At 37.0% G+C, this 72,089-nt stretch overlaps 5 protein-coding genes across 5 annotated transcripts in view; 1 reads left to right on the top strand and 4 right to left on the bottom strand.

Moving 5' to 3' along the window:
* cd34 (CD34 molecule) overlaps positions 1-15,304 on the top strand; it is a 15,504-nt gene extending 200 nt beyond the window's left edge. The window contains exons 1-5 of the mRNA XM_089124446.1: positions 1-10; positions 11,014-11,208; positions 11,288-11,433; positions 13,975-14,127; positions 14,928-15,304. The exon at positions 1-10 is cut by the window's left edge and continues 200 nt beyond it. Of these exons, the coding sequence (XP_088980572.1) occupies positions 1-10; positions 11,014-11,208; positions 11,288-11,433; positions 13,975-14,127; positions 14,928-15,119 (696 nt within the window). The 3' untranslated portion in view covers positions 15,120-15,304. The remainder of the gene's footprint in view (positions 11-11,013; positions 11,209-11,287; positions 11,434-13,974; positions 14,128-14,927) is intronic.
* Positions 15,305-45,259: 29,955 nt separating this feature from the next.
* LOC120462727 (L-rhamnose-binding lectin CSL3) lies at positions 45,260-47,139 on the bottom strand. Its single transcript, XM_089124096.1, has 9 exons — positions 47,072-47,139; positions 46,931-46,987; positions 46,830-46,853; positions 46,679-46,738; positions 46,414-46,549; positions 46,214-46,323; positions 46,068-46,112; positions 45,713-45,833; positions 45,260-45,454 (listed from the first exon to the last, which is right to left on the bottom strand). Exons 2-9 carry the CDS (start codon positions 46,959-46,961, stop codon positions 45,343-45,345), a joined length of 639 nt encoding a protein of 212 aa, XP_088980222.1. The 5' UTR covers positions 46,962-46,987; positions 47,072-47,139; the 3' UTR covers positions 45,260-45,342.
* A 1,450-nt stretch (positions 47,140-48,589) lies between these two features.
* On the bottom strand, positions 48,590-50,666 carry LOC148970655 (L-rhamnose-binding lectin CSL3-like). Its single transcript, XM_089124092.1, has 9 exons — positions 50,591-50,666; positions 50,250-50,303; positions 50,153-50,176; positions 50,002-50,061; positions 49,716-49,851; positions 49,506-49,615; positions 49,374-49,418; positions 49,117-49,237; positions 48,590-48,771 (listed from the first exon to the last, which is right to left on the bottom strand). Exons 2-9 carry the CDS (start codon positions 50,278-50,280, stop codon positions 48,657-48,659), a joined length of 642 nt encoding a protein of 213 aa, XP_088980218.1. The 5' UTR covers positions 50,281-50,303; positions 50,591-50,666; the 3' UTR covers positions 48,590-48,656.
* Positions 50,667-53,358: 2,692 nt separating this feature from the next.
* Positions 53,359-55,225, bottom strand: LOC148970654 (L-rhamnose-binding lectin CSL3-like). The gene is made up of 9 exons (XM_089124095.1): positions 55,161-55,225; positions 55,020-55,076; positions 54,919-54,942; positions 54,768-54,827; positions 54,482-54,617; positions 54,272-54,381; positions 54,140-54,184; positions 53,882-54,002; positions 53,359-53,545 (listed from the first exon to the last, which is right to left on the bottom strand). Exons 2-9 carry the CDS (start codon positions 55,048-55,050, stop codon positions 53,431-53,433), a joined length of 642 nt encoding a protein of 213 aa, XP_088980221.1. The 5' UTR covers positions 55,051-55,076; positions 55,161-55,225; the 3' UTR covers positions 53,359-53,430.
* A 1,415-nt stretch (positions 55,226-56,640) lies between these two features.
* Positions 56,641-58,714, bottom strand: LOC120463040 (L-rhamnose-binding lectin CSL3). The gene is made up of 9 exons (XM_089124094.1): positions 58,646-58,714; positions 58,306-58,359; positions 58,209-58,232; positions 58,058-58,117; positions 57,772-57,907; positions 57,562-57,671; positions 57,430-57,474; positions 57,173-57,293; positions 56,641-56,825 (listed from the first exon to the last, which is right to left on the bottom strand). The coding sequence occupies exons 2-9, from the start codon at positions 58,334-58,336 to the stop codon at positions 56,711-56,713; spliced, it is 642 nt and encodes a 213-aa protein (XP_088980220.1). The 5' UTR covers positions 58,337-58,359; positions 58,646-58,714; the 3' UTR covers positions 56,641-56,710.
* Between the last annotated feature and the right edge of the window lie 13,375 nt (positions 58,715-72,089).

Here is a 72,089-nt window from a genome sequence, read left to right as displayed (position 1 = left end):
TTTCTTCACAGTAAGTTTATTTGAAGTCTTTTGTAAGCTATTTAGTGTATTACATGCAGCGTTTTATCATTGTTTAACTGTTTGCATCCTTTTTATGTTCTTATTTTATATCTTGCATCATTTTTTGTTTCTGTAGAGATTTATATGAACATCTTTTTTCCTGATAATTTATCAGGATTCATCATTTTGTAAGCTCTAGAAAAGTATCACTGGTTTTGAGATCTAATATAATGTTTTATTTAAAAAAAAATAGTCTCACCTTGATTGATGTGACACCCAACCGTTTGTAGTGTTTACTCAAGAGGAGACAGTGTTAAAAAAGCTAGCGGGAAACTAAAACAAAGGGCTCTGGCTTGGAGTGGAAACATGCCGTTGATCGTAATTGCGGGCTATATCCTGCTCTCTGTCTGGGTGGAGCTGGCCGAAACATGGGCGTATATATGTGTGTTTTAGGGACTGAAGAGTTTGGAAAAGCCTGGAAAGTGTCTGAGGAGTCTGTTAAGCATCTTTATCCTGATTTCTATGACTGCATGTGTTGAAATTGCCGTGGATTTATTGTAGACTGAAATGTGGACCGCAGTGTTTGGTTCATGTTCTCCTGAAAATAGATGGATGTTTACATTATTAGCCACATGGATGAAGACAGTTATATGTAAACGGCGCTCTCTTTCCAGGGAGATTCCAGGGAGTTCCGTTATTTCAAAAAGGAGTAAAAAGAGCTGGTTTGTAAGTGACGCCCATGTGGGCAGGGAAGAGCTGTACGCCCCTTTTCCCAAGAGGTGAGAGTAATGCGTTGAGTGGGTTTAACGGTGGGAAGTCTGGTTTAAACACAGTGCACCTTCTCAAAAGTGTGGTGGTTGAATTAAACACCAGGACATTTTTTCAGTTCAAATGTTAAAAGAAAACAAAATATTTAAAAAAAGAGAAAACTAGCACTTTAAATAAGAAACTACAAAATGCACTTCCATAGCAAACAAACACATCACATCATCAGTTTAGGCTAAATGAAAAATTGAATTAGACAGCCGCCCCCCTTGTTAGTGAAGAGACACCAGCGAAGTTTGCCAAAGCTATGTGTAATTTGAAAGCTGAAGTTGCCCTATATTCCTATAGTTCTCCTCAAATGTCCAGCTCAGTGGGTTTAAAAAGAGTAATGCGAAACTGTAACCAAGCTGAATTCATTAGGCGGTAACAGTTATGCTGCCGTTAAGACTTTGGAGGTTGCAAGAAGTCATTGTAAACGTGAAGCCTCTTCCCCTCCCCACCAAGAGACCGCAAAGCACTGTACGTTTCCATTCCCACCAGTCTGTTAAATGCTTGGCACTTTAGTGCAATTGGCACTCCTGTGAGACTTTGCCAATGGATGGTCAGAACATAGCAGCACTTTTCAGCCAATATGTGTGTATCAAGCAAGTCCTAATGTTGCAGATGTTTGTACACAATTCCGAAGTTGCATTCCGAAATTGCATTAAAGTTCCAAAATTGCATTAAAGTTCATCATATCAAAAAGAAAATCTTCAATGCTAGTTATAACGATTGAAACCGACCTTAGCAGACATTATTCATAATTAAACTCTTAGTAAATTTTAAGTTAGCATTAAAGGTTTTAGATCATAAAATATCACTCACTTTAGTTATAGTTATATCGACAGTGGCTAAACATTTATCCATTTTGTCAGAGGCCTTTATCATCTAAACAAATTGCATTGCTTATAAATAATACAGAAATAATAATATAGACTAAAACATCATGGTTGAACCCACTTCAATGTGTGCTATTAAAACACACATTTATTAAAACCAATTTTGGTTGTGAAAGCAATATTCTGTTCATGTTGTGTTGGCAAAATGTATTATTATAGCCGAAACACCGGAGCAAGCCACTGCCAATGGCGAGGTCATGGGTTTGACTCCCAGAGAATGCATGAAATGATAAAACTTATACCTAAAAAGCATCTACTAAATATACAAATGTAAATTTACAAAATGAGAAAGACTGATCTGAAAAACCTTCAATTTATCATCATAACCAAATCAGCGGTTTCAGTGTGGACACTCATCCACGCGCTGCAGTTGCTGCAGAATTAAATTAAACTAAGCTAAGTGGCTAAAAAGGGTCAAATTACATGGTATTTGAATAAAGCCTCAGAGGAAAGACTGAGAAGATAGAAATACTGCATTCCAACCGGCCACACACAGTTAAACTGTGACAGTGACCTCCCAATGCAAGTATAGCTCATTTAGAGGCGTAACTTTCCTCCTCTAATGGATGGAAAAGGGCAAGAAAGTATGATTCGCTATGACAGCCTGTTAGCAAATGTGTTTAGCTGAGCTCACATTCACCCCATAGTTACGTTAGCCACCCAAGCTACATGCTAAATTTCAGTTACCACCTTTTCCCATGTTGTGAGTTCAGGCATTATACACCCTGGTAGCTATGTGGCATTTCAGTGGACAGGTGCCAAGATAACGGTTGGTTTCGCCCAAGCATCATGTAATATTATTAATTCTGGCAGTGTTTTGAGCTCAAAGGCGAGTGAGAAAACACCTTCACTCATCTTTAGCACCCTGGCAGACCTAGCATCCCTGAAGAAGATATTTTCCCAGTCCTAAAACTGCTACTGTGGTGTTTTACAGTTAGATATCTGAAAAAAAAATGGCCTAGATCAACTGTACCAACAGAAGCCAATTCAGTCACATGAGGACTCCCAAACTACACAATAAACGATCTTTAAAGGGACTATTATCACACACATTTTTATTGCATTTGCTGGTAGAGCAGATGCATATTTTCATGGGTTTAGTCACACAAAGATCACATAGTCAAGGCACAAAGGAAGAGGAAGTTCATGCATGCCAGTGCATCACGCACGATAAAAACAAAATGGATGGCAGGGGTCACTACAGGGCAAGGAGTGAAATAATAAACTTATATTTATATGTACCTTAGTTCTGGAATATTCTCCTTGGCTGACAATGCGCTGTTTGGCCAACAAAAACATGCAGCTGCCAGTTTCTCATGGCTTTTAGCTATGCCCTGGCATTCCTGCAGTCCTAGGCCACTTAACGTCACATTCGCAAGGGTGGGGGAGCCTATACACAAATGTTGTAGCTGTAGAATATCTTACATCACTCCGATTTGGACGTCTCACCGGGCTTCTCATTGCATGTTGATTGAAACTGAAAGGGTGGGAAAAAAAGCAGTTCATTCTCAAATTATGTGAAAAGATCATCATCTGTGCAAAGTGCAAACAGTACTTATGGCAAGTTGTATGTTTACACATTTATGTCCATCACCCCACATATAATTAAACACACAAAACAACTATTACGTATCATATTAAGAACCAACATTCATGTTTAATTAGCTGAACGTCATGTTAAATGAGAAAAGACAATCTGGAATCAAATCAGGGTTTGTTGTTGTGGCTCTTGTGAGTCTGTTATTCTGTAGTCCCCCCACTCCAATACAGTTTTACAGTTTATTGCGTCTCTCACAGCTGGCATGCAGCTTCCAGCCACTCTCACTCTGACACAGCGCTCTGGTAATACGAGTATCCAAAAACCTGAGTCCAAACATTAGTGTGTAATTAGCCTGTGGTACAACAAAATCTGTAACAAGCGGAAACTCCAGGACACTTGGACCAGTCTGCTGGTTGGATCATCATATTAGTCAAATAGCAACTTATAAAGTCATGGCAAAGTTTCAGCTTCCCAGAAACTCTAGCTGGAACTTTCAGGATAAAATCTGTTCACTCTGATGAGAAACTTGTGCAACATCCTGTACCTAGTCATATATTTGTGCTTTTTCCACAATTAAGGTCATAATAATCTTTTTTTTTAAACTGTATATAGTATCGAACACAACTAATAGTTATCACAAAATATGTTGTAGACATCACAACACTGTTTGTGCTTTTGATCTGTACAAAGATTGAGTTATTGTTGTTGTTTTTGTTTCTAATACTTGTTGCATGTAACTTTATGGAGAAATTTGCAGTTCTGTGGTGGTTTTCGCCATTTTGCCTGAGGAATAAACAGAGTTAATGTGGCTTGCCTGAGCCTCTTTAACCAGTGGGGTAATTAATGTTCAGCAAGCAGCACAACACTGGGGCAATTCTACCTAATGTTCCCTAATTGAAAACATAAGACTTTATCCTTTGCTTGCCATCAAAAGCACGAGGACTTTCTCACAGCAGTCTTTCCTCCTTAACCACAGTGTTACAGAGCCCAGGGGATTTGTTACGGTTAGCCAGAAAGTGAGAGAGGGGGCAAAACCCAACCCCAGGTTTTCTTTTGTGTGATGAAAAGTAAAAAGAGAGAGAGAGAGAGAGAGAGACGCTTCAATACCCCCTCATCTTTCTGTTGTGGCCTTTTCTCCAAGCATTGTATAAGCTGAGCATGGCAGTGGATCAAACATTTAGATATCCAATTACATTGTCTGAATCAATCTGCAAGTTGATGTCAAAGAACAAGAGCCTGGAAATGGTCCATGGACATCTGCAACCATGCAATGCTTTTGGTGCTGACAGTGAGCTGCAAAAAGTGGAGGCAGCTGGCAGCTGGAGGGGGTGACAAGATCGTGCCTGTTTTGGACAGTAGGGGTGCTATTTGGAGAAAAAAAAACAAGGTTTGATGAATTAAAATCACCAAAATCTGCAACATTCATTAACTAAACCTGTATCTGTACAGTATGGAGATGGTTCTTGTGGAAATGAACACTGCAAAAACAGTGAATGAGACACTATTGTAGAAGAATAGTAGAGGAATCCATTGGTAGGTGGTCCGTCTGTGTTTTAAATATATATCTCGAATTGGGTCAAAAGGGGTCAGGAATGGGATCATTACTGTGTGCATGTTTAACGCACCATCTATAGTTTTTATCTGAGATACCTACATCCTTCCTGGGTTGGGAAACATTCCACACCTGACACTAATTTGATTAATTCCTTCTCCCCGTTTTTGTTTTGTCAGAAAACAACTGGGCTGTGGGCTCATTGCTAAGTAAACTTTCAGGATCAGCATGCTCGCAAATGGAAATAGTTATCCAGTAGTTGGGGTGGATAGAGTGACCACTAGATTTCCTGGTGTGTCCGTTAAAATTGCTCATGAAGTTCTTTGACCTTTTGAGAAATACTATTTTGTGATAGGTTGCCTGGTAATACTAAACTCTACTACTTCGCTTTGCTTAATAGACAGTCTGGATTGGAATAACTGAAAATTGTTTCCTTTCTCGCAGGGGAGCATTTCTCTGAAGTATAAAATCATTGGTTACCCATAAGCCAATCACATAACGCAATCACCTCTCTCTTGAACTTAAACATCCCCTCCATCAGAGAATGTCTAATATGGGCTTTGCCTCCATTCAAAATGTTTAACAAACACTCTTCTTGTTCGGGCTTCAGTTTGCAAATGCCGGGAATATTCTCCACAACACAGCAAATTACATCCCGTATCTCCATATCCGCGGTCGTTTTTGATTTCCTTAACCTAAAAATACAATCTTAAACTCTGCACTTAGCGTCTACGTCACAGCTTTCGGCCCACCCGCCCTCAGGTCGTTGATTAGACGGCTGTTTTCAGGCCGGAGGAAAACTGAGAGATAGGTCGCTATCTCAGACTGAGTAGCGAACTGAAATTGAGCGGAAGTACGAAGTCTGACGTAGTCTACATCCCAGGGGCTTCCACTGTAAGACTTTTTAAATAAACCAACTCCAAATATTATTTTTTGAAGAGTTAAACGTTAAGTGAAAAAGTCAGAACAAACTTTAAACACTGGCTTGACCAAAGTCTTGGAAGAAGGTTGTATAACTTATAACCAACAGAGAAAATGATCAGAAAATGAATCAGACAGACAGACAAACTATTGCGAACTATTGACAGATAGAACCATAGAACAATGGATGGATGGTTGGGAAATGTTTACATAACAGGCCTGCTTAATAGATGGGATTGGGCTGCAGCTGATTCCGATCACCAAGACATGCTGTCTCTACGGTCTGGGTGGGGAAGCCATGATTCCCAGGCTGCCGTCCAGCTTAGCAGGCTGCAGACGTCAGGGCCTGATGTTTAAGCACAAAGTACACTGGGAGGAGAGTGGTTCCCTTGAGATCTGTGCATCTGGTAATGGAGAAAGATGGGCTCCACCCTGCTGGACAACTCGTTAGGGATTATTAGAGTGATTACGAACCCTTTTGAGTTGCCTACATCTGTCATCACAATCTTTCCTCTTTCGCTGGGCTGTTTATTTAAGTTTCTCCTGTTTCAACCAGACCTAGAGATAAGAGAGAGATAGGAGATCTTGAGATGGCCCTCTGTCCTGCAAGATAATCACGTCACAGATCCGAGTGAGGAAGGAAGAACAAGAAGAGGTCTTTCTAATAAAGCTGTCCCAGAGTTCAACAAGCTTGTGATTTAAGCATTAATGCGGGTATTTTAGAGATTAAAGACACTCCCTTATGAGCCGTGAAAAGGCAGATTGCCCTCTGGGGATTGAGTTGAGGATAGAGACTCGAAATCTTCTAGAGTGAGAATGAAAGCAGACATTTCTTTAGATTCCCAGAAATAAATGTCTATGGGAAAATGACAGTGACATCATTTTTAGTCTTATGAGTAGACCCATGGGATCATGTAAAGAGGCAGTGATCAAAACATGACTTGAAATGCTTTGAAAGTCACTGAAAAAAAGATCAGCTCAGCACACACTGCCGATAAAAACAAAACAAAGCACAATTCTTGAAATCTGAACCTTAAAACTAAGACTTAAAGGAACAGTGCATCTCTCGTGTTTCCAAGGAATGTGGAAGAAGGAGGCTTTATCTGTCAGGACGTGTCTGGCTGAGCTTACTAGCCATACGTCCATTCAGACACAGCTGAAAGCACTGGGGATTTGGGGGAGTCTTTGCCTAAGATTGTCTCATTACATCAGATCAGACGTGCCAAAACACCATCGAATGGATTAGAGCGGTTCAGAAATCCGGAGAGCACATTTGGTCTCTGTTGTGTCACTTTCGTTAGGTGGAGCCACTGTTATCACTCTCCCAGATCTCTGTTTATGCTTGCTGTCAGGGCATCCAGAAGTCAGTCTGATTACCAGATCTCACTGCCGCACAAATTGTGAAATATTAGATATGTCAAGAGGAATATCTCAATATATGCCTTTTGAGGTTGAAAAATAACAATTGACCAACTTCATCGAACTAGAATCCTCCTGCATTCTACAATCTCTAATTCTATCATTCTGCCATGGTGCATGTTAAAGGAGTAGTTCACTTTTAAAAAAAACTTTTGCTGATAACTTTTTGCTTTTTACTCATCCCCATCATGTCATCCAAGATGTCCACGTCTTTCTTTCTTCAGTTGAAAAGAAATTAAGGTTTTTGATTAAAACATTCTAGGATTTTCTCCATATAATGGGCTTCATTGGGAACCAAACGGTTCAAGGTCCAAATGAGAGTTTCAGTGCAGCTTCAAAGGGCTTTCAACGATTCCAGACGATGAATAAGGGTCTTATCTAGGACCCCTCGAGTCATGACTCGAAAAAAGATTTGTTCATTTTGAACGAGTTCGAACAGGAAAGTCATGAACGCTCATCACAGAACAGAGCAAGGCGAGCATTTGTGCTTATAAAACTTAATTTTTTTATGTAATTTTGAAATGACCAATCAGTTCGCTAGATAAGACCCTTATTCATCGTCTGCAATCGTTTAAAGGAAGCCCTTTGAACAGTTTGCAGTTTGCACTGAAACTCTCATTTGGACCTTGAACCGTTTGGTTCCCAATGAAGTCCATTATATGGAGAAAAACCTGGAATGTTTTCATCAAAAACCTCAATTTCTTTTCAACTGAAGAAATTTCTTGACAATTTATGGATTTTTAACATGACTTAATGCATATTATGCAGAACATTTATTAAAGTCTGTATGAAATGTATGAACAAAAGGTATGAATCTTTTAAATAAATTGATGCATAAAATGTAAGCATTCAGACACTTTAAAAACAGGAAAGTAATTTCCCAATCTGGCGAACTCAGATTTGACTGGCTGACTTTATGCAACACAACGTTTTTATCAGTCCAACTGGAAACAAAGTTATGTCCACAAGGTTTAATCAGAGATCTGGCTATGAGAAACAATATTTATACGAATTGTCTAGGATGACCTCATTCACCTCAAAGATCAGTGTTCGCTGTTATACGGATGATGATAATGATGATGTACCACAACAAAAGTCTCTGCACAGAACAATACCGTGAAAACACATTTTTTGGATACTGTTTGCATTTGAGCATTAACAGCTAAATTACTTTAAAACCCCAAATTACATACATGATTTGGGATGCGCTCATTCTATTCTCATACAAAAAGTCTCAGACAAAAAAGTTTGGAAAACAGGATGTGGCTACTGTCATCGTGTGTTGCTTTTATAAGTAGAAGGGGTATTTTGTTCAGTACACTTTAAACAATTAAAGACATTCGTTTTCATACATGTTAAAAAAGAATGTTGTGCTTCTCATTTGTAGAAAGCAAACAAATACATAAGTGTACATTCACGTATGCTGGTCTTGTTTATGTGATATTAGGAGAAGAGGGAACATTCTTCCTAACAGTTATTATATCAATAAACATGTCAGGTTTTGGCTTGTGCAAGTCAGTGCTTAGTTTTTATTAACATTTTTAAGAGCTGTAGGATGCATGCCCAGTTCAGCCAATTAAACTATACAGCCAGCCTCTCACAGTATCAAGCACGATAGACCCGCTTACAAGACACTCAAGAGTGTAGGCCTATCTGTAATGAAGGAGGGGTGCTTCACGGTGTAAGTGCTATCATGGTGGCCATGCACCCTTACAAATCACAAAATGCTAAGAATCACAAACAGCAAGCGACATAGCAATCAACGAGATCTGAGCTTGACCAACCACATATTGTCATTTCTTTTGGTGTTTTAACTAAAAAGATCCATCAAGGTTCATTTTTCAGTGTTGCAAGCATCGCTACCTTACAATACAGTGGCCTTGATACAGTCACACCTGTTGAGACAAATGTAGAATTAGTATATGATCAGGGTGTGGCGGATATCTTTGTCTTGCTAAAACACAAGACCACCCAGCATGAGCTCCAGATAGCATTCTGAAGCCTGCATGACAACAAGTTTTACGGCAAGACGTGTGGTGTCCAAATGACACCACATATTGTTCTAAATTTAAAGCTCAGCTGCTCAAATGCCCAATGGCAAAAAAAAGAAAAAGTGATCAACCCTTTGCCGAAAAACACTTAAAAGAGTATTCCGGTATTAACGCAAGTTATGCTTAATCAACACAGCATTTTTAACATGTCAATTAACACCACAAAAAAAATGTCCACTTGTCCCGTTTCCTTGAAAAAAAAGGAAAATTCTAGGTTGCAAATTTAAAATAATGGAAGAGAAAAGGGCTAATCAATAAATGTAAAATTATTCACTGCTTCGTTAGTTAAGTCACAAGTGTAAACAATAAGCATGACTGTAGTTCTAAAAAAATAACTTATGTCCAATATTTACTTTTACAATTTTTACTACAATTTTACTCAAATACTGTAATGCATCAGTTTTAAAAACATAACTAACATGTTAGTTTTACAATTATTACAACAATTTATGCTTTTATATCCACCAAAATTGACTTTCATTGTATTTCACAGTAACCTCAAATTTGCACCTTAACTTTTATTGCACACAAACTATTCCATTTAGGGCAATCTCTATAGCCAAGATGATTTTCTTGAATGTGTCAGTCAAAAGTATTTACTCAAATATTTTACTCAAACACAAGTTCAATGACTTTAGGATGTGGTGTAGTTAGTTGAGGATGCAGCACCTCCAACCAAGAAAATGAATTCACTCGTATGTTACGCCCAGCCACACGCTTCCTGCATTCCACGCCTCTAGACAAAACTCTTTCTTAAAGACTGTGGTAATGAACAGCAAAGCCAAAGGTCTTGACTTTTCAAGGGTGATGTTTATTTGCTCAGTCAGTGTCGGCAGCATTACCCTCCTGCTTAAGTTATTAATAATGCAGAGTGGCTGTGCAAACAAGGAGAGGGTGGAGACAGAAAGGCATTAAATAACAGTCAAGGAGGGTCCAGGCCTCTTCTCAACCTCAGGGTTCACCTACCACCCACATGCTAGCAAACACTGTGCAACAATCTCTGGATGAGGAGCATCTGACACTGAAGTTAAATTTAAAATTTGTAAATGAATTTCTTTTAATTTAATATAAGGATTGCATGGATCACTATATAAATGCAGAATTTTCAGCACCATGGCAAAATAAATCCGATTTTACCCCAGTTGTGACTGCAGGTTTGCAGTTTGTATTAAATGCAATGCAATAATAATAAAACTAGTGCAATCTGATTCATGAACAAATTACTTTTTATGAACAAATTATTTTTAGTGAGCATAACCAGCATAGCCCCATCACAAACAAATGACTCCTATGAGCCAATTCTTTTTTTGGTGAATCAAAAATATACATATGGCAAAACCAACGATACCTGAAACAAATTACTCTTATGAGATGGTTATTTAATGGATGGTTATATAAAGGAGATAGAGAGAGAATTTCTTGTGTCAAAATGGACATCTAAAACGGAAACAAATCAGAATAAAATTTAAAACTAAACAAATCAAGAGCTTGTGAATCAGAATAAAATGTGAACCAGGAATACTGACGTGCTACTCCCTAAAACCATGATTAACAGAATCGATTGACTTCCTGTTTAAAAACTAAAATGAGTAAACACAGGAAAAAAAGTGACTGAGATGAATGTTCTGTGTCTATGTTGATCTTAAAGCTAAATGAATAAGATCACATTGTAATTGCTGTTGTGGGCGGCGCATTAATGACAGCTACATAAATTTGATCATGTTTTTCTTTATTTATGTAACATGCAGTCATTCACCAACTTGAGGTGGGAGCCCAACCTAAAGCTTCCATTATTTGACATTGAACATTTTCTGTGTTTCCGTGTAGGTTGTCAGGGACAGGATTCCAATACTGTTATAGCAAGCTTGGCCCCAGACGCAACACCAAATCCGTCAGTGACGCCATCAACAGACTCAGATTCAAACACAGCAACAGATTCGCCAGCATCCTTAACCTCTGTGGTCATATCTCAAACACCTGAACCAAGCAAACCAAGTTCCGGTTCCACTACTCAGAGCAATGGTATGAGCCATCAAAAATGTTCAAGAAAATATGTTTTAGTTGGTGAAACTACTATTACCTGATTCTTTTTTATTTTTAGCTCCATCAGAAAGCAGCACCTCTGGCAACAGCAATTCCGCCATCCTGGCTACATTCACAACAGTCCCGGCAGAAACCACAGCCTCCAGCAACCCTCTTAAAGCGTCTGAAGAAAAAGAATCCGATCGAAGCAGATCTGGATCAGAAGTAAGTCATTTTGAGTCCGTTTTATGGATTGGAATACTGGGTGGAAAAAACAATGGCCTGAAAAGAATATAATTTGACAGATGAATTAAGAACTATACAAGTTTAATTGATTATTGACCACTGGTTTTCATTGGTCAACAGCTTTCATGAAGAATATGAAAAAAATCCCAAGAATATGCTGATATTTTCCTAAACTCAACGTGTAGTTATCAATCAATAGAAAAGTACCGTTTTTGAATAGAACACCGATGTTGTGTTTTTCTTTACATGTCCCTTATAGAAAACAAGTATGGTAGACATACAGTGATGGTTACAGATAGTAATCCCACTGATAATTCATTAATATGGTACTCCAAAGTATGTCCAATAATACCATACTTCTCCAAAAACATTTGGTAGTTTTATGGTATAGTTTTATAAAACTGTTTGTCTTTTTGGTACTCCTTGACCACGGTACTACCATATTTTATATGCATTAATTTTAGTACCATGTAGCATGTACTGGATATTATACAGTTATTTAAACTCCACTATACAGTATCTCTACAAGAGCTGAAGACTCTTTGCCAACTCAAACCAGTGGACAGAATGACTTCAGATGTTTTCAGTTGCTGTCATCTGCGTCCGTGTACATTAGAAAGGAAGGAAGCTTCGTGTCTGAGAGGATAAAGTTTAGCAAGGCAGTTTGAGCTGTTGATGCCTGTGAGCTCAGATTAGGAAGATCCTGTTTTGTCATTCGCTATAAATAATCCCTGCACACAAAAGATGAATGAGTGGGAGAGAAGAGGGGTTTCCTCTCACTGGTGCCATGTGGTCATGAACCCAGGAAAGAGGTTAGACAGAAGAAGTGGGGAGAGATGATGGCCGTCTATGTTGGCAAGAACCTATCTTAGACCCATGAAAGTATTGTTGGTGAGATAATAGTGTTGATATAGGCCAGTCTGATTCATTTTCATAATGACAGGCATTGATCGTTCGGGCATGACAGCATGGCATGACACATCATAACCTAAATGTGTTGTAAAAGGCAGGAAGATGTGCTAAACTACAAAGACTCCTCCCTGTTCACTTCCTCTTTTTGTTTTCTATATCAAGGGTTCGTATGAGGGACGCATGTCAGGAAGAGTGGAAAATATCTAAATTTGTTGGGACGCTAGTGACATGCCCCTTCCAATATTCAGCTATACTGAATTGTTCCTGGGTTCAGTTTAATGTTAATGTTTTAGCCTCTTTAACTTAATGGTGTTAAACTGAATGTATTAATCAAACTGTAAGACCAAATATCCACAAAATTTAAAACAACGCTTAAATAAGAGGGTTGCATTTTATGAAAGATGTGTTCGTTTCTACAGCAACAGTAGACTCCCCGTCACATGTTCTTTCAGGTTCAGTACATTTTTATAAATAAGTGATGGGCAAAGTCATCAAGAGTGCTCTTAACCTCTTAATCAATCTTAAAGGAGTATTTAAAGGAGTTCTGTTGATAATTTACTCACCCCCATGTCATCCAAGATATCCATGTCATTCTTTCTTCAGTTGAAAAGAAATGAAGGTTTTTGATGAAAACATTCCAGCATTTTTCTCCATATAATGGACTTCAATGGGAACCAAACGGTTCAAGGTCCAAAAGACAGTTTCAGTGCAAACTGCAAACTGTTCAAAGGGCTTGAAACGATTCCAGACGATGAATAAGGGTCTTATCAAGCGTAACGATCGCTCATTTAAAAAAAAAAAAGTTTTATAAGCTCAAATGGTCGCCTCTCCTATTCGAACTTGTTCATCAAAATGAACGAATCTTTTCCTGAGTCAAGTCGTTCGTTTCATTTCAATGAACCAAATGACTCGAAAAAAGATTTGTTCAGTTCGATAAACGAGTTAGAAACAGGAGAGTCACGAACGCGGATCACAAAACAGAGCAAGGCGACCATTTGAGCTTATAAAACTTAAACTTTGTCATTTTTTTTAAATGAGTGATCGTTATGCTTGATAAGACCCTTATTCATCGTCTGGAATCGTTTAAAGCCGCTTGAACAGTTTGTAGTTTGCACTGAAACTGTCTTTTGGACATTGAACCGTTTGGTTCCCATTAAAGTGCATTATATGGAGAAAAATCCTGGAATGTTTTCATCAAAAACCTTAATTTATTTTCGACTGAAGAAAGAATGACATGGACATCTTGGATGATATGGGGGTGAGTAAATTATCAGCAACAGTTTTTTAAAAAGTGAACTACTCCATTAACCAATCTTATAATGAATTTCTTTCTCATGGTAAACAAACTGTTGATGGGCACCATTGACTTCCAAGTAAAACGTAAAAACAAAATAGTAAATGCACAAATAAATGTCCCCTACCCAATATCGGTTGGTAGTACCAACGTCCTACGACAAAAAAAAAACACACACAAAAAACGCAACACCCATAATAAATCAACATCCCTTGATCAAATACAAATTATGACTCAAAATGCTGTTGAATCTACACAATGTTCAAATCCCTCTGATTACGTTAACCTCTTGGTGTTTATGCATTTCTCTACAGCCGGAAAAAAAGACAGAAGAAGACACGGCCTCTGGGTCTTCTCCTGCAGTTTTCGTGTCTGTGCTGGTGACCGGCTTACTGCTTGCTGCCCTAATAGTTGGCATATACTACTTCAAGTGCCATCGCCGATCCAACGGCAAAGGCATGAAACTGGTGAGTCCCCAAATAAATGGCAGAATAACTGTAATATCCTTACTAATTGTCACATCCTTAATAGCAACCCCAAGCGAATCTTTAAAGCAAATTTAAACATGCACTCATTTCCTGCTTTTCCAAATTGATGACTACAACAACTGTTTCTCCACCACCAAGTGTTCTCGATCAAATTCCCATTTTGAATGTGTTATGCAATCATTTTAATTGCAAAGTTTAGCGTATTTGGTAAAGAAGTGTTGCCAAGCTTGTAATTAAGATAGAAACAATTGGCAGCATATCAGCACAGCACAGTTCCTCCAGCACACGCCCAATCTAATGTTCAGAACCACAACACTTGCAAATGAAACAAACTGTTTCATCTCCTAGCCAATAGTTCTACGCTGTTTTCCTTCTCTGCTAAATGATGTCAAATTGTGAAATTGAAACAAAGTGTACTCCATCGGACCTCAAAAAGAGGAATAATAATTAAAAATAACATAGCCTACATTCACAGGCTAGGATTTCATAAGCCAGATGCTGCTCAATGAATGCTTTAGCTTTGAAGATGCATCATGAAGTATATTCCATAAAATAAAAAATATTTTATTGCAGTTTTCATATTCTGCTCCAAGAAATAAGGTCCACAGCGACCTTATTTTAAGGGTCTTGCTCATTAAGTGCTGATTTACAAAAGTCCTCAATGAAAATCCACAATGATGGCACCACAAGGTGCAGAAAGCACACTTCTGGAGGGCACAAATAATGATAAATAGCAGAAATAAAAAAGTAAATTCTGTTTGTATTATGTTTTCCTACAGGCTGAGGAGTCTTACATGGCTGACGAGGAAAACCAGGGCAACACTCTGGTGTCTGTGGCCCCTCTGAACCAACCCGAGCCCCAGGAGAAGCCATGTCTTAATGGAGAGTCACAAGAAGCAGTGAAGCCCCAAACTCCCCCTGCTGCCACCAATGGCCACTCGACCACCAAAACTGCAGACACAGAGCTGTGAATGAGCCGTTCTGCCAACGAAGGTCTGGGGGAAACGCTCAGTTCCTGCTTCTTAAACCCAACTCAATCTACTGCATTGACCTTGGCCGTCAGAAGGCACGAGGGAGACAAAGACTCAAATTCCCACATTTACATGTAAATATGATGCAGAATGTTTCATTTAAAGTCATAAAGAATAAGTAAACACGTTTGAATCAAAGTATGGCATACAATTATATATAAGATAAAAACAACTGGTCAAGTAATCCTCCTTATCTAGCAAAATAAAAGGCAATGCTTGAATGCTATATATGAAAGATTGTTGTGATGTTATGAAAGTTGTAAAATGCCAGTTATGACAGTGATGATTTATAACAAGACCATCAAAATATGATGAAACAAAAATCGTTTTAGTCCAAGAAGCGCAACTCTTGAGTACTTTATAACACTACTGTGGGGTGGGGACCCTTTCCCATGAGTCATTGTTGGCTTCCATAAGAGTAGCCATGGCTGGAAGTGGAACATTACACCGGGAGGATCCGTGCTCCTGTCCCAGCGCTCTAAAGCTTCCAGCTGAGTGTGTCACACCATAAAGAAACTCTCTGAATCTAATGGGCACGAGTTGTGTTTTTGTTTGCTTTGGGTTGTTTGTGTGTTTCTAGACTTATGAAATGTGCTATATGTTCTTCTTTGTGTACAGTATGATCTGACTAGTTAATAGTCTTGTATAATTTTGTTAATATCATTGCATGACAAAGTAATGATTTGTGGAGTTGGTGAGCATGAAAAAAATCAGTGTGCACGTGAACTCCATTTCATTGCTGCGAACAACCCTTAATGTAAAATCCAACAAACTAGGTATGCTGAAAAGCCCGTTAGCACTCAGGGTGACAGCTAAATATTATCTTACATTTCTGGATTGAGTTACACCGTACTTTGTAAACCAGTATTATGCCCTTTTTGTAATATTTTTTTTTTTATTCTAGACATTTAGATGTATTCTTTATGGACTGAATGACTGACTTAATCGTTTGGATGACCTGCCCTAATTTTTTTAACTTTCTTGGGTGTGTTTGTTTTACTCTGCATCTACATTTTTTACTACACTGTACATAAATCATTAGGCATAAATAAATGTACGTAATTAGTTGCAGCCATTAAACCCTGGAGTTTACCCATCGCCTTTAGTTTTAGTAGATTCACTCCAATACAATGTGTACTATACAATATGTGTAGACAAAAATAACATTTCTACACTATTTTTCAACCCATATCTTGTTCACACTTCTTCCCAAGATTGCTGACACAAGACTTGACTAAACCTTTGTGTCAAAATTGAATGCTAGAGTGACAGTAGTATCTCTTGAAATAAACTGACAAGAAAATGAAATTATACGAATATAGGAAAGTATATACATATGAATATCATGTCCTTTATTTCAACTATGATATTTTGTTTTAACATTCCGGTGTCTTGTTTTGGATCGGTGTACTAGCATTGTGTTAAACTGATGTATGTTTGTGATAGGAATAAAGTTTTGGAAAATGTATGTGATCACTAATCATTTCTACTTTACCCCAGTGAGACCTCGTCTTTGTGTGCCTTGGACCTATATGATGCGATTTTTCATTTATTTGGCTGCTGGGCTGTTTACTCAAGAGTTTCTGTTTGATATGAAATGCACACATATGTTCTCACTCCATCTCTCTTTCATTCCTGTACACACGTGCAAAAATTTGGCTGGTATCTAAAGGCCATTTAAGCAAACAGCTGGTTTGTATAAGAGACAGTGATGACATCATATTGCAGGGATTTGGGTGGGGTTCGGTGGTCCCTAATCAGTTTAAGAGAGAGCAAGTCAGCGTTTATGTGTTTCTACTGCCGAGTTCTGCTGTTAATGGGATAATCATATCACATCACAAATATCTCCTGGAAATTAAGCTCTGAATTGCAAAACTTTCTAAATCAGCACAAATATCAATAAAAATGGCAACATTCCAAAGATGAGTTCAGACCACAGAAAAGCCTTATGAGCCTAATTAAAAACAAATTATATTTTAAAATAAATTAAAGTGAAATTGCAGTATTCGCAGTGTGAATAATTAACGTGCCCTGTAAAAATCCCCTTTCCTTTAGAAGCAAAATCAATTCTCTGATGACGTGTTTACAGGCGCTCTACATTTTTTCTTGTTCGAGAAGCTGTTGGATAAACGTCACTATAGGGAAGAAAAGACTATTGCAACTTCTGTTTCATGCCTGTGAGGTCCTCAAAAGATACACACAGACTAGGTCATTAAAACCTTCACTATGCTGGAAGTCCGACTGCCTTCTTGTAAACCAGGCCCAGATCCAGACCAAATATTTATGCGGTCTTAGATGATGAAGACCAACCACATCAAATATTTTTTGAGTAATATTTAACAAATCTAAAAAGACTGTCCTGACATTTTCCTGCCTGGAGCACATTTATATAATTTCACATATTTTGACTCTATTGTGAATCTTCTACTCATAATCTCCTCTGATAACCACAGGATGCTCTTGTACCCCACAATTCCATTCTCATTTCCCTAATGCCGCTCACTTTGATGATAAATAGCTACAAATCATGAATGAACCACAATAACCTCACAATGCAACCCACCAAAAAAAAAAACAAAAAAAAAAACAAGTACAAACAAGTCTGGTACAAACAAACAACAGACTGAGAAACAACCTTCCTTTAGCACAGAAATAAATTTCATATCATGACTCAACTGAAAAGAACGAAAATTGACCTCAAAATAACCGTTGATTGATGAGCCAGCCTACTCAAGGGTATCAGATTCTAACACACATGTAACGTTACCATATTTTTATAGGCCTATATTAGCCTATGCTACTGAATGATTTGCGTGTATATTAGGCATAGTAACAACATGATTCTCCAAGTGTAGACTACACCAATTCTAAAAATCCATGATATACCATGGTACGTTTTTGTTATTTTGTAACATAGGCTAACGTTACTAAACATTTTTACCTGCAGTATAGTTGATCTTCACAAAGACCCTCCTCGTCTTTCACGACGGCCAAGATTAGATTTGAAGGTTTATTCCATAGACTGTAAAAAAGGTTTAGCCCAGTTTTCTGTAGGTAAAGTTTTAATTTCATTGTGTTCTAAACGGTTTGTTGTTCTACAGTTAAAAAAAAACGATTCCAAACGATTCAGTGTCCGAGTGAGTCGTTTGAATCATTTTAATGAATCATTTCGCGATTCATTAAAATGATTCATGTTTTGCAAACCCATCCGTTTGATAGATTCGCTGCAAAGAATCGATTGAAAGAGCCTTTCTTGAACAGCGGGTAGTAAATACAGACATTGATTTATTAAAAAATTAAATCTTTTTCAACTAGTTAGAGGATTTATCAGCAAATTTGTACTAATGCTCGTAGCATGACCAAATATATGGCTCAAAAAAAAAAAAAATATTATATTTGCCGCCGCCAAGATTATGAGATGGTGCCCTTCCTTGGCTGTCGCCATGTCACTAATAATATTTTTACAGGCCATGAGCAACGAAAAGTTTTAATCATCATTGCCGTGTTTTTCATGCGTGGTAAAAATGCAAGTGTGATACAAAATAAAGTGTTTCCATCAGCCAGGAATAAAATCTAATTGTCACTAGACTTAAAGTAGCTAATATTTATGTCAGTGACAGTAGGGCTTGGAAACAGTATTTAGCATGTACATCTATGTATGGTCAAAAGAAAAAAAAAACATATATTGTTATTTAATGGCACTTAATGGTCATGTTTCCATATCATTGTAGACTATTTCTTCCAAGAACTCCATGTCCAAAATCTTTTCTCTTTTTTTCTTTTTTTATGCTGACCAGACTTGTTTTCATTGATTATCAAAACATGTGTTTGACCAAGAGAAATCCTGAGTTTATCTGAGAGTTTTTTTCTGCGCGTGTGTGTGACACGAGGTGTCAGAGATTAAACTCACACACATATATCCACACTCCCACCCAATCCAAGGCAGCAGGGTGTTTTCTCTTTTTGTCCCATTGAGTGGTGTCGATGTGTGTGTTGTCGCAGCTGTGAGGTTTGTCGAGTTTTCCTCCACCTCACTCTGATGGTTAGATAGCCTTACTGAGGGATAGAGTCAGAGAAGTCCAAGAATGTTATGTGTCAGGGGGGTTCAGGCCACACCAGCCAAGGGAGGGGAAGTCGGAGAATCCCCGGAGAGTCTGTTGTCGAACTTGTCGTCACCAAGAGAGAAAGGCAGATGAAGGGTGCAAAGTGTACTTCTACTTTATGTTTTTAGGCTAGAACATTTGAAATGAACATAAATACCACAAAAGAAATCTTTGGTTCATGTTATCTTTGGTACAGCTTTCTGTTCTGACTGAAGAACACTTCACATTTTAATTCGAACTATTTAATAGTTTTTGGATAGGCGTGATTTAATTTGAGTTGTGATAATAGTTTAATCAATATTTACTGATAAAAGCTCCCTAATGGATATAATGGCATGGCGATCCTGTTCTACAAACCACATGCTGGAGCCTATCTATTTTAATAATTTATATATTATTTAAATATTAAACGAATTTATTATTTTAATAAATAATTACATTATAGAAATAATAATAATAATTGATTATAATATAGGATATTATTTTTTTTCTTTGGTTTGGTTTAAAACTTGCATTTCTACACCTGATGTTATATTTTGAGACGTCCGTTTCAAATATCACTCATCTTTCTGACAGAGGCGTTTGCAGGTGAATTGTGAGTCAATGCATTCTAATCAAATTAAACATTGGGTAAATGTCCTGAGTGATCACATGTTCTTATATAGCCTATAAAGCCATTTCATGTGACCTTTCTGTCTCCATTATAGAAGCTGAACCCTCAGGAGGTTTCTATTAGGAATAAGTGAGCTTAAAGGACAAGTTCGGTATTTTACACGCCCTGTTTTAAGATAGTTTCTGATGAAATAGAACGGTTAAGATTTAAATTTGGACACATGCTGCTGGCCCGAGAATATTTGGTTTCTGTGATTGCATAAGTGCACTGGAACAATCCTTCTTATAACACATTAAACTTTAAACTCAACGAGTGGTCTGGGGTGTTCACTGATAAGCTCACACAAAAAGCTCTGCAAAAGATGCTTTCCAACAGGTTTTATCATAGTTTTTGTCCAACTCCATTGACTCCACCGGTATTAAATGGGATTGTTTGTATTCTTTTGCTTCTTCTGTGAATTCTATGAAATACCAGTGGTTTGCTTGCAATTGGCAAAGGTGCATTATCGCCACCAACTGGGCTGGAGTGTCTATATTCAAGCTCTCAACCGAAAAAAAGTACGGGTGTGAGGCGTTTGGAAAAATAGGCCCACAGTTTAACATCGAATGGTAAAAAACCTCTTTTGCAGTGATTTTTGTGTGAGCATATCAGTGAACACTCCTAACCACTCTGTGAGTTTCACGTCTTTGTAAACTAAAGTTTAATGCGTTTTAGGAAGGATTGTTCCAGTGCACCTATGCAACGATTGTGGAGGTGTGGGGGTGAAACCACAGAAACCGAAAATTCTCGGGCCAACAGTATGTGTCTAAATTTCAAACTAAACTGCTCTATTTCATCAGAAACGATCTTAAAACAGGGCTTTAAGTGTAAAATACCGAACTTGTCCTTTAAGAATGTTTACCCACTTCCTGCTTTATGTGAGCATTTTGACTGCTTCATGTTGACATGGTCTTTATCTCTCGGGTTGGAAAACATCTGGCCCTTACAGATCTCTGCAGGAAATGTATTGACTTGACGGCTTCCCCTTTGTGAAAGGAACCACTGCTAATGCATCTTTGGCTTTGTTTCTATTACACATAAATCACACACTCTTATGCACAAGAAATAGTCTTTGCTTGCCATTCAGACAATAAAGGTGAAAAGAATTTCACTCGGATTGGTCACTCTATCAGCCAAAGAGAAGGGTAGTCATAAAATAAGGGCGTGGGCACTTAAATTCTTCTAAAACACACATTTCACACTCTCAATTGTTTTATTTGTCGATAACAATGTCCAACATTTATAAATGCATCATAAGGGAATTCTGTCATTTCACTAGTTCACATTTAAAAATAAATCTCCGGATATGTTTTCCCCTGTCTCAAATTTAGCCGTTCGACTTTATGACGTCACTAAATCGGACGCCCCTACCACGATTATTGATTGAATTTTCAGCACTGATTGGTAAAGGAAAGAAAATCAGGATCATGTCACCCAATTTGAACAACAGAATATACTATTGTGCATTTTATTAATGCAGGGCCTTTATTTTGCCAGGAACTCGATGACTGTTTAGCATTTCAGAGCAATCCATCTTTCCAGTTCAAAGTCCTCACTTCATTCCATCCCTCCCTACATCTCCAGTCATGGCAAGAGGGTGTGCTCAGATACTATACGACACATAATCCACGGCTATACATGAACTGACTGTTCTTACAGGAGGGTCCGAGGAGGCTGCTGAGGAGATTTAACTGTAAGCATTTGAACGGAGGATAGAGAATAAGACGAACATTATAGCAGTGAAACCGAGATTTGCTGATTTCTCTTTAATATACATTGTTTCTCAAAGGCAGGGATGTAGAGCAAATGGAGACAATCTGCTTCTCAGATTTTTCTCTTGAGAACATTAATGATCTCATTTGTGTCTCAGTTTCAAAAGAGATCTGAACAAAGTCTCAAAATGTGCTCAAATATGCCAAAATAAGTCATAAGTCTGTAGAAAAATAAATATTACAATGATGCTTTAAATATTTGGAGGATTTAAAAGCAGATGTGAAGATTATTTTGTAAAAGCACTTCCATTAATTCTTAAGTTAAAATGTGTGTACTGTTTGAGCTGTAAAGCTGTTTAAATTAAATTATTATGTCATTTCATGGCATTGCATTTTCATGACGAACTTTACTCTAAACTTTTTTCTTCACAAAGTCATATTGATGCACATATTGTTTATAGTGGCTATTGAGTATTTTAGCTTACGAATTTGGCCTATTCACTTCCAATGTACGTGCAACTGTAACTAAGATATTTGCTTTTTAAGAAAAGGAGGGACAAAGTGAAAAAAATTGTTTTGACTTTAATCAACATTACACCACAATCTCCGTCAATTGAGCTCAACTTGTTCTCAACTCTGTATATTCCTTTAAGCGATGTAATAAAGCATTACAATTTTTCTTTGGGTGAGTGCATGACATAAAAATACATACACAAGGGAAAAGTGGCGCGAAGGATATCGCTGCTTACGCATGTAAGGCGTGTGCACATTTCCATCCATCTTTGTGTGAGAGTTTGACACAGTCATGTGCTGCTCCTAAGTCTGACCTAAAGGGTGTGTCAATAACAAATTTTAAACTACACACATACCAAGCCGTCCAAGCCAGAGTGACCTCTCAACAAACACAAACTCTCTGCCGCGCCTGGGGGGTTTAGTTTCATCATGTGTAAAATATGATACTACTAGGTTTTATTAGCGATGCTAACACATGCACACATATACAAAAACTACAAATACAGACAGCCAGTGTCAAGTTGCCAATACTGCAGTCCATGGAAGCCACACTTTCACAAACATTCATTTATTTCTATGCAATCAGCAGCATACAGTGCATGGCTGATTTAGATCATTTGAAGGAGCCTGTACTGTGTGTGAACAGCCTTGTATAACCCAGCCATATGACAGTATAATAGTCCACTGGTTTCAGAATATTACGGGATCATAACATTTTACTGCAGCTCGGATGGTCAAGTACGCTATCACATTTTTCCTCATGTGCAAAGTTTGCACCTGTTGGAACATCATGGCATATTTACATTAGCATTTCAGAAGAACTAAATGAGATTTCTTACATGCTTAGAATTGATGTGCTTATTAAAGCTGATGATGGTTATTTATATATAAATAGAAGAAGGTCTTCCAGGTTTGTGGAATCACACACACGCAGCCACTAGTCACGAGTCTCTAAATGAACTGAGACCCACATGAATTTGATCACTGGATTTACAGAAATCATTTAATTTTTTTCAGCATTGCAACATTGCACCAGCTCCTGACAGACACATTGATTATTATTTGAATAATTATTTAGTGATTCATTTAAATCTTTTACTGTCTTTGAAATGCTTTTTTTCTTTCAAACACAGTAAAATATACAAATGCACATAATTTCATATTTACATGCAAAGCAGGGATTCCTCAACTTTTTCGGTCAGCTAAAGCTCTTTGGCCTAATATATTTACTCGAGAAGTACCCACTGAGAATTTCAATTCAAGTCAATAACAACAATAATCATATGTTCTCCGATGTTAGTTTATGGTCCCATGATATTCAGGTAAACAAATAGTTTTAAACATTTTTAAGTGTGATGTGAGGTTGTTTTTTTTGTGTATGTGTTTTTTTTACTTTTATGATTTAATTGCTTAAGGGGATATGTAGGCTCAATTGTGTGTGGAGGAGTCGGGTCTTTTTTGGCGCGTTATTTGTGTTCTCGTCTACTTGGGTTTATGGTGCATTCTATTATAGCCAGCGAACGAGTCGAAGAAAAAAATGGACGCCACCCGGAAAGCTGTTGTAATGGTAGCACTGGCCGAGTACCAGGCACTTACATTAAAAAAAAATTTAATATTATGACTAGCCTACACCTTATCAAAACGCAGCCATTTGAACTTGAAAATGTTCACTTTATTTAATGTTTTTCATGTTAATCTTCTATTCACTACAACCAATTCCCATACCTACAGGGGACGCAGTAATACGAGTGATTATAATCGTCATTTAAAATACCAAAGCGGTTCAAAAACAATGAAAACAATTCATACAAGTCACACAGGGCGCAGCCATCTTGAATTCCAAAACGGAATTCTTGCTCGGTGTCCTCACGGTTGTCCGACGTCCGAGAGGAGAAATACGAGGAAAGGGGACGTGTTGCTAGGCAACGTCTGTCTTCCGATTCGGATCTCGAAGACGGATAAATAATAGAATGCACCATTACATCCGTACGGCAGCCATTAGTAAGCAGTGGCAAACGCTAGCCGTAGTGTTTCAAATGGGCTCTGCAGACGGAAAAAAGCGACCAGCCTCCAGCACAATCCAGACTCCCATGGAAACTCCTCATAAGTTAAAAAAAAAGCCATCTAGCGCATCCAAAATAGAGAGTGACCTGGCTTTGGGCAAAGACAAGAGTCAACATCAGAGCGCATTATGATTCTTGGAGGGTGCGTCAGCGCTGGGTATAAAAACAAACCCCGTGCTGTCTTGCCCCTTACAGTACTGTAACTTTTCTTACCTCTGTAAACATGCTGGTGAATCTTTGTGGTTGCTGCGGCCACTGATGTTAGTAACGGTTAGAAATTGTAGAACTTACACAATGCTCCTTTAATAGCTTTTCATCAAACTCATGAATCCCCTGAAGTTCCATCACAAACCCCAGTTTTGGAAACCCTGACATAATGTAATATTTAATGCACATTGTGTTGTTCATAACATAGAATGGAATATATTTTCTTTCTATTTGTATTTATACATATATAGGGTATAGATTATTCTATTCAAATTAATGTGATATACGATTTAGGTAAAAAGTAATCTAAAATTAATCAAAAAGTAGTCTAATTTTATTACCTTAAATGTGTAATGTAATGGATTATGTTACCAGAAAATTTGTCATGTAATTTAATTATTAACCAATTTTTTTTTTTTTTTTGCATAAATTTCAGCCTTTTATGTCAAATATATCACCTAAACAGTTATATTCTAAACCTCACATGTTTGAGGAATGTAAATAGGCCAACTTATTAAAGCTGATGTTTGCCATTAAATGTAACCTATACACAACTTAATCAGAAAAAAATTGCAGGTACATAACCAATACATTTTTATTCTAAACCTCACTTTTTTTAATTAACGTTAACATGATTTCCCCTATTACTGTAACATCAAAAGAATTAACTTTTTGTTAGGTTGCTGGTTAAATTAACAGTTACCCAAGATACTAGCCTACTATACTGAGAGCAAAGAAGAAGAAAAAACATTAGAAAAAAATGGCATTGTTGCATAAAAAAACTCGTTTCATTGACATCAGACGAAAATAAAATGAATAAAACTATTGTTCTCTGTGAGATGTTTTAATTCTCTTACAGGGGAGTATTCGGTTGTCTTTTCAAGGCCACAACATCTGATGAAGACCATGCAGAATCTGGAAAACATGTCTCTTTCTTTCCACCATGATGCAATACACATTTAAACGATTTCATTTCCTGTTCTCCAAAACGTTTCCCAGTCAAGCGTCATCTCAACTCAACTCTGACCATTACACTCAATTGTAATTACATAACTGTTTGTATCTATATTGACACTAGATTTATTATTACATGCGTTTGTGTGCGTTTATGCGTGCGTATGTTGTAATTAAGTTGTGTGTGTGTGTGTGTGTGTGTGTGTGTGTGTGTGTGTGTGTGTGTGTGTGTGTGTTGTAATTAAGTTGACTTTAGCATTATTTATAATGCATCTTGGCCTCAACAAAAACGTCCCAAGGCATATGCAAAATATATTCAAAAGCAAGATACGTTAAGAGCAACTTAGACACAATGAGACTAAAGTTCTTCTCTTGTTGCGTACAGGGCCCAGCATAGTGTAAAATCATGACACTTGCATCATGCATAAAGAATGTTACTGATGCATGTTATCTTTTTCTTGGACAAATGTCGCCCCCTGGTGTAATAATGATGAGTAGCTGAACATATATATATATATTTCGACAAGAACTGTCAAAGTGAAATGCAGCTGGAAAGACAGTTAAGCTATTTTATATTAAAAGTACACGTTGTAAATGCCTATTGTTTTGTCATTATAGTGCTGGTCATACATTTAATTACATATACATTAAATATTATATTCATAAATCATAAATATTATTTCCGATCTAAAGGTAATTTTGATACAGTATGTGACAGGTAAAGCTCACACAGAAAGAGACCCTTTAGACCCTGTGTCAAAACACTGTTTTTCTCTTAAAATATATTTCAATATTTTTTACGAAAATGCTTGTGCTAATCATGTTCACACTAACATATATAACATACAATAACATACATAACAATATTATTTTTTTTTTTAAATGTCAACGTTAACGTGATAAACACATCCATGTAATACCCAGTCAAGGGTGTCTAAGGGATGTTTTTCGGTTTGTGCTTTTCTTGCCAGATGCTGAAAACATATCAAAATGTCCTTTACATCGTAAATTAAAAACATATTCTTCATGTTTGCCGCCAGTACGACTTTCACCAGCCGAGTGGAAACGCCTTTTTCTTGCAGGGGTCATAGTGTGGTCACATTCGATGGCAGAAAGCTCAAATATGTCGTACGATTTGAACGGCACGTCTCACACCAAAATGTAGCGCAAAGGGAAATGCCTCTTCTAACAATACAAATAACCCAGCAGTCGCGAAACATGTCAATACGGCTCTGCGACATGTGATTCGCTCGAGTGTTTGTAAACATGCGTCAAAAGCATGTGATTTCTGCTGACGACACACTGCGTTCTAGACGGACAGCCAATCAGAAAACGGGGGTGTGTGAGCTGGGCGGGGCCTCGCCGAAGCGCTGTCGAACATTCTGTTCGCTCGGCAACACGACGCTTTGCAATTGAAAATGCAGTTCAAGTAATTATCATCCGTCGTTTGACATCATTGAGAGATAGAATAACTCAACGACACGTGTGTTCAGGTCAGTGGGGTTTTTCTATCAAGTAAAGTTGTGAAGTACTTTAGGCGTTGCGTTGTTATAAATAATCCACCTTCAGGGAAAATAGGCTGTTTTGTGTGACAGGTTGATGAACTTTTGTATCACATGTGTTTTCGTTCTAACGTTAATGCAAAACAATGTATTATTATTTGAAGAACGTCATATATGTTGGTAAGTCAGTCTGTCCTGATTTGGTGCATCATAAGGATGCTGTCAGTTAACGTATGTATATTGAGATGCTTAAGGAATAACGTTACCTTGACTTGTTTCCATGGAAATATTATCATGAGTTAAATATAACTTACGGGGGGTGATTCTTAGAAATAAACAAATCAAGGTGGGGTGTGCAGGGAAGAGGAGGGTTCTGCTGCGACAAAGGTGTGTGTGTGTGTGTGTGTGTGTGTGTGTGGTGTGTGTGTGTGGCCTAGCCTACTTGGCGTGGCAAAGATAGAATGTTACGCAGTTCTTATTTACAACCCAGTGTGCTTTGCCCTGACCCATGTAATATGTTTTCATCACGAACAGTCAGGAACACCATAACAGGTGAGCTCTTTTTTTCTTCTAACGTTAATTAAAACATATAAAGTTTCCGGACAGACATCAGTCGATTTACCAAATAGTTTGAAGCTGTCCTGAGCATACACACATACCGTCAGATTTGCATGAAAGACTTATTGCCTGTTCATTTTATTATGACTGGGTTTATGTAACCTATTGATTCTGTGGTCCTTATTTTCATTTCTTATTGTTTGCTGTGCCGTGGGGTAAATATACGAGGTTTAACCCCACCATCAGCCTTTTATTTCTCAGCTAATGATGTTTTTAGTCAAGTGCGCACCTTTTATTTCTGATGTAAACAAAGCAGGCATGTATTTTTCCACTGCCACTGGGTGGCGCTTTTGTGCGACTGACTGCACAGATTAGCTCATTTCCAACAGTTATTGTCTTGAGTGGAATTTATTATTATTTTATTTTTTAAATCTATTTAAATTATTATTTTTTAAATAACTAAATATATTATGTCTTTAAGTAATATTTAAAATATATTTATTACACACTAAAATTGTTTTTTTTATTTACTTTATCATTTTATATTTGTCTAATTTGATATTTACAGCTCACAGTGAAGCATTGGCTGGAACGCATTGACTATGCATTGACTGTGGACAGGTAATGTTAACTGAAAGGTTGTAGGCTCAAACCCCACAAGAGATAATTCATGAACTATCATTATTGTGCCACTGAATAATGCATTTATGCACTTAACCTCAGGTTGATTTATGGGGACTGTCTCTGTATATACAGCATCAGCTAAAATTACAAATATAATAATTAGAGTTACTATATCCAAGAGAGTAGGATAAGTATTTTGAATGCTGATTCATCAAACTCAAACCTTGAGCTCACTATCATTTAGAATACGCTGTGCAATGTGTGTGTGTAATGCAATTAATATCAATTTGTACATATTTTTGTTTTCTAGTGGATCTGGGTTGAAGAGCGAATGCACCACTTTAAAGGTATGTGTCGACATATTAGCAAACATATTGCTTGATTTTTGTATAGATTTGTGATCTATACAAAAAAAAAACAGATCTTGCCTGTCACTTGTCTTTGTGGCACCATTGCGTGTTTACAGTGGCAATCTGCCGTTTCATCCATCCAAGCCAAAAAAAGCCCCCAAAAAAAGCAGAATAAGGTTAGCCATGTCATCGTTTCCCTCCACCAAATTTAAATAATGGGAATTCACCCTCACGGAGTATTATAACCTCATATAAAACTCATTGATGGCATGAGAATCAGCTGCCGTGGCATTTTGGCCAAGATCATCATTTCTCTATTTACTTTGGAAGATATATTAACAAGTGCATCATTCAGGGTCAATGAGTAGTCATTGGGCCAGGCTCCCGTACTGATAGAGATTAAGTCGACAGGAAGTATTATGTTAAGATGACGTGACTTCTTTAATAGCAGACAGGAAGGACGCTAGTTAGCATGCAGTGTTGCTGTATATCCTGTTTGACTTGATAAGGAGACAAACATGTGAATACATTTTGTATTGATAAAGAGATCATTTTCTGTCTTGTATCCAATGTTTCTTTATAAAAAAATGCCTTCATTGGCATATTCTGTCTAATATTAAACTACATTGTAATCCTTCATTGGTTGGACCTAGGGGTAAAATAAAGTCAGAAGGGTTCAATCCAAACCTCAGGTGTATTCCTACTATTAGACTATTAGAAGTGAGCCATCACTAAAATTAAATGTTTGTTCAACTCAAACAAATTCCATTTGTTGTTAAGTTAGTTGTCCTACACAAAGTTTCCACTGACAAGCAATTTGTTTGTTCAGACTGAATGCAACTCGAGTCTATTCTCAACATAAAGGTGCGGTCAGATTAGTGAAATTAGTGTGGGCAAAATTAAATTGTCTTTGTGAAAAATACAGCAAAACCCTGCAGGTTTCCGTTGGTCAGTGTGGTGAAGTCACATGATCAAATTGAATATGAGAGAAATCGACATGGGGAACTTTTCCACCCTTGGGAAACTCAATGGATTGAGTAATGATAAATGTAACCACACCTTAACTGATGTTAAATATACAGTTATGCAGAGTTGAACATTAACAGATTAATTGAATATTTATTAATCAATTTGATTTCTTTTTTTTTCTATATTTTATATATTCATTTATGTATTTTATATCTTTTTATTTAACATATTATTTTATTAATTACTGTTTTTGTTGGTTTCAAAAGGCAGGAGCAGATTACGAAAGCTATAGATTCTGTCAATACATTCTGACATAAGAAATCGTCAATTTATTGGTATTATTTACTGAATTAAGTGCAATGCATCTCTGCATTTATTGCTTCAAGTTATTTACAATTAGGGTTGAAACTTTTCAGAAACTTTCCATGGGAAGTTAACATGGGCAATTTTGGAAATATTCCAAGTTGGAGAATTTATGGGAATTAAAGAGAATTGATTGGAAATTTGAGATAATTTATAAAAACTGTATTATATACAAATGAAAATGTAAACATTTTGTTTGGTCATAAGCAGACATGCATGCAAAGTACTAAAGCAAATTTATCTTAATTAATGATTTATTTGTGAGCATAACTTTAATCAATTCTTTCACTGAACAACAAAAAAGCATGAATGTTGAATAAATAAATGAGCCCTGTGATACCCCCCAAAAAAATCAGCTGGATTTGCATGAAATCTGGTTGTCTGGCTGGCTAACCAGTTTATTCCTGTTAACTCCCATACATTCCCATTAATTCCCATTGAAAGTTTCCAACTTTGAGATTTTGTAATCCTATTTGCAATGGTGCACACATCAGATAGATAGATGTTGTGGAAGTCATACCAGCCATCAGCCTAACAGATGCCCTCATATCTGTAATGTTACATAATAGCTGTCCCGATATACCCTGACATAAACAGATTGAAACACAGCTTGGGTAAGAATCCACTGTAAATTGTTCAGAAAAGACATAGACGAATGAACGTTTATTAACGTCTCAAGCAACCAGTTGGTTCTAGTTCATTGTAGAGTCTATTTTCCAATAGGTCTGTATCTTCTTGCATACTTAGGATACCTTAATCAATACACAGTTGACATTGTTCTGGTGCCATGTTGTAATGAGATAAAAGGTGGTTCAAAACCCATTAGGGAGACATACAGTAGAAGCTCCTCTTTAGGCGTGACGCAGATATTTGATAACTTAAAGACAGAAATGTTAATAGCATAGCATCAGAATAGCATCATGCTTTATAGTGTAGCATTTCATACATTGTTCATCTCTCAATCCAAGATATATTCTGGAGCACAGAGAAGGATTATCATTCGCTGGTGGTGTGTCATTTACTGCAGGCTGCCAGCTGACATGCCTCACTTCCACACTTGTCAAATATAGGAGCATGCTGGCAACTGTGGTCTGTATTAAAGTGCGTCAGTCAGGTTACTCTGAGTCCTGTTATGTTATCATTATAGTATATGTGTAAATATTTGCTATTTGATTGGATTTTCAGAGAAGCAGTTTAGTAACAGATTAATTAAATATGTTTTATCGGGATTTAGAAAGGTTTTAATCATTTTGACCTCCTGTTACTTCAAGGCTTTTAAGTTTGATAATTATTTATAACTAATAATATTAGTAGAAAATATTTATTTTAAAAATAAAACAATTAATTAAATAATTAAATATTTATTTTAATAATTTAATAAATATTTAATAATTTTTTTGTATTATTATTAGTTATTATTATTATTAAATTATTTTTACAATTAACATTTTATGCCAAATATTTTAATTGAATTAAAAGCAGATTTTAATTTCAGACGCGATTATCAAAGTTCACCCTCCCCTTGTCCTCAGACATGCATCACCTTTGTTTTGAATATGGTGACGTAATCCATGTTGTTCTGCTGTCTCCATAGTTACAGATCTGTAGTCATAAAACAGGAAGAAGTCTACTCATGATTCTGCAGTTTTTTATCACACCCTGCATGTCTATTTCGCTAATCTGTCCGAGCGATGGAATGGTGTTACTTTATATAAGACGGTCAGACGTCACCAGTGATGTTCATAGAATCGAGATTGTTTCAGTCCCTGCCCATAGTGTCTGATTTATCCGTCCCCCGACAGCCTGGATATTTTAAACAGGCCGAGCAAATAGGCCGAGATTAAAAACACGAGAAACAAAACAGCCCAGTTGTTACATAACTGAAACAGAGCTCTGCGATGTGCCTTTAAAAGCTGCAGGCTGTCAGGTGATCACAGGGGCACCGTCATCTCAGTTCACCGAGACACCAGCACGTCTCTCAGATACGCGGATGAGACGCTGACGCTGATATGGGGGGGCTGATGGGTAGAGGAACAGTTATAGGAGGACAGAGGGGAGAGGAGGACACCTGATAGACAGGAAAAGAGAGAAGCCAACTGTAATCAAAGTGCCTCTCTCGCTCCCTGTCTTTCACTTTCCCATCCGTTATGTGGATTTTTCGAGATGCTGCATTTGTGTGGTCACAACAGAGAGAGAAAAAGACCCAAGAATTAAGTGCTGCGTCACAATGAGTGAGAGAGACAAACTGAAGGAGAAGGAGACAGAAGGATTGTGCGAGCGTTCAAAGCAACCGTCGGTCTCTGCGATTACAATGTGCGTCTTTGTATTAGCCATCTATTTATGTAGACATGTGTCTGTCTGTATGTCTGAAAAAAACAGCAGCGATTCTGCTGTTGCAACAAGATGAAAATAGAGCGAGCAGGAGAGGGTGGAGGTCTGGTGGAGAGAGAGGGAGGGAGGGAGGGAGAGAGAGAGAGAGAGATTTTGGATTACTTGCTACGTCACTTTTTCACGTCGAGAGGAAAACAGCAGCTAGGAGGAGAGGATTCGGACATGTGTGCTTTTCTCCTACCTGTGAGTGTATTCCAGCCCTTTCGTCTGCTCGTCCGCCTTTCAGCCTCGTCTTCTCCATCTCTGTTTCTCTCCCACTCTCTCTGATTTCACATTTTAGTTCATTTCTCCACAATCGCAGCTCCAACATGGATGCTGAGAACGAGGTAGAGTTTCTCGAATTGTGTGCGTAGAGGTTCGGTGTGCGACAACGTTTGCTGGGCGTGTGATGGCGTCGCGAGGTGTATACAGGGCGCTGAAAACTGTTAACAATACAAACGCAATAACAAAACAAACGCTGCTCTCTAACGTTCCTGAGAGATACAAGAATAGTTGGAGATGTTAACATAAATGCAGTTGTTTACCTTATGTTCAAGCCAACGCATCGGATACCACAAGTGTCATAAACGTAATTGCAGTACGGTCGATACTGATACCGATATACGTTACAACATCTTTTCTGGCTCCTCGTAACAGGTAAGTGATTTATAACGGGCTATTTACTGTTAGGCTGACCTGAGACCAGTCTTTGGCTCCGTGAGACATCATAATAGGTGGCTTACTTTATGTATTGTATGCCCCATATATTAGGTAGGATGATAGAAGAGCAAGTAGATCACTAAATCACTATATTTGTGATCTTTTGGCAGGGAGGAGGGCAGATGTCACCCCTCAATCAACAACATTTGTTTCTGCAGAGCTACGAGAAACACAAGTTGTGACGCAGTCATATTTCCAGAGCATGACTGTTTTAACCTCTGGTTCTCTCTCTCTCTCTCTGCATCTTACCTTTGATTTGGGGGTTAAATTGCGTCCTGAGGAGGGTCATGTTGATGAAAAGGATCGAAATGTCATGGGAGGGATCTTGGGAAAGAACTAGAACGAGAGAGAGGGAAATTGTTTACCTTGCTCTCTTGGTGACTGTGCACTGGCAGGCGTTCAGTTCACATGCGCTAGACTTCCCAATGCAGCCGCATCAGAGAGATGAGTGATAGAGCTGCGCTCCTATCAGGCGCCGGTTGTTGCTTCCGACTTTTTGAAGCTCCAAATCCCATTGGATTAGCCCTGGAAAGCAGCTGGAGAGAATAATCTAATTGGTTAGAAGATAATGTTAACATTTGTGAGTACTCAAACAACAAGTTGGTTCTAATTCATTGTTACGTCAGAGTGTTGTTATTTTAGAGAGCTGTTGCTTGGACTATGGAAAATGTGCTAAAGTGTGTTATTTAAAGGAATTATCCACCCAAAAGTTAACAAACTGTGAACCTTTATGACTGGTTTTCTTTTTGGGGAAGACAAAAGGAGATATTTTGAAGAATGACTATGTTGTTTGCCCATATAATGAAAGTCAATGGGGTCCAATGTTATTTGGACAACAACATTCTTCAAAATATCTTTGTAAGAACGATTTTAATGCTGTATAAAGGAATCGTCTTTTCAAAAACCTGTGAAAAGAAGATATTTTGGTGAATGCTGGTTACCAGTTTCAGTTCCCATTCACTTTCTTCAAACTATCTTCTTTTGTGTTCCACAGAAGAAAGAAATTCATACTGGTTTGGAGCAACATGTGGGTGAATAAATTATGACAGAATCTTAATTTTAGTGCTTCTTTATATAAGCACTAGTTAAGATTAATTTTCAGTACATTATTATGTACACAGTATGATCTAGTTAAGCACATGTGGTTTCATTATATCGAACGATTGTATGACTAGAATTCTCATCTAATTTTTAATTATTTGACTTTCTTTTTAATCCCTGCTGATTTGTTACGTCGATCAGTTGCCTTCTTTCTTTGCTAGTTGACCACTGAGCTTCTTGTTTAGTCAGGCAGTATCAAAACAGAGTCTTGCAATTGAAGTTTGTTTACGTGTATGCGATTTGTTCTATTAGGGAGACGGTACTGTCCTGAAACCTGTTGCGTGTCGAGCGGCGCTGTCCCCGGGTTACGTCCGAGTGTGTGTTTGTGAGTGAGGCAGAGGCCTGCACTGCAGCTGTTAATGCTGCATTAGACGCCACAGACCGGAGCGCTGGCAAACATTGGTGGCACCAGAGGGCCAGAGGGGACTGCATCCTCGTCTACCTCATCCTCCTATCATGAGGAGGGGCTTATTTATGGATGAATCTCACCACATGAGTTAACCCATGGCCGTCTGGGTTTAGGATCATGTTGTGACGCAGATTGTAACTTGTGCTGTTCTTTCCTGATTTTTAGCCTTGTATTGTTGCACCGTGATATCGGTGTCAGAGAAGGCAATTTCTTCCAAGAACTTATCTTTACTTTTATATATGTTATTTTTTGGTGATATTGTGATGGAAAACAAATATGTTTGTGAAGTGAATTTTAAGTAAAGTCATGCATAAGTGAATGCGTATTCAAAAAAAAAAAACTACAGTTATTCGTACTTAAGCTTCAACTTTTTAAAAAGCTGTTCTTGTCTCGATCCAACAGTTTCACTTTTAAATTGCATAAATTGCATTTTTGAGCTTTATATAGGCAATCCATAGAATTTTGGACCACAAAAAGAATTTTAGACCCATTAATTTAATTGCATTAAATTATCAAACCAAAGGATTCTGTTATTTTTCACAATGACATTCATTGATTATGCACTTTGTGTCCTAATATTTTGGTAGATAGATAGATAGATAGATAGATAGATAGATAGATAGATAGATAGATAGATAGATAGATAGATAGATAGATAGATAGATAGATAGATAGATAGATAGATAGATAGATAGATAGATAGATAGATAGATTATTATAAGATAATTATATTATCTTATATTATTTCTGGCTTTTTTATTTGTTTTAAATTTTAAAAAAATTATTAATTAGATATTTACTCATTTATTTCTTTTTTCATTTACCAGAAAAACAAAGTTACCCCTTCTAAGTCTTTTGTAAATATTGCACAACAGGTCGAAGGCAAACAAACAGGCAGAAGAAAGTGAGAGGGGCAACCAGATACCTCTAAACAGCAACTGTCGCCATGCTCTCGGCTCAGTCGGGAAACTCCCACGAGTTCTGTCCTATCAACCAGATAAGGGTTACCGAGCTCCTGGGGCATGTTTCAGCTCTGCCACACGGCTCAAAGCAAACACAGACTGCAGGCTTTGAGCAAACTAAAGAAGGCAGGAAAAAAAAATATTTTGACATCCATGAATTGCTTTACTAAATCTCTCTTAATCAGTCTGTGGGAAGGGACACTTGAAAAGATTTAGAAGGAAGTTGTAATAAAGTTGACAACTTATATGTCGCATGAGTGGGATGTTTATCTGGCAAAGGGTTTGGCTCTGAGGACGCAGATAAGTAAAGAACAAAAAACCTTGGCAAAGCGTCATTCTACAGGGCAGTACCTGCCGCCACACCCTCGCCGAGTGCTGGCGTCAGGAATCTCCCTTCCAGATTGCTCCATTTCCTGCGCTCACTTCATTTCGAAGAGACTGCGGTGGTGGAGGCAGCAAAACACATTAACATCTCCTTTAGAGAAGCTCGATTCTATATGCCACATGTCTAGTGAGTACTTGCCGTTCGAGGTTTAAAACTGTTTTTTACATAATTTTCTATCGATTTTAAAAGCCAAGCAAATTACATTTTGACATGGTTGAATGTATTGATCTTTGGTCATATACTGTATTGCTGACTTGTTTTGCTCTTAAATCTTTCCTGGTTTGCTTGCGTAGGCGTTGCCTCACATTCCCAGGCTCTGTGCGCGTGTGCCATTGAGTGACAGATGAAACTGCTGTAAGCATACAGGGTGTTCTCTAGAGCTGTGGTGCTCAACTGGTTTTGCATCAGGACCAAAAGTTTACAACTTAATACAGTTCAATTGTTCACATGTTAGCTCAAACTCATTAGTTAGTTAGAAAAACTTTAGAGAAGAGCATTTTGCTAAATATATGCATATATCCTTATATATTTACTTAAAGTTGCAGTCTGCAGTTTTTATCCTATTTGTCGCCATCTCTGTTCGAAATCTGCAATTGCGGTTATTCACGGAATTATCAACTTTATGTGGGTTGTGCCTCGGCACAGCACAGACCGGATGAATCCAATGTTTTGAGGAGACTGTGAGGCTGTCTGTGACTGCGTGGTGTGGATACTGTCATTCATAATCAAAGATTATACTTTTTGTAAGTATGATCAACATAGGAATTTTCACCGGAAAATGTCATCTGAACTAGTAAGAAACATCCACTTTTGTTCTGACCAACTAAGGGAAAAAATCATTGCAGTAAATCGTGCTGATTAAATCTAACGATCGCTTATCATATCACGTCAAACCGTGCAAATTATACTTTGTTGTCAGATTGTTAATGTTCAACATCAGCATTGTGTGACTACATTCAATGCCCTTCCAAGATTAACCTTGTTTTCGCATTGGTCTGGTTGCAGGCTTTTTTTTTGCAGTTTTTCTGTAGTTGTCACTGGTAATTTTCGTTTGAACCTTTTTGGATCCGTGATCAAATTAATAAGTTGAATTATATCAAGTGCTGTGAGAAAAGGCTATAAATCTCCACCTCCAACATCCTCACACGCAATATAGCCTACTAGCCGAGACTCTTCTTTATGTGTACAGATGTGACGTAATGACGCAAAGACAATCAAATTTCCCACGAAAATCCACCACTGAAATTAAAAACGTTACGTGAACTACATTAAATGACATAAACCAAATTTGTATTAACTAACCTTAACAAAGGCTAATACATGCTGTAAGAATATAGTTTTTATTGTTAGTTTGTTATTGCATTATTGTAAAGTTTTGCCAAAATATTAGTACATTTATAAATAAATGTATTGTACTATTTTACTTGTATACAATAAAATAATGAATTGATCATGCTACAATTTATTATAATAATTATATATATATATACATTTTATTTGTTTAGATTTTATTATATGTATAACATTTTATTATTGCATTTAGCTCACTGCCCTCAAGCCACTGTAGAACATTGAGAGGGAGCAGTTCGTAAATGTCTGATATCAATATTCATGTCTGTATTCTCAAGAAGTTACAAATTGCACGAGACATACAATAGGTTTCAGTTTATAAAGTGGTTGTAGCTATGGAGACGGAGGCAGGGATTGATCACTTAGGTATGAAGCTATACTGTACATACTTTCTGCTTGCAATTTTCCACTTAAAGCCCACAAACACCAGGCTGTTCACAGTTCTTCATCCATGCCAAATTTGCTTAGTCAGATTGTAAATCAGCATTGTCTTGTCTTTATTCATTATTCACTTGCATTATGCCTCTGCATTTGCCTGTTATGGGTGCCTTATCTAGAGTTTATGAAACCACGTTATCTTTTATCCTCCGATCGATAATTCTTCTAATTCTATTGCTTAACGTCATGTAACATTTAATTGCTTTGTCATCTACCTAAATATTATTCAAACCATTATCAACCATTAACATTTTATTTTATTAAATATTATAAAATGTATTATAAACATTATTAAAATTATTTGTTAAATGTTATTCAATTTATTAGGAATAATACTGATGTTATTATTATTAAATATTAATATTTTATTTTGTTAAATAGTATTTATTTTATTTTGTTAATATTAATAAATATGATTTTTTTGAAGCCGTACTTATATTTTGCCTTGCTGCTGACATAACAGCTCATGTAACAGCAGGATGCCATCAGCCAATGGTAAGGACGATATTTTCCTGCAGCTTTAGCGGGAGTCGTCACATAGCAATTACAGACCAGAAAACCTTTGCATTTTGTTGTTTTGGTTTCCAGACACATGATCCAGTGACGGCTCTCCTAAATCCAAAAGCTGCAACTGCCTTTTGATGTTAATGGAGATGGAGAAGTGGAAGAAGTTTCTTTCAACATTGATTTTTGCACTGTGGAAAAATACTACCTGTTTGTTTAGCAACAAGAGGTAGAAATTATTACAAAATATACTGAATGTGACGTAATATTCTGTTTTCTTTCTTTTTTCTGAAGCCCTGCCATCTGTGATGCAGCTGTTGTGTTATGTTTCGGCACCTGACGTCGAAGGAAGGCCTATGACGGAGTCTGACCATGTCTCCTCTTGGAAGCTGATTTGAAGTGGTGGCTTAGAGTGATGATGAAATTAATCTAGCACCATTTGAAATCAGTGTTCTTGGGGTGGGAAATGCATCACTTTTTATCTGGAAAACTTTGTATACACCTTATATCAAATTTGACTTAGACCAATGTCCTTTACCCAAGGTTGACCGATTTCTTTTGGTGTTCAGAGTCTTTTGGTGTTTCTAGCACCATTTGAAATCGGTTACAATGAAGGACAGATGACAACGCTGGAGCAAAAAAAAAGACCTCTCTATTACCGTATATTTAACAGAATGTTTCATGGTCTTGCACTGAGTACAATCATCCAAAATTATACACAATCCACATAAATCCAACATAAACTTTACAGTCTAACACAAAAAAAGTTACTCCGTTGTTTCAAAGTCTCACAGTCAGACAGGTGATAACTTGTTACAATGCCATAAAGTACCACTAGATGGCGTGGTTGCTTATTATTTGTGGTTAGACACATTATTATACCAAGAATGAAATGAAACGCAACAGAGTAGGACAGGTGATGCTTCATTTAAATCCAATTTGCACATAGTTGTAAATTTTTTTTGTCATGCTTCTGTCATTTTTTACATAGACCTAAACAGTTCTATTAGGGAAGTGAACTTTCTTTCAGACAAAACTTAATTATCTAAAATTTATAATAGTCTGTTTTCATTTACAACACACATAAAACATAGAAATTAGGATTCTGCCACTTAAATCTATTTTATAAGTGGACATCCGGACACAGATCTTCTACAAGACTTCTTCCCATTGCAGCTGATAAGGTAAAAAATAAATAAAAACATTTATGCTAATGTTTTATATTTTATTGTTTGGATTAATTGCGCTGGTTGTTAATTGTCTATAGCTGTGGTTGTTTTATCTCTTTTTTACTCACAAAATTTAATCTCAAATCAATATTTTATGTCTTATGTTTATTTATTAGCCATTTAAAAAAATAATGGCTAAATTTCACTATCCCTTATGATTATTATAATTTTTCTCATATTGTCTCAGAAATAGAGGTTTGTTGTTGATGTGTGATAATGTTTTCAGTAACTAGATCTGCTGGAACTGTTCCTAAATTCTGACAAAATTCACTTTACAACGGCTTTTTAGGGGGGGGGGGGGGGGATAAGTGAATCAGTTTAACAACAATGTAGCAATAATAACCCCACAAGAACCAATATGGATAAAGAAGGCGCAAAAGAAGGCGAAAAGATTAATTTGCCACAGTCATTTAGACTTTGGCTAACTTCACAAATACAGAGCATTAGTACATCGACACCAAACCATCAATGGTTGACTTTTTAATGTATTTATATTTAAATGCAGTTATCATAATAAACTAAATTTGCCAATAAACTAATTTTCTAGATTGCAATAAAGACGACGCTTACGGGAACGTTGGAATAAGAAACACTGTCTGACACGTGCACGCAACATTTTTCCAGCAAATGTTATTTTTAATGTGATGACCAAAAACATTATTTGTTCATCCTTCCGAGATTGTCCCTATTTGTAAAATCTAACATTTCAAAATGTAAGAAATACAACATTTGATAGAAAACACTTTTATGAAAAAAGAGAAAAAAAAGAAAACAATTGCCACTATAACCTGCAGATGTCAGCAGAGGATAATGTATTGGCATTTTAACCATTTCCAGTAATATTTTCCCACTCGTCGCTTTTGAATAAATATTAAACATTATAAAATCACTACATTAAAAAATAAATTGTCAATGTGAAGTATAAATTATCACAACACATTATCACAAAATGAACTCACAAAGTCTCATGAAAAACAACTTTTAGGCAAGAAACGCTCTCCCTTTATAATCACTGACAGAAAAGCTCAGATTTCGGCACACTTGTGAAAATCAAATCAATTGCATAATTAATCTTTAATTTACAGTGCGTTTAGGCTTTTTACACTCGAAAGTTTGAAAACTGATGGTTTTATGCTTAGGAGGAAATGTGCGTGTGTTTTTTTTTTTTTTTTTTTTCATTTTACATTTGAATAACTAAATGAATGCAAGGCCCGACTAAGTGACTAGATTACAAACTATTACAGTATTGTTTGTTTTAAAGCTACCTCGGGATGGATGATGCCAACACACCAAAAGTGACATTTCACCGTAAGTTTTCCAACTGGCTCATATTGTAACGAAGTTCTTAAAGTTTAAGTTCCCCCCGAAATGAAAATTCTGTCAGTAGCTACTCACCCTCATGTTGTTCCAACCCCGTAACACAAATTAAGATATTTTTATTAAATCTGAGAGCTGGATCCTCCATAGGCTTCTTTAAGGGATAGAAACTGGACGGCCCAAAAGTTATGAACATCGTTAAAATAGTCCGAGTGACTACAGTGGCTCACCCTATCAAGCGACGACGAGAACTTTATGTGCGCATAAAAACAAACCAAAACAACGACTTTGTTTAACTATTCATTTCCTTCTCGGACCCGTGAGATTCAAACTACGCACAGCTTCTAGTTGTACGTCAAACGCACCACAAACACATGACCAGCGTCGGTCAATTGGGCTCTATGCACGGCGGTATTTCCGGTGAAGGTTTAAGGATGCTCGATAACTTCCGCCGATCGTAGAGTCCAATGCAATACTGAGAATTTATATTGAATTTTATACTCCATGGTTATACTAAAGAAAAGTTAGTCACAAAAAACAGATAAAACAGACACCCCTCGTTGTGTTTATGCTTCTTTTTAAATCACATTCTAAACCTATGAACGTTTCGTTTCAAAGACAGGACAGTAAATTTTGAAGACTCTGCCATAATCCCGTTTTCCTCTGTTTCCCCCCGCTTTAATCTCTCCAACCGGAAACTGTTGAGCATCCTTGCATCAAATGCAGAACTTATGCGTGCATATAGCCCATTGCGTGCAACACTACGGTGTGTTCGACATCGGCTGCAGCTGGATGTAACTGATCGGCAAGAGTTGCCGTGTGCAGGCGGGGAGGAGCTGCAAACAGACACATGAAGTCGAGTCATGTGAAGTCAGCGCTGCATCGAGTCAAATGGGGTAATCCATCAGTCGGAAGTAGATGCTTCGCGAGCCGCCATTGTAGCAGAACTTCACCTGCTGTCACCATCCCATTGACACCCATTCATTTTGGCGTTACTTTGACAGCGAATAACTTTACACCTGAGGCCTCCAAATAATTTATTTATTTATTTCTAAAGAAACACGACAATGTATAAAATGCTCCATTAGCTTGTATCTTACGTTACGGCCCACCTGTTTTTGTAAAAATAGGCTAAAGATTGCGTGATAACCATGGGACTTTCTGTCTCACAATAGAGACATTACCGTATAGACAGGAGGAGAAGCTTGCAGGCAATCTTTTACGGTCTATGAGGCAATCGGGGGGGACACTGAGGAACAAAGTCACGGTAGAAGCCCATAGATAGAGAGTCCATAAAAGCAACGGGACAAAATATTTCAACAATGTTTTTGAGGAATTAGGTGCTTCAGATTTGTCTTGGCACAGCTACTAGAAAATTTCCACCTGTCAGACTGTTGTCACGCTCAGTTTGAGCCTGCGCGGTCGCTCAGACGTCAGACGGGAAGTGCAATAATCAGGCTTCAGTCTTCTCCGTTGAAATCAATGGGGACGCTATGGCCATTTCTTTTACTGTCTATGATCAGGTCGGACAAAATTTCAAACAGGCATGCACTGCTTCAAGTCAGCTACCGATCGGTCTGCGCAGAGCTGCATGAAGTTGAACAAGCCTTAAGCTTTGCATAGTTTTCACCACGTGAACGGTTGGAACAGCACGAGGGTGAGTCATTACTGACAGAATTTTTATTTTGGGGTGAACTATCCCTTTAAGAACATTGTGTGCAAATTGTCAGTTGAAGACCAATGGGCTATATGCACGCATAAATTCCGCATTTGACGCAAGGATGCTCGTCCATTTCCGGTTGTGGAGATTAAAGCGGAGGAAAACCGAGGAAAACGGGATTATGGCAGAGTCTTCAAAATTTACTGTCCTCCAGTCTTTGAAATGAAACGTACATACGTTTAGATGTAATTTTATATATAGTTATATTTATTTAATATAATTTTAAAAAGAAGCATAAACACAACGAGGGGTGTCTGTTTTATCTGTTTTTGTGACTAACGTTTCTTTAGTATAACCATGAAGTATAAAATTCAATATAAATTCTCGGTATTGCATTGGACTCTACGATCGGCGGAAGTTATCGAGAATCCCTAATGCTTCACCGGAAATACCGCCGTGCATAGAGCCCATTGAAGTGAAGGCCAAGTATTCTTCTGCCCGGAAAGAAGCAGGTACCAGACGGAAAAGAAGCAGGTACCAGACGGACAACATACGGAGGGATGTTTCTTAGGAGCGGTCAACATTTTAGAGCTAGTGATGCCGTGCAGTGGAGCATGCCGTGTGGTTAGTTGGCCCATAGTTCGCTATAACTACCTTTATGTATCTCCAATCTGACATACGAAACAACTTATGAGAACAATTGTGAAGTGTTAGAATATAGATTTACTCACCACAACTGAGCTGAACAGAGCCTCCTTCACATGTGAAATATTTTTTTTGTTTCAACACCTGGAAAGAGAGAAAGGCTGTTTAGAAAGTGCAATTACTTATTAAAAAGCAATACTGTACTTTAGGGATTGTTTTAAATTGTATCGCACACATGCTGTTTTTTACTGGCAAAACGACTCAACAAGGGCTTACCTTGTCGGCAAGGTAAAATTAAAATTAGAGCTGACAAAATCAAACATTCAAACTATCTATTATCGAAAGAATCAAATTCACAGCAAGTTAACATAAATTTAAATGATGCTTTATTAAATTAAATAAATAAATTGACTTACATGAAATCCAGTTGTCTAGGGTCTCTGGTGTGGAAGGTGAGCACGCTAACAAGGACACTGAAGACCCCAGCCTCTTGAGGCCTGGGGAGTGAGGTTTACATGCACAGCTCGAACAGGCCTAGGTCTGATTTAGTTCATTTTAAATGCATTTTTTTTTACCCATAATTACCTGAAATTTTATGTTATTTACATTATTCTTTAGGATTCTTCATCTGTATGTTTAGATCATATACCAATTTACAGATTTACTGCTTTGGATGGATGATGAAAATCAAAGTAGAATGCACACTTTCTTATTCAGACATGGGATTTGTATTTGCGGTTGCCAGCTGCAATAAACTGCTCTGATTACAATTCAGAAGAAAGTATACGCTTCTATGGGTTTTTTTATATCTACTTCTACTTGTGCTTTACCATATTATAGTAAATGCAAAAGTCATAGATGTTTCATAAAACATTTTTATATGGTTATGTGTTTATTAAATGTGCCAGTAGGAGATTCAAAAATCCTATTGTGAATTTGTGATAAATCAGTCACTGCATCTGACATTGAATACTTCCCCCTATTCCCATTCAATATTGATTGGTGTGTCTGAATGCAAAGTATTCAAAAAACAGTAGATGAAATGTGCCCAAATGACCTACTACTTCCTATTTCCGCCGAGATTCTGAAGAGTGCATTCAAATGGAAATGAAGAAATCACAACTGACACAAAATAACTTCTTGAATTTCAATATATAGAGACCTACCGAAAAGGTTACCAATTTTGTTAAAGGTGAAGCACATCGCCCTATGCCGATACAACACTACACAAAGCTAATGAATTCAAAACTATAACAAAAGAACACCGTCTGCAAACAAAGATAACATGTTTTTCAGTTCAATGTGATTCTGCGAAAAGGAGCTGTGTGCAAGAAATTTATTTCAAATAATCATACATTTTCCCTGAGGTGTCAAGACATTAAGAAATCATGTTCATTTCAAATACTTATATCACTGACAACAGTAGTCCGGCCAGGATATTGAAGTGAAGTGGCAGCCCTCAACGTTGATGTTATGTTGTGTTTTGGTGTGATGCTCCACCCTCCACTGATCTACCAATCACGGAGTCAGTAGTGTTGCGGCATTCGGGTTGCCAACTCCTCTAGTTACCACAGCTGCAGACACAAACCTGTCAGAATCGGATAAAGAAAACCTGACGATGGAAAAAAAAATAACACAACTTGATGTCCGAAATAAATTAACAGAAAAAAAAAAACTCAGTGTAGGATTCGTCACTTGCCATTGGAAGCTTCTTGTAGCAGCCTACGTTCCTGCTGGATCCTACAGCTCAAGTCAAGGGGTAAGGGGGTGGGGGACTTGGGATACACCACTCTACAGTGCAAAGTAATTGCAGTTCCAGTTTTGGCCACAAACTTGCATATGATTCCAAATCTGTGCCAAACCATAGGCGAGACACCAAGTGTCCAATCACAGTTCATTTTTTTTTTTTAAGGAAAATAAGAGAAAGCCTGGCCTGGATTAGAATGAGGTCTCAATCTTCATCCATCTTTCTCCCAGTAACATGATAACCCCATAAGTTAAGCCTCAGACAGACTGTGTACTGGTAAGTAGGGCAGTGACAGTGGCTTTTTGATGGGACAGAAGGTTACAAAAGCACTTTAAAGGTGAAGATTGCACTTTAAAGATGAGATTGTATGGAGCATTAATAAAAAGTTAAGATGCTTTAGATAATTTGTGTAGAGTTGCCTACTGTTTGCCATTCAAATTCCCACAGAATCATTTTTTCATTAAAGACAAATTGTGCTTTATGGAACTGATAATTTGAGTGGCTCTTTTAAATTGACTGAAAGGTTTTACAAGCCAAAAAATGGTTCTAGCAAGGCATCACTGGAAGTCCCATTCTGAAAAGTATTTTTAGTTTGACAAAAAAAAAAAAGCATTAAAAAACAAATTGTTCTATCATACATTTCAGTGCAAGAAATATTAGTAAAGCATCTAGATTGATCCTACTTTTTAACTTTATTTCACTTTCCATTATCATAATTTGTTGACATTAACATGACAGACATAAAAGGATGGTCATTCAATTTTTTTTACAGCTGTAAGTCACTTCCAGATATTTAGAAACTTTCACGCATGGATCAGAGAAGACAGAATTTGAAGCACTTAGTTTACAAGACTTCTTCCCGTTGCACCTTATGAGAAAAAAAATTGGAAGAATTAGAAAAGACTACCTATATAGCTCTAGTATCAATTTATTTCATTACCATGTTAAGTAGCGAAGTAATACACAAGATAATGATTCTCAAATGTACATGGTCCCTTGATTTAAAATGGGTGTATATATTAGAAAGGTTTTGATCCACTAAAAATGTTAACTATTTTGTACCCGGTTTAAAAATAGCTGAAGACAGTGTGACCTAAAGTGACTAGATGAAGTGTAGTTGATGTACCTGGAACGCAGGCTGCTGGTCTGAGGAGAGTAACAGTCGGATCTGGTTGTCAATTTACGAGGACAGGGGACAAGACATCTCCGTCCATAATTGGCATGATGAATTTGAATAACTCCTTTACCTGTTGATACACAGACACTGATGAGATTTCTTTAGCGATTGTTATCAAATGTGAGTTTTGAAAAAAAAAAAAAAAAAAAAAAAAAAAAAAGTCAATGAAACAGTTTGTCTTTAGGGAAAAAAAAAAAAAAAAGCTGTGTACTGCAGGAGGACTGATCCACTCAAAGCATTGTAGACATGACTACACACTCTCATCTCAGCATTGTAAAGCACACATAGAAAGAAAAGAACTTACCACACTTAATGACGCTTTCATTATTTTCACAGATTATTCTTCTTTCTACAGTTTTTTTTTTTTTGGAGGGGGGTAAATATTAGTAGATGTTTTTTACCAATTTGATATGCCTTTATAATATTTAATAGTGAACAAATGGAAATTACTTGCTGGGACACAGTCATAAGATATATCCAGATATTTGGAAGTCCCAGGACAAGGATCAGTGAAAACAGAGTTCTTTGCAGGAACAGCACAGATCTTCCTGCCATCACACCTGATTCATGGACAGACAAGCGTTAATATGCATCTTGTGCTCAATGCATAAACTAAAATAGTCAACTTTATTTTTGCTGGTTAAACCTACCGAGAGGACATTATAGAGAGAGACGCTGATGTGTAGCACTTTTTATCTGAGACCCGCGTAGCTGGTTTCCCACTAGCGCAAGTTGTGCGATCAGTTCGCCCATAGTTGGCTTTAATGATCTTTATGAATCCCAAATCTGAGGTTCAAAGAAAGAGAATTGTGACCGTTTAAGCACATCCCATGTTGTTAAGACACAAAGGCTCTCTACACTCATATTGCCCTTTTTGGGAACAAAAGCCAAACGTATAACTTAAGGACTACTCACCACATTTGAGACGCACAGATTCTCCCTCACAAGCCATTGCTTTTTTATTTGCTTCAGCTCCTGAAGAGAAGAAACAAGTAAAGTTTCTTAAACATTCTTCACCTGAAAGTCTTTAATGAGATTGCACATGCATTAGTCAGAATTGCCTTACCATTATGACACAGAAACAGCAACACTGAAAGGCCAAAAACAACAACAACGTTAAAACATAAGAAATCATGCAAATTGTATTGGTTCTAAATCAGTACTTACAAGTGATGCAGGTTAGCTTTTCCACCAGCATGTTGAATGTGGAAAAGAAGGAAAGCCCTGGAAATATTTTAAGGGGACATGCGAGAATAAACAACACATGACTATGAGTTCTGAAACATAAACATGAACCATGAAACTCACCAAACAACAGTTACAGAGAACAAAGCTTGACAAAAGACTATGGAAACATGATGCCTATATGTATCCGCAAGGACTAATGAGTAATGACATTAGACACACCTGAAAGTAATCAACACAATGAGCCTATGGGAAGACACAACTGAAAACCACATGATCATAAACCAATGAGAACATGACATGACAGGAGTCAAATGCACAGGGTGTGTATCATGGTGCGTTCACGTGCTATGGAAAGTATATTTACCAGTGTGTTGCATTCGAGTGCTTTTGTTGTTGTAATGTGGTAAAAATATGGAGATACAGAGCTGTTATTTAGCTAAAACTATTTTAGATTTCTTAAGTCATCTGTTACAACAAGAAAATTATTTATCAAAACTCAAATGGTAAATAATATGCTCTATATTTTTTCTAGATCAATAGTACATATTTGTACCATTCACAGCCAGTGGTCACGACTCTTGCGTTGCTCTCCGCCATTTTGAAAAGGTCAAAGATTATCTCATCTTGGCAACTCGTGCATCAAAATAGTCTACGAGTTGCCCGGTGGAAAATACCACATGAGGGGGTGTAATGTATACTTTTTGTACAATTAATCAATTGTTGGAGTCGTATAGACCCCCAAGTTCAGAAGTGTAAACGGGAAATGAACATTTGAAGGTTAAGAAATTATAAGCATCTAGTGGTAATATAACACCGGATCATTTGACACTGTGGGCTACAAGTCTGGCACCGCAATGTGAGGTTAACAATCGCAAAAGCGACATACAGTCCAATATAACCTACTGACACATCAAATTTTTATTTCAGCTCTTTTCTTGCACATAAGACATAACCAAACGTTTAAATGAAAACTTGCAGAGATTGGTATTTTAACACAAATGTGTGTTTGATCGTGCACAATAAGCTGCCAAAAAGAAATTTAGTACACACTTGCAGTGTGACCAGCGGCTTTATGCACGCATGCTTCTGGTGTTTGTGCACACACAAAAAAAAAAAAAAAACTCCAAAATTGCGTTCATATCAAATGGCGTTGTTTTTGCTGCCTTTGGCACTTGAAAGACTTAATCATTTAAGCCACATCTCTTAAAAATGAGCCTGAATTATCCACTTTTGTTGTAGCACAGCAATCAGATGAGCTTAATAATAAAAACCTCTAGTGGTTTACAAATTCAGATTGGGGCAGTGATGGTGGCTTCTTAATGGGACAGGGTTATTACTCCAGCACTTTAAATCAGATAAGATTGTGTAGTGCATTTTAAAGTGTTTGGAAGATGCTTTTGAAAATGTGTTGCAAGTGCTTTTTGCAATTCAAATTCCTACAAAATAAAAGCTTTACAGGAACTAAAGACAAATAGTGTTTTATTAAATAGATAATTTTGGCTTTTTAAGTTGACTGAAAAGTTGTTTTAAAACCCAAAAATGGTTATAGCTTATCACTAAGGAAGCCTCATTTTGAAAACAATTTTTAGTTTAACAAAAACATTTAGAACCTATGCTTAAAAATATTTGTAAAGCATATCATATAAACTTGCTTTATTTTGACTTCCATTGTACAGACATAAAAGGTGAATTTTTAGCAGTTTGGTTAGTCACATTTTTCACAGCTGTATGTCACTTCCAGATACTTAAAAACACCCACACATGGATCAGAGAAGACAGAATTTGAAGCACTTAGTTGACAAGACTTCTTCCCGTCACACCTTAGGAGAGAGAGAGAAAAAAAAAAAGACTATTAGCTCTTGTATCATTCAACAAAAAAAACGAGTCAATTTCTTTCATTTCCACATCAAGTAGCCATACACAGGACAATGATTCTCAAATGTACATCATCCCTTTGGTTTACAGTTGTCAATATTTTAAGTGGATCCAAAAAAAAAAAAAAAAAAATTCAAAGTTATCCTGAGATGAGAACAAGTATGGATCAAAGGGGCATAAATTTGAAAGGTTTTAATCCACTTCAAATGTTAACTATTTTGTACCCGTTTTAAAAATAGCTGAAGACATTGTGACCTAAAGTGACTCCAGATGAAGTGTAGTTGATGTACCTGGAACGCAGGCTGCTGGTCTGAGGAGAGGAACAGTCGGATCTGGTTGCTAATTCATGAGGGCAGGTGACAAGATCCCGTCGTCCATAATTGGCATGATGAACATGAATAACCCCTTTACCTTTTGATACACAGACATTGATAAGATTTCTTTAGTGATTGTTTGCAAATGAGTAAAAATGTCAATTAAAGAGTTTTTGGTTTAGAAGGAAAAAAAAAAGAGCTGTATACTGATCCACTCAAAGAAAAGAACTTACCACAGTTAATGACGCTTTCACTATTTTCACACGTTACACTTCTTTCTACAGGTAAATAGTAAAATGTTTTTAGTAATTTGCCATGCCTTTATACAATTTTAAACTTCAAAGTGAACAATGGAAATTAATTACTTGCAGGGATACAGTCATAAGATACGTCCAGATATTTATAAGTCCCAAAACAAGGATCAGAGAAAACAGAGTTCCCTGCAGGAACAGTACAGCACTCTCTTCCATCACACCTGATTCATGGACAGACAAATGACAAGAGCTTAGCGTTAATATGCATCTTGTGCTTAATGCATAAACCAAAATTGTCAATTCTTTGCTGGTTAAACCTACCGAGCGGACATTATTGAGAGCGACGCTTCTGAGCTGCATTGATGATTTGAGAGCTGACTAGCTGGTTTCCCACTAGCGCATGTTGCGCAATCAGTTCGCCCATAGTTGGCTTTAACAACCTTTATGAATCCCACATCTGAGGTTCAAAGAAAGAGAATTGTGGCAGTTTAAGCACATCCCATGTTAGGACACAAAGGCTCAAGATACACTCATGGATCCGATTCCCTACACTCATACGGTCCTCTTTGGGAACAAAAGCCAAACGTATAACTTAAGGACTACTCACCACATTTGAGATGCACAGATTCTCCTTCACAAGCCATTGCTTTTTTATTTGCTTCAGCTCCTAAATAGAGGAAACAAGTAAAGTTTCTTAAACATTCTTCACCTGAAAGTCTTTAATGAGTTTGCACATGCATTAGTCAGTATTGCCTTACCATTATGATACAGAAACAGCAACACTGAAAGGCCAAAAACAACAAGTTAAAACATTCAAAATCATGCTAATTGAATTGGTTCTAAATCAGTACTCACAAGTGATCCAATTTAGCTTTTGCACCAGCATGTTGAATGTGGAAAAGGAAAGCCCTGGAATTGTTTTAAGGGGACACGTGAGTACACTATTTATAACAAAAATAGACTCAAAAGCAAAACTTGGAGTTGAAATGCTCTGAAGTTTTTTTTGAACAACAAGATTCTAAAATATACTTTTTCCACTCAATTTATTTTTGCACTAAAGGACTGAATCCCACTACAGCACCATTATACTGTTATATTTAGCCCACTGATTGGAGCACACGAATCCAAGTGCAATTTATTTTTTGAAAATAAACCAAACATGACTATGATTTAAAAACCATGAACATGACACTCACCAAACAGCAGTTACAGAGAACAAAGCTTGACAACAGACTATGGAAACATGATGCCTATATGTATCCGCAAGGACTAATGAGTAATGACATTAGACACACCTGAAAGTAATCAACACAATGAGCCTATGGGAAGACACAACTGAAAACCACATGACCATAAACCAATGAGAACATGACAGGAGTCAAAGGCACAGGGTGTGTATCATGGTGCGTTCACGTGCTATGGAAAGTATATTTACCAGTGTGTTGCATTCGAGTGCTTTTGTTGTTGTAATGTGGTAAAAATATGGAGATACAGAGCTGTTATTTAGCTAAAACTATTTTAGATTTCTTAAGTCATCTGTTACAACAAGAAAATTATTTATCAAAACTCAAATGGTTAATAATATGCTCTATATTTTTTCTAGATCAATAGTACATATTTGTACCATTCACAGCCAGTGGTCACGACTCTTGCGTTGCTCTCCGCCATTTTGAAAAGGTCAAAGATTATCTCATCTTGGCAACTCGTGCATCAAAATAGTCTACGAGTTGCCCGGTGGAAAATACCACATGGGGGGGTGTAATGTATACTTTTTGTACAATTAATCAATTGTTGGAGTCGTATAGACCCCCAAGTTCAGAAGTGTAAACGGGAAATGAACATTTGAAGGTTAAGAAATTATAAGCATCTAGTGGTAATATAACACCGGATCATTTGACACTGTGGGCTACAAGTCTGGCACCGCAATGTGAGGATAACAATCGCAAAAGCGACATACAGTCCAATATAACCTACTGACACATCAAATTTTTATTTCAGCTCTTTTCTTGCACATAAGACATAACCAAACGTTTAAATGAAAACTTGCAGAGATTGGTATTTTAACACAAATGTGTGTTTGATCGTGCACAATAAGCTGCCAAAAAGAAATTTAGTACACACTTGCAGTGTGACCAGCGGCTTTATGCACGCATGCTTCTGGTGTTTGTGCACACAAAAAAAAAAAAAACTCCAAAATTGCGTTCATATCAAATGGCGTTGTTTTTGCTGCCTTTGGCACTTGAAAGCAATATTATGAAGCTGCAGACTCGGAGCCTGCATCTACAGTCCCCCACCGAGAGTCCCGCATTCTCAGACCCCTCATTTTTCGAACACAGCGCCTCCTGCTGTTCAAAAGATCGAATAACACCCGCACACAGAGTACAGTTTACGCTTATCCAAATGCAATTAAAAACAATAGGATGCAATTTTACGGTCTTCAAATAAATTATCCAATAAATATTTGCGTTCCCTGCTTAATGCAGGTGCCAAAAAACTCATTGTTACTGATGGAAGGGATACAATTACAGATTGAACTATCTTCTGAAAAATAGTCTATGTGATATTTTATTGCTACAATGTTTTGTTTTTTTATATATTTTTTTTTTATTCAAAATTCAAATTCCACTTTTTCTTTCAGTTCAACCTATAATGGTCTAATTAACATTACCATGCTAACATAACAAAATCTGTTTTTTGATATTTTGAATGCGAAGCAAAATAAATCAGAATAGACAAAACACCAATAATAAACAATTCAGTAGGCTACTTTATTTAATGATCACCTAAACATCATCTTACTGTAAAGAAAAAAGGAAGAACAAACTGTGTTCGTGACTTTACTTTTCGTCTTTATAATTGCATTAAAAAAACTCATTTATAAGTCGCTTTGCATAATCATAAAATGATATGTTGCTGGAATCGGAAGGGGCAACTCCATCGATGTATGGTGTACCGGATACGATAGCACATGTCTTATGATCTTTCAAAAAGAAAGAAAAAAAATTCAAATTCATGTTGCACTGCTCTGACTGTAGTGTCCCTTGAGATGTTTTTGAACTTTGGACAACTTTGTGGGTTTGAGATATATGGGGGCACAAAATGGGCAGTAAAAATAACTGCAGCATTTATGACATATAAAAAAGTCCGAGGTTAAAGGCTAACGTTAGCTATCAAAATATTTTCGGGGTAAAGAGGGCGAAAAAACATAACGGCTCAAATCTTGTTACAAACTACCTTTACAAATATTAAATGGACTATTCTTATGTTGTATCGATTAGCTAAATTAGTTTTATTAAAAAATAAATCAAACGAGCTATTACGATTCTCTAAATAAAATTGAAGACAGCCTAGTCACGTTTTGGCTTAGGTTCTGTTTATCTGATACAATTTGATAGTAGGCGCTGACTCGAAAAACGAGGGGTCTGAGAATGCGGGACTCTGGGTGCAGGGGGACTGTAGATGCAGGTCTCCGAGTCTGCAGCTTCATACTACTCCTTGAAAGACTTAATCATTTAAGCCACATCTCTTAAAAATGAGCCTGAATTATCCACTTTTGTTGTAGCACAGCAATCAGATGAGCTTAATAATAAAAACCTCTAGTGGTTTACAAATTCAGATTGGGGCAGTGATGGTGGCTTCTTAATGGGACAGGGTTATTACTCCAGCACTTTAAATCAGATAAGATTGTGTAGTGCATTTTAAAGTGTTTGGAAGATGCTTTTGAAAATGTGTTGCAAGTGCTTTTTGCAATTCAAATTCCTACAAAATAAAAGCTTTACAGGAACTAAAGACAAATAGTGTTTTATTAAATAGATAATTTTGGCTTTTTAAGTTGACTGAAAAGTTGTTTTAAAAGCCAAAAATGGTTGTAGCTTGTCATCACTAAGGAAGCCCCATTTTGAAAACAATTTTTAGTTTAACAAAAACATTTAGAACCTATGCTTAAAAATATTTGTAAAGCATATCATATAAACTTGCTTTATTTTGACTTCCATTGTACACAAACGACATAAAAGGTGAATTTTTAGCAGTTTGGTTAGTCACATTTTTCACAGCTGTATGTCACTTCCAGATACTTAAAAACACCCACACATGGATCAGAGAAGACAGAATTTGAAGCACTTAGTTGACAAGACTTCTTCCCGTCACACCTTAAGAGAGAAAAAAAAAAAGACTATTAGCTCTTGTATCATTCAACAAAAAAACGAGTCAATTTCTTTCATTTCCACATTAAGTAGCCATACACAGGACAATGATTCTCAAATGTACATCGTCCCTTTGGTTTACAGTTGTCAATATTTGAAGTGGATCCAAAAAAAAAAAAAAAAAAAAAAAGTTATCCTGAGATGAGAACAAGTATGGATCAAAGGGACATATAAATTTGAAAGGTTCATCCACTTCAAATGTTAACTATTTTGTACTAGTTTTAAAAATAGCTGAAGAAAGTGTGACCTAAGGTGACTCCAGATGAAGTGTAGTTGATGTACCTGGAACGCAGGCTGCTGGTCTGAGGAGAGGAACAGTCGGATCTGGTTGCTAATTCATGAGGGCAGGTGACAAGATCCCGTCGTCCATAATTGGCATGATGAACATGAATAACCCCTTTACCTTTTGATACACAGACATTGATAAGATTTCTTTAGTGATTGTTTGCAAATGAGTAAAAATGTCATTAAAGAGTTTTTGGTTTAGAAGGAAAAAAAAAAAAGAGCTGTATACTGATCCACTCAAAGAAAAGAACTTACCACAGTTAATGACGCTTTCACTATTTTCACACGTTACACTTCTTTCTACAGGTAAATAGTAAAATGTTTTTAGTAATTTGCCATGCCTTTATACAATTTTAAACTTCAAAGTGAACAATGGAAATTAATTACTTGCAGGGATACAGTCATAAGATACGTCCAGATATTTATAAGTCCCAAAACAAGGATCAGAGAAAACAGAGTTCCCTGCAGGAACAGTACAGCACTCTCTTCCATCACACCTGATTCATGGACAGACAAATGACAAGAGCTTAGCGTTAATATGCATCTTGTGCTTAATGCATAAACCAAAATTGTCAAGTCTTTGCTGGTTAAACCTACTGAGCGGACATTATTGAGAGCGACGCTTCTGAGCTGCATTGATGATTTGAGAGCTGACTAGCTGGTTTCCCACTAGCGCATGTTGCGCAATCAGTTCGCCCATAGTTGGCTTTAACAACCTTTATGAATCCCACATCTGAGGTTCAAAGAAAGAGAATTGTGGCAGTTTAAGCACATCCCATGTTAGGACACAAAGGCTCAAGATACACTCATGGATCCGGTTCCCTACACTCATACGGTCCTCTTTGGGAACAAAAGCCAAACGTATAACTTAAGGACTACTCACCACATTTGAGATGCACAGATTCTCCCTCACAAGCCATTGCTTTTTTATTTGCTTCAGCTCCTGAAGAGAAGAAACAAGTAAAGTTTCTTAAACATTCTTCACCTGAAAGTCTTTAATGAGATTGCACATGCATTAGTCAGTATTGCCTTACCATTATGATACAGAAACAGCAACACTGAAAGGCCAAAAACAACAACAACATTAAAACATAAGAAATCATGCAAATTGTATTGGTTCTAAATCAGTACTTACAAGTGATGCAGGTTAGCTCTTCCACCAGCATGTTGAATGTGGAAAAGAAGGAAAGCCCTGGAAATATTTTAAGGGGACATGTGAGAATAATCAACACATGACTATGAGTTCTGAAACATAAACATGACCCATGAAACTCACCAAACAACAGTTACAGAGAACAAAGCTTGACAAAAGACTATGGAAACATGATGCCTATATGTATCCACAAGGACTAATGAGTAATGACATTAGACACACCTGAAAGTAATCAACACAATGAGCCTATGGGAAGACACAACTGAAAACCACATGACCATAAACCAATGAGAACATGACATGACAGGAGTCAAAGGCACAGGGTGTGTATCATGGTGCGTTCACGTGCTATGGAAAGTATATTTACCAGTGTGTTGCATTCGAGTGCTTTTGTTGTTGTAATGTGGTAAAAATATGGAGATACAGAGCTGTTATTTAGCTAAAACTATTTTAGATTTCTTAAGTCATCTGTTACAACAAGAAAATTATTTATCAAAACTCAAATGGTAAATAATATGCTCTATATTTTTTCTAGATCAATAGTACATATTTGTACCATTCACAGCCAGTGGTCACGACTCTTGCGTTGCTCTCCGCCATTTTGAAAAGGTCAAAGATTATCTCATCTTGGCAACTCGTGCATCAAAATAGTCTACGAGTTGCCCGGTGGAAAATACCACATGAGGGGGTGTAATGTATACTTTTTGTACAATTAATCAATTGTTGGAGTCGTATAGACCCCCAAGTTCAGAAGTGTAAACGGGAAATGAACATTTGAAGGTTAAGAAATTATAAGCATCTAGTGGTAATATAACACCGGATCATTTGACACTGTGGGCTACAAGTCTGGCACCGCAATGTGAGGTTAACAATCGCAAAAGCGACATACAGTCCAATATAACCTACCGACACATCAAATTTTTATTTCAGCTCTTTTCTTGCACATAAGACATAACCAAACATTTAAATGAAAACTTGCAGAGATTGGCATTTTAACACAAATGTGTGTGTTTGATCGTGCACAATAAGCTGCCAAAAAGAAATTTAGTACACACTTGCAGTGTGACCAGCGGCTTTATGCACGCATGCTTCTGGTGTTTGTGCACAAAAAAAAGGCGTTTTTGCTGCCTTTGGCACTTGAAAGACTTAATCATTTAAGCCACATCTCTTAAAAATGAGCCTGAATTATCCACTTTTGTTGTAGCACAGCAATCAGATGAGCTTAATAATAAAAACCTCTAGTGGTTTACAAATTCAGATTGGGGCAGTGATGCTGGCTTCTTAATGGGACAGGGTTATTACTCCAGCACTTTAAATCAGATAAGATTGTGTAGTGCATTTTAAAGTGTTTGGAAGATGCTTTTGAAAATGTGTTGCAAGTGCTTTTTGCAATTCAAATTCCTACAAAATAAAAGCTTTACAGAAACTAAAGACAAATAGTGTTTTATTAAATAGATTATTTTGGCTTTTTAAGTTGACTAAAAAGTTGTTTTAAAACCCAAAAATGGTTATAGCTTATCACTAAGGAAGCCTCATTTTGAAAACAATTTTTAGTTTAAGAAAAACATTTAGAACCTATGCTTAAAAATATTTGTAAAGCATCTCATCATATAAACTTGCTTTATTTTGACTTCCATTGTACAGACATAAAAGGTGAATTTTTAGCAGTATGGTTAGTCACATTTTTCACAGCTGTATGTCACTTCCAGATACTTAAAAACACCCACACATGGATCAGAGAAGACAGAATTTGAAGCACTTAGTTGACAAGACTTCTTCCCGTCACACCTTGAAGAGAGAAAAAAAAAAAGACTATTAGCTCTTGTATCATTCAACAAAAAAAACGAGTCAATGTCTTTCATTTCCACATCAAGTAGCCATACACAGGACAATGATTCTCAAATGTACATCGTCCCTTTGGTTTACAGTTGTCAATATTTGAAGTGGATCCAAAAAAAAAAAAAAAAAAAAAATATTCAAAGTTATCCTGAGATGAGAACAAGTATGGATCAAAGGGACATATAAATTTGAAAGGTTTTAATCCACTTCAAATGTTAACTATTTTGTACCCGTTTTAAAAATAGCTGAAGACATTGTGACCTAAAGTGACTCCAGATGAAGTGTAGTTGATGTACCTGGAACGCAGGCTGCTGGTCTGAGGAGAGGAACAGTCGGATCTGGTTGCTAATTCATGAGGGCAGGTGACAAGATCCCGTCGTCCATAATTGGCATGATGAACATGAATAACCCCTTTACCTTTTGATACACAGACATTGATAAGATTTCTTTAGTGATTGTTTGCAAATGAGTAAAAATGTCAATTAAAGAGTTTTTGGTTTAGAAGGAAAAAAAAAAGAGCTGTATACTGATCCACTCAAAGAAAAGAACTTACCACAGTTAATGACGCTTTCACTATTTTCACACGTTACACTTCTTTCTACAGGTAAATAGTAAAATGTTTTTAGTAATTTGCCATGCCTTTATACAATTTTAAACTTCAAAGTGAACAATGGAAATTAATTACTTGCAGGGATACAGTCATAAGATACATCCAGATATTTATAAGTCCCAAAACAAGGATCAGAGAAAACAGAGTTCCCTGCAGGAACAGTACAGCACTCTCTTCCATCACACCTGATTCATGGACAGACAAATGACAAGAGCTTAGCGTTAATATGCATCTTGTGCTTAATGCATAAACCAAAATTGTCAATTCTTTGCTGGTTAAACCTACCGAGCGGACATTATTGAGAGCGACGCTTCTGAGCTGCATTGATGATTTGAGAGCTGACTAGCTGGTTTCCCACTAGCGCATGTTGCGCAATCAGTTCGCCCATAGTTGGCTTTAACAACCTTTATGAATCCCACATCTGAGGTTCAAAGAAAGAGAATTGTGGCAGTTTAAGCACATCCCATGTTAGGACACAAAGGCTCAAGATACACTCATGGATCCGGTTCCCTACACTCATACGGTCCTCTTTGGGAACAAAAGCCAAACGTATAACTTAAGGACTACTCACCACATTTGAGATGCACAGATTCTCCTTCACAAGCCATTGCTTTTTTATTTGCTTCAGCTCCTGAAGAGAAGACACAAGTAAAGTTTCTTAAACATTCTTCACCTGAAAGTCTTTAATGAGATTGCACATGCATTAGTCAGTATTGCCTTACCATTATGATACAGAAACAGCAACACTGAAAGGCCAAAAACAACAAGTTAAAACATTCAAAATCATGCAAATTGAATTGGTTCTAAATCAGTACTCACAAGTGATCCAATTTAGCTTTTGCACCAGCATGTTGAATGTGGAAAAGGAAAGCCCTGGAATTGTTTTAAGGGGACACGCAAGTACACTATTTATAACAAAAATAGACTCAAAAGCAAAACTTGGAGTTGAAATGCTCTGAAGTTTTTTTTGAACAACAAGATTCTAAAATACACTTTTTCCACTCAAATTATTTTTGCACTAAAGGACTGAATCCCATTACAGCACCATTACTGTTATATTTAGCCCACTGATTGGAGCACACGAATCCAAGTGCAATTTATTTATTGAAAATAAACCAAACATGACTATGATTTAAAAAACCATGAACATGAGACTCACCAAACAGCAGTTACAGAAAACAAAGCTTGACAATAGACTATGGAAACATGATGCCTATATGTATCCACAAGGACTAATGAGTAATGAAAGTAATCAACACACCTGAAAGTAATCAACACAATGAACCAATGGGAAGACACAACTGAAAACCACATGACCATAAACCAATGAGAACATGACATGACAGGAGTCAAAGGCCGTTCTTATGGACTTGTGAAACGTCATCAGTAACTGCCCAAACACTGTTCACATCTAGAAAAAGACATTAGACATTTCTAGACATTTAAGAAATTATTTGGATTACATTGTAAAAGTCGAGAATATTATGATTTTCAAGGACAGTGTTGTAACAATTAACAATAAAGTAAATTTAACTTGAATTTTAACTTGAATTAAATTTAACTTTAAATTGAGCTCTACTCAGGTCAAAAGATTGTGAAATAATGACAATGTTAAACGGCGAGCACCATCAAATCACCTTTTCTCTTTATTCATTTGGCTGTTATAACATAAGTACAATAGCTGAACAAATTCTAAAATAAATGACTTAAGGCTCAAGAGCCCAACTAAAGCAAACACTGATCTCCATAATTGTAACCAATTACGATTTTCGACAAAAATAAATAATGACAATATTAGCTACTTTGTGGTCCTCTCTCAAGTGTTGTAACTGCACGATTGATTTGATCCACTAGAGGGCAGTCTGTGATCAAGTACATTAAATTCACTCCACAATTCTGTTCAAGTTTACAGTGTTGCTGTCTACTGACCCTGTTGCAACATATCTGTGATGTTATGTCCTCTTTGTGTCTTTTTTTTGTTATATATAATGTTCAGTTTTTCAAGCCGGTTACAACTATTTCAACAATTGAGTATAGACTTATTTTCCTTATAGGCCAGTCTAACATGCAACATGCTTTACAATCCTATGCTGTGCTGAATGAGTCCTAGAAAACATAGATCAACTGTTTTCCCTATTGAAATGTGGAAATTAGCAAAGCCTCTGAACAATACTGCTGATTGTTGAAGAGAAGGCCATTGTTCCAGATCGCATTTCCTAAATACGTCACAACTATGAAGAGATCTTTAACATGTTAATAATACTTGGCATTTTCTGTATGCGACTAAGAGTTAGACTTCTTGATTCTTGCTGTTGCCTGTTTTTTGGCTCTAACACCAACATCATTGTCCCTCTGAAAGACCTCTTTTGATTGTGCCCACTCTCACATTTTCTGGGCTGGTAAACGGCCCACTCTCATGTGTAATGGCTGTCCAAGTGTGTGAGATTTTATTCTTGATCTCTTTTCTCATTTGACTCGAATGATTCCTCAATGACAAAACAATGAGTCCCTTCCATAAACAACAAGTAAAACCTCAAAATGTGCAATATTTCTGTTTATGATAAATAATATTGCACATGCATTATTTTTATATATAACCAATCACATGGCAGTTGCTTCAATGCATTTAGGGGTTTGGTCTTGATCAAGACAATCTTCTGAACTCCAAACTGAATGAATGGGAAAGAAAGGTGATTTAAAGGGATAGTTCACTTTGAAATTAATTTTTGATATGTTTTAGACATTTTGCTTTAAACATGATTTACTGACTCGTAACATTGGTTTTGAGTGTGTGCTGCTGGTGACTAACAATGAACTCTCGTATGTTCTGTAAAATATAAAAGAAAAATTCTGTACTGCATGTTCATATTTTGTTCTTCCTCAAATATCAACCGTGTTCAACAATGATTCTCAAAAGTCGCTTACTGCATCTTTAATTGTCAATGGACAAAATCTCGAAATCCTTTCACAATAGGGAAACAAAAACAACCGATGCTCATTCTTTATTAATCATTTTGTAGAAATGCTCTAAAGTGACGTCGTAAATAAATTATAACTTTCCAACTTGGACTTGAATGAACCATAAGACACCATGAGTCTAGATGCACATTCTACAGTTTCTTTTGGACTACTTTACTTTAATATATATATTATTATTATTATTATTATTATTTTAAATGATACTTGCTATCCAAAATTCCAAAAAGAACGAGCTATACGTTTGTGATCGGACTAAAGATTTCAGCCTGAAGTAGTTGTCTGGCGTTTAAGGGACCTTGAGCCCTTTATAGACAATTTTGAAAAATGTTAACAGCACTGGTCCAGAAACACTTCCTGTTTCAGTTTGTAACTGTTTTCTTTATTTCACATGTAAAGAAAACATCTTAAAGATGTTTGTTTAACTTTTTGATTCAGTTTTAAATGTTCTGTTGGTTGTATTTTATCCCAGCTTTTATGTAGTGTTAAAAAACTGCAACAGGAAGTGCTTCTGAACCAGTGTTGTTTACATCTTGCAAAATGGTCTATAGGAGCCAGAATATCATTCTGACTTTTTTGACAGCTTTTTGTCTGAATCAACCACCTAGAGATGCAGTAAAATGACTCAGAACACTTTGTGAAGTGCATAGCAATGATCTGCGTCCAACCAAAACACTCTAGCATTGTGGGAGCTACTTATATAATTCACATTTTCTTCAGAAAGTCTAAATTTAATATAAATTTGCCATTAGACACTTTTTAGTTTATCTAAACTATCTTTATTGTTATGGTGATCGTCCTTAAATGGGCCTGAACAGTTTATTGAACCTTTAGACAAAAATGTTTTTTTTAAAAATAGCCTATGTGTTTAAAATGTGTGCAATAAAAGGATAATTAGGTGATGTAGAAAAAAAAATTTTCCTCAAAAGCCTGATGTATCAAATTTGATACATTTTAACATGATATTTCAAACAAATGTAGCTTCAATCCTGCATGTTCATGTTAAAATATTACTAATAATATTACTGACAAATGGCTATTCTTATGTTTACTCTAGTTTTGGCATTGTGTCTAAAATCAGTAAGGATTTCACAGCAAAAAGACACCTGAAGACTTAAGTATAAACTTTCCAACAACAAAGCATGCAGTAGATTGTGTAAAGCGACAATTTGATCACGTCGATAATTTAGAGGCCTTAGAGATCAAATATGAAACAATAGGCTTTACAGGGTTAACTTTTAATATGGGACACTGGGTGTCACTATGGACTTCCAAATGCAGGGAAGCAGTGAAGGGTGGGGGTGCACACGTTGTTTGCATTCCCAGAGCTGAACAGGAAAACAGTCAGGAAGCTAGGCTGAGGCTCAAGCTAAAGGCTCAGCCAGGAAAAGGAGAGGCGGCAAGTGCTAAGAGGGACGCTGCCTCAGCCAACACCTCTACCGCTGCGTCTGATTTCGCTCCAAACCAGGATCAACGCCATCTATGACTCATTCATGTAGATTCAAGCAGTCTTTATAAATGTCTCTGTTTTTTTTTTTCTTGCATAGTGCAATACTCATGTTGATGCTCCAAGGAACAGCACAACAGTGATACTGTCTCAGAGTTTCCTTGAATCACTGAAATATTTTAATAGTGGAAAAAGGGAACTTATTCAATCTTTTTGTGTTTTCATCTATAATTAAAGTCAGACTGAATGACTAAATGTTTTAGCCCTACAGTTACAGTATGTTCTCAGAAATGTCCTCCCAGGCCTCAAGACATTGTGATGTAACTAACCAATGCTGAGGTGACAAACCGCTCCATGTCTAAATCAGACTGGCTGCAGAGATCATGGAGATCTGTCAGCAAACGGAAAACTTGAGGCAACCAATCAGAAACCACAGAGCTTCCTCTTGCTTGATCAAACCCTACGCCTACGTGATAACAGCGCGACGCTGCTGCTCGCATCCGTCCACGTCGTCATTATTACTTATTCAACCTCATCATTTATACTTTTCATATCTCACACACTGACTAATAATATTATGTCACTAATAGATCACCAGTTGCAGGAACAGGCATTTTTAGAGGTGTTTCATTTCTCTGTCAGATCCAAACATATTGGATGTCTAATTAGTAGGCCTACATGTCTATTGCCTTATGCTCTTTATAAATATCTTTACCCCAGAGGTCATGCAAATATGCATATTTGTCTCTTTTTGAATGATGTATGACCAACTGTCACATGAGACAGACAGTGGATCAATGTGCGTGGGAAGGTCCCCTTTTGGCTTAAAGAGATTAAAGGGATAGTTCACTTTGAAATGAATTTTTGATATGTTTTTGCTTACCTCAAGGGCATCCAAGATGTAGGTGTCTTTGTTTCCACAGTATTTTCAATTTTGACATTTTTCGGTCAAACTGTTGTTGTCTAATGTCATTTAATGCAGGTTTAGGGGGTTCACCTCAAAGAGCATGCACAGAGAAGTCCAAATTAAACATGATTTAATGACTCGTAAATGTTACTGATGGCCTAAGACACGAAGCGAGCAGTTTGTGTGAGAAAACAAACAGAATTTATATCGTTTTTACCTCGTCTAACCACAGCCATATATGTCAAAATTGAAAATACTGTGGAAACAAAGACACCTACATCTTGGATGCCCTTGAGGTAAGCTAAAACATATAAAAAATTAATTTCAAAGTGAACTATCCCTTTAATTAGATTTTTTTATGTTTAGGAAAGAAGTCTCTTATGTTCAGCAAGGCTGAATTTATTTGATCAGAAATACATTAAAACAGTAATATTATATAAAACAGTATATATTACAATTTAAAAGGACAAAGCTGAATTTTCAGCATCATTACTCCAGTCTTCAGTGTCACATGATCCTTCTGAAATCATTCTAATATGCCGATTTTCTGCTCAAGAAAATTCTCTTTACTTTTATTCATTTTTAAGTGTGCTTGTTGAATAAAAGTATTCATTTATTTAAAAGAAACTCTTCAGCTTGGGTATGTTCATCAATTTAAGTCCATGGGATTTTTATCCATCTTATCAACTGCAGATAAAATATGTAATCCCTGAACATGACCATTCCAAATAAAGTCCAAAAACGTTTTACATTTTTATAACAAATTTCCATTTCTGATTGGCTGGTTGAAGCATCTGTTCATTAATAATGGGTGACAGTGATAGTTCAGTAAGTAGTGTGATTAAAGGCAGCTGGTCAAGATGACCTACTTCATCTGGAATTTACACTGGGAAACACGCGGGAACGATGTCCAGTATCTCCAAGTTCCGTGCTTTCAGCTCTCTTCCTCTCAGTCTTGGAACGCAACGATGGCTTGGCCTCTAGGAAAACCCTGATGAATCAACACATCCCGACCCCCTGATAAACACGCTCACCAGTGTTACAGAATGGGCCAGCAGAGCCAAGCTGTTCAAACACACAAAACAACATTGACAACATTCAGTTAGTGAGACCTGGCTGGACATTATGTTCCACTTGTGGTGTTTTTTGGACAACAGTAGTAACAGCAAAGCATAAAATAATCTCTCAGTATACAGTTATAAAATCCATTTACTGCAAGGCAAGGCAATGTTGAAGTATCCTTTCTTTAGTATGTGCCTTAGTTTTAGCAAAGACATTTCCTTTTAGTGTTGAGATGGAAAGCTTTTACTACTAATGCATGAGTTCGTTTCTTCAAATCACGAGGCACAAGTACACAATGTCTTCCCTCTGATCTCCATGGGGCGATACGTATCTTTGATCTCTTGGAGAGAAACAATACACAGGACATTTCAGAGTCACAAAAATAAACCCAAATTATCTGCAATGTCTATGTGTAAAGACTTTCGGTCACACTTTAGATTAGGGTACAATTCTCACTATTAACTATGACTTTTGCTTCAATAAACTCCTAATTACTGCTTATTAATGTTAAGGTAGTTGTTAACTTTAGGTATTGGGTAAGGGATGCAGAATAAGGCATTATTATGTGCTTTATAAGTACTAATAAACAGCCAATATCTGATAATATGAACACTGTAAATAGGTTGCTGTAAAGTTTACAGTAACTTACTGGCAGCTGAATGCCAGTAAGTTACTGTAAAAGTGTTTACAGTATCAGAACTGTAATGTCATTTACAGTAATACAATAGTATACTATTAATATTTACAGTGTGAGTACTGTATTTTTCATTTACAGTACAAGTACCATATTTTTAATTTACAGTAATAGTACTGTATTTTTATTTACAGCTTTAGAATTAATTTCCTATTACATAATTCGATTTTTTTTTACAATTTACAGTAGAACATAATTACAGTAGTAATTAATAACATTAGTAACACATATTTTTCCATAATCCTTGGCTATTTACAGTATTATACTGTTGGCACATTTAACAGTATTATACTGTACATATTACAGTAAAATACTGTTCAAATTACAAAAATCTGTTACAATGCTAATAAGACACTAGTTAATAGGGAGAATTGGACCATAAAATAAAGTTTTACCAGACTTTCAATAGTATTTTATTTCATTGTCAGTGTGCAATCTGTCGATCTGCGTAACGCGAATTGTTTTTTTGGCACCCTACTCACAGTAAGTTAACAGTCTACTATCTTAAAGACTTTTAAGCAAAAAAAATGAAAGTTTACGAGAGGTATTTATGGTATGTAAAGATATAAAGTCATAAAAATGACAGATGTACAAGTTTTGATATTGAACATAAACAAAACTTTATTTTAAAGCATATTTCTGAAAACTTTCAATTCAACGTATTGTGGTAACTGAAATGTTTGCATTTAAAAGCTCTCTAAATAAATTTCATTTTGTTTTATTTAGGGGGTCAGATTCCCCCCAACTCCACCATAATTCACACTTTTTCCAAGACATTTGCTAGCAAAGGATTTTGGACTGTTAGAGCATACTATACTCTAACTATTTAATATGCCAAGAATGCCACGGAAAAACAGAATGCATAATATCCTTAATAAATGCATAATATAAACTGCAACCTGTGCACATTGAAATGAATCAAAGAACAGCAATATTGGCTGCTCCTTTTAGCTTGCAATTTGACCTCAAACTTTTAATAAGGAAATATATATATATATATATATATATATATATATATATATTTATTTTTATTTTTTTTACTGAACTTAAGTTACCTACTTATCAGTGCTTGTTATGTAAAATAGACTCACCAGCTTCCTGCAACAACCTGCTTTCCCTTCCTGTCATTTCTTTTGGGACTTTCTATAAAAAGCTGTAAGAATTGTTGTGAAATTCCCATTTTTCATCTACGTAACCCAAGTATTGACACACATATTTTCCACATAATAGGCCATATAATTATTATACTGTATAACCACTGGTCAGATGGGTTTCCTGTCTCAAAGGCTGTCATGGCAATCAATATAATCTTTTAACCAGGTGCATGCTGATTTACCAGCAGCAGACAAACATTAGTCACAAGATGAGAGGAAAAACGGTTGTAATGGCGGGCAGATGGCGTCTATGCAGATAACCACTATCAGAGAGGTTCTGTCATCATAAAACCACTGGAAATGAGGAACCAAGACTGTGGCAAAAATACAGGATGGAGTGCAATTTAGATTCTGTTTTTTATAGTCTGCCGTTTAAATGCTTGACAACGGCCTCCATATCCTGGATTCAGTTATTTCACCTGTACAGTGTGTACACACACACACATACAATCCAAATAAGTGTATTGGCTCACAGCCATAGGGTTTAATGTGAATGGAAGAGCTTCCCATTTTGTTAGCAGGTTGCTCTTAATTCACTCCACTGAGAGCGGCTGAAGTGCAGCTGTCTATACTTCTCCAGTTCTTAATCTCTGCTATCAGCAGACACATTATAGTCAAACTGACCCTTTTGCTTCACTCTTCCAAGAGGAAAGACAGGCAGAGAGGCTGGAGAGATGGAGTAACGCTCATTAACAAACATTTACACATCTGTTATAGCCTGAGGCACTGGAATGAATGTGTACGTTATATGTGTTAACCTGAATAACAGCTTGCGAAGTGTATGAGGAACATTACCAATCAAGCAATAAATTAAATTTCCAAAGCACCACACGATAAAACTGCATTATTATCCATCCATCGTCAACAACAACAACAACAACAGAGATGTTCAATGGTCTTTATTGGCATAAATACAGTAACAACGATGCACAGTCGCTAGTTTTGATGTGTTCATTTGTTATGAGGCCATTATTTACTCACCTGCTATGGAAGGTAAAGTCATATTAAACCCTGTAGACAGAGGGAATATTGTCTCAACTAGGCAATAAGCTGGAAGTAGTACCCTCACCATGTGTGGAAAGAGTGAATCGCTGCAGAGCTTGGACAGTAGTTAGGAAAGCGTTATGCTTTATGTTGTTTTTGAGTCCTTGGGCATGACGGAGGCTTTCAACAACACCTACTTTACAGGATAATGTGCTCAATGATGTTCATACATATTTATTTTTGCAAACTGACAATGAATTAATGCAATGTTATATTTCAGTTAATAACTACATTTGGACATATTTAAAAGAAAATGCCCTTTTTTCACCCCAAAATTAAAATTGTGTCTGAAATTACTCACCCTCATGTTGTTCTAACCACCTAAGACTTTCGTTCATCTATGGAACACAAATTAAGATATTTATTATATCTGAGAGCTGGCTCACTCCTCCATAGGCTTTGTAAATGAAACGTGCCAGCCCAGAAAGTTAGTAAAAACATCATTAAAATAGTCCAGTAGTACCTTAAATTTATCAAGCAGCGGGAATACTTTTTGTGCGCAAAAAAATAAAATAACGACTTTATTCAAATATTTATTGTCTGTGTGGGCCTCTGAGTGAGTTCACGAAGTGTTAAAAGAGCAGCGCTTCTTCTGTGATCTAGCTCACGTGTTATCACGTATTGAATCAATAGGAAATTGTATGATATGACTAAGAAAACATTGCGTAACGAGACACCGTCTTTAAATCTAAAGTCTCCCTGAACAATCTTACAATGCAAACATCCTAAGCATTTAAATGGGTATTTGTTTAAAGTCGGAAATTATTCCTGCTTACTAAAAATATGTGAATTGTGAACTTAAAATTTAGCTCTTTCTGATTGTGTTTTACAGATCAGATCAGTAGTCTAGTAAGTTTTTGATTAGTTAGCAAGAACATGTCCAGGAAATGCATTAAAACAAATTGTATGGGTTAATGTACACCTGTTTCACCTCTTATTTGCCCCTTATTTGCACTGCACACGTCTGCGGCGTGTTACAGCTGCGACACGGCTACTGGAGCTGATCGCGCCCACAAACCGGCAAATCACGTGAAAATGCTCCTGGTGTGAGTTGACACCGTGTGAAGGTAGGAATAAAACATTGTCGGAGCCGTAAAGCGCCACCACAGATGTGTGCAGTGTAAATAAGGGGTTTACACATTTAGGCCTACTCCATTTGCAGTGCACATTTTTTTACCATACCCATGTCATCAGGTTGGAGCTTTCACTGCACGCGGATGCCCGTCCAAGCAGTAGCACCTCATTGCAGGGTGGAGATGGGTAGGTTTAGGGGTGGGTTTAGGGGTCAGGGGGTGGAGATGAGTAGGTTTAGGGATCAGGGGGTGGAGTTGGGTAGGTTTAGGGGTGGGTTTAGGGTTCAGGGGGTGGAGATGAGTAGGTTTAGGGATCAGGGGGTGGAGGTGAGTAGGTTTAGGGGTGGGTTTAGGGATCAGGGGGTGGAGATGAGCAGGTTTAGGGATCAGGGGGTGGAGTTGGGTAGGTTTAGGGGTGGGTTTAGGGGTCAGGGGGTGGAGATGAGTAGGTTTAGGGATCAGGGGGTGGAGTTGGGTAGGTTTAGGGGTGGGTTTAGGGATCAGGGGGTGGAGATGAGCAGGTTTAGGGATCAGGGGGTGGAGTTGAGTAGGTTTAGGGGTGGGTTTAGGGATCAGGGGGTGGAGATGACTAGGTTTAGGGATCGGGGGTGGAGTTGGGTAGGTTTAGGGGTGGGTTTAGGGTTCAGGGGGTGGAGTTGGGTATGTTTAGGGATGGGTTTAGGGTTCAGGGGGTGGAGATGAGTAGGTTTAGGGATCAGGGGGTGGAGTTGGGTAGGTTTAGGGTAGGTTTTGGCCGCTCGAACACTTCCGGTGGCTTCACTGCCTGGTGGCAGTTTAGAACGCCATGAGTTATCCAGTCATTATATAGATCAGTGGTCAGAACGTAGACTCACTATAGTGTAGGCCATAATAGGCCAGCGTCACACACATCACACACATGACCTATTGAGTTGAATAAAGTCGTTATTTTGTTTGTGTTTCGCACAAAAAGCATTTTCGTCACTTGATAAACTTAAGGTTGAGCCACTGTAGTCACTTGGACTATTTTAACAATGGTTTAACAAACTCTCTGGGCCGGCAAGATTCAATAACAATAGAAGCCTATGGAGGATTTCATTAAAAATATCTTAATTTGTGTTCCGAAAATGAACGAAAGTCTTACGGGGTTTTATTCCTTGTTCATCTAGAATTTATTGTAGGGTTGTGTTGCTATTGCTGAGATGTTGTCCCACCATAATGCCAGTGTGAACACAGCATAAGAGAAGAGAACAGATGATGTTGATGATGCAAGAGGGAAGAGACATTATTTTGATTAAAGATAACAAGGGCACATAAAAAATGAAAAAAGGATGTGCACAGATAAATCATTTATAAATGCAATGTTCCATAAAAATATGTCAATTTTGATTTTATGGTGACTTTAAGTATTTAACTTAATTAGATTCCATTCCATTATATAAATGCAAAAGAAGGATCATCATACGTTTTCTGAAATAAACTGGGAAAAAAACACCAATGACATTGTTGGTATTTCTGAGGAAAAAAAAGATTCAAGTGATGTACTACTGCTGACTAAATATGTCGTGTTTTAATCTAGGGAACTTTTCAGGTGGAAAAAAGTTTTACTTTGAAATGTAAATAATGTCCTGTGAATCCCCTTTAAATGGGACTACTAGATAACAAACACTTTTCTTTCTCTGGAAAGTTGCAGTGTCTTTTTTACCAGACAGCTTTGCATTGTGATGCATTTCCTTTCACAATCTCTCTGCCACATCCTGTCAGCACATGTGACTTGAGTATCTGTACTCTCTCGTTCATGTGAGCACGCCAAGCCACATTCATCAATCCATTCAACTTCCTTAGCAACATGCAAGACAAGAGTGGGCTGCAACAATATTCTTTTGCACTTTTTGTCAGCAAAATGTTTTAATGATTGTTACGGTTTCTCAATTCATGTTTAACATTATTTGAATTGTAATATCGGCATTCGATATATATATATATATATATACTGTATATATTTTTTTTACAAAAATTAAAAATAGATTATAATTATTTTGTGATAGTCATTTTACACAGGGTCAAATACATTTTTTTAATATTTTGAAGTAATAGTACCGACAAAAGTAGTGACTATGGATGGGGATTAGAAAATCCTCTCTGCTCCTATACTTATGTAATCATATATTTACTATACATGCAGATATTGGCCGTTTGGAGGGACAAAATCTTTAGCCTACACCCTTGAGACACTAAGCCCCGAACAAGAAGCTCTAAAAGAGACAGTCTGGGTTTCAACCAGACACCCTGATCTCATTTACTTCCAGTCAAAACGGACATCACATCACACTGGGTCCATTTCGTCCATATAGAATTAAAGGGATAGTTCACTTTGAAATTAATTTTTGATATGTTTTAGCTTACCTCAAGAGCATCCAAGATGTAGGTGTCTTTGTTTCCACAGTAGTTTCCATTTTGATATTTTTTGTTCAAACCGTTGTTGTCTATCAGTCAGGTTGCAGGTATGCAGGTTTAGGGGGTCCACCTCAAAGAGCATGCACAGAGAAGTCCAAATTAAACATGATTTAATGACTCATAAATGTAAGTACACATTGATGGCCTAAGACACGAAACGAGCGGCTTGTGTGAGAAAACGAACAGTGTTTATATCGTTTTTACCTCGTGTAACCACAGCCATGTCAAACTGATCTGACGGCACAGGCGCTTCAGTCTACGCATACCCGGAAGTGATCGCTTGCGTGTGTACGTCACTCGAGATTTCGAAAGTTTTACTTTCACTAAACATATTTAGATATATCGAAATCGTCTTCCATTGCGATTTCCTGTATATCTAAATATGTTTTGATCTTCACAGTGAAAGGTAAAACTTCCGAAATCTCTGTGTAAATGAGACTTAGGCCATGAGACTTAGACCTGAGTACAAAATTGGAGGCCCCTTCCTGAGCTGAGATATGGAGATCCCACATAGCATTTATGCCATTATAAAAATAGTGGGTTCGCGGACGGTGGAATTTTGGGACGGCGCTTGGTGCCATGGACCCCGGAGAGCCTCCTGAGTGCAGTAAAATAGTTTTTATCACGACAGGAGCTCAAAACTCCGGGTGGGGAGCCCCTATGGGTCCCCTTCATCCAGCGTCCCCAGCTCCTGGGACCTTCCGTTTCTGAGATAATTATGATAAATTAATATTAATAATAATATAAATATGGGCTTTTGTCCACAAACCCCCAGTTTGGACTAACTCAAGTTATTAAAACACGCTCTAATTAAAAACATGCACAGACACAGACTGTTTTGTGTGAATGTTGGAAACAGTCGCTTTAGAAAACTGGAGTATCGTCACTGGCAGGCAAAGTCTCTCGAGTTTCGCGTGATTTTCTCCAAAACGTTCTCTCCATAAAATCAAATATGTGGTGCTTTCAAACATACAAACGTTAATAGCCTCATGACTTTTGGTACGGTTTACCGACTTTCCCATGTTAACAACCACACACTCTAGACTTTATGAAGACTATTGGCCTCATTTATTAATGACTGCAAACAAATTGCGTTTATGTGCACAGACTTACGTTTTGGTGCAAAACTTCCACCGGAATCATCACACCTGGCCAACGCGAACTCAAATGAGGGGGCGCGCCGCGCGTGCCTGCAGTAATTTGCATAAAACAAGTCCAAACATCCATAAGCGCAAATTAATCGATCTCACTCTTGCTTGTTTTCGTGAACGTGTAGGTTGAGTTTATTCAGATTTTTAATATAATTCAGATTCATTTAGCGAATTTGAATAATAAAAATATGATTGTCATTACTATTATGAAAAAAGTACAATAGTGCGAATTTGAATTCAATGTTTTTATGCATACGTATTACGCACAAATACGTGCATATGCGTGCATAAGCTCCCGGGTAAATTACTATGCAAATCTTATTGCAATGTTGGGGTGGGTGGTTGGTTGGGCGGTTGCTATGTGGTTGCTAAAGCATGGGTTTTTAGCACGTCCTTTTGTGTTTGTTTGGTGGTTGCTTGGTGGTCCCACAAAAAGTCCACTATCAAGTCTCTCTGACATTAATATTCTAGCCAGTATGTGCCTCAGGTCGCTTCTTTGATGCAAATACACGATTTTTTAATCAATCTTAAGTATCAGTCTATAGCACTCATAATGCAAAGCAAGTTAGACACCAATGTAAAAAAATTTTGATAGTGGTTTAAAACAAACCCAAGTAAAAGCAATAATACTGATGCTTACTTTAAGAAACATCACTAAA

This window comes from Pimephales promelas, chromosome 20, assembly GCF_988280905.1.
Source record: "Pimephales promelas chromosome 20, fPimPro1.hap1.1, whole genome shotgun sequence".
NCBI lineage: Eukaryota > Metazoa > Chordata > Actinopteri > Cypriniformes > Leuciscidae > Pimephales > Pimephales promelas.
Note: the sequence above shows the minus strand (reverse complement) of the source record. Positions and strands in the feature narration are given on the sequence as shown.

What these genes read in the sequence shown, in the direction of transcription:
- LOC148970654 (XM_089124095.1), bottom strand. Translation starts at nt 55,050, where the DNA reads ATGCTGGTGGAAGAGCTAACCTGCATCACTT. An exon ending in GCTGTTTCTGTATCATAATG is followed by an intron (nt 54,828 to 54,918) that starts GTAAGGCAATAC and finishes TCTTCTCTTCAG; the next exon opens with GAGCTGAAGCAAATAAAAAA. An exon ending in ACCAGCAGCCTGCGTTCCAG is followed by an intron (nt 53,546 to 53,881) that starts GTACATCAACTA and finishes TTCTCTCTTAAG; the next exon opens with GTGTGACGGGAAGAAGTCTT.
- LOC148970655 (XM_089124092.1), bottom strand. Translation starts at nt 50,280, where the DNA reads ATGCTGGTGCAAAAGCTAAATTGGATCACTT. An exon ending in ATCTGTGCATCTCAAATGTG is followed by an intron (nt 49,852 to 50,001) that starts GTGAGTAGTCCT and finishes TTTGAACCTCAG; the next exon opens with ATGTGGGATTCATAAAGGTT. An exon ending in CTCTCAATAATGTCCGCTCG is followed by an intron (nt 49,616 to 49,715) that starts GTAGGTTTAACC and finishes TCCATGAATCAG; the next exon opens with GTGTGATGGAAGAGAGTGCT.
- LOC120463040 (XM_089124094.1), bottom strand. Translation starts at nt 58,336, where the DNA reads ATGCTGGTGCAAAAGCTAAATTGGATCACTT. An exon ending in CTCTCAATAATGTCCGCTCG is followed by an intron (nt 57,672 to 57,771) that starts GTAGGTTTAACC and finishes TCCATGAATCAG; the next exon opens with GTGTGATGGAAGAGAGTGCT. An exon ending in TGAAAGCGTCATTAACTGTG is followed by an intron (nt 57,294 to 57,429) that starts GTAAGTTCTTTT and finishes GTGTATCAAAAG; the next exon opens with GTAAAGGGGTTATTCATGTT.
- LOC120462727 (XM_089124096.1), bottom strand. Translation starts at nt 46,961, where the DNA reads ATGCTGGTGGAAAAGCTAACCTGCATCACTT. An exon ending in AAAGCTAACCTGCATCACTT is followed by an intron (nt 46,854 to 46,930) that starts GTAAGTACTGAT and finishes TTGGCCTTTCAG; the next exon opens with TGTTGCTGTTTCTGTGTCAT. An exon ending in GCTGTTTCTGTGTCATAATG is followed by an intron (nt 46,739 to 46,829) that starts GTAAGGCAATTC and finishes TCTTCTCTTCAG; the next exon opens with GAGCTGAAGCAAATAAAAAA.